The sequence below is a fragment of the Agelaius tricolor genome, unplaced genomic scaffold, assembly GCF_023055355.1.
Source record: "Agelaius tricolor isolate 1412-34295 unplaced genomic scaffold, bAgeTri1.0.p SCAF_12, whole genome shotgun sequence".
In the NCBI taxonomy this organism is placed as follows: Eukaryota; Metazoa; Chordata; class Aves; order Passeriformes; family Icteridae; genus Agelaius; species Agelaius tricolor.
This window is the reverse complement of record NW_027269272.1, coordinates 3,956,395-4,028,161: the sequence shown is the minus strand read 5'-3', so window position 1 is coordinate 4,028,161 and position 71,767 is coordinate 3,956,395. Positions and strand designations below refer to the sequence as shown.

The 71,767-nt window shown below is 41.4% G+C and overlaps 2 protein-coding genes across 3 annotated transcripts; both read left to right on the top strand.

The window, feature by feature from the left end:
• Positions 1-26,257: 26,257 nt before the first annotated feature.
• NMNAT3 (nicotinamide nucleotide adenylyltransferase 3) lies at positions 26,258-48,816 on the top strand. Of its 2 annotated transcripts, XM_071437161.1 has the most exons (5): positions 26,258-26,430; positions 36,154-36,290; positions 42,672-42,855; positions 46,712-46,818; positions 48,112-48,816. In XM_071437161.1, the coding sequence occupies exons 2-5, from the start codon at positions 36,182-36,184 to the stop codon at positions 48,510-48,512; spliced, it is 801 nt and encodes a 266-aa protein (XP_071293262.1). In that variant the 5' UTR covers positions 26,258-26,430; positions 36,154-36,181; the 3' UTR covers positions 48,513-48,816. The 2 variants fall into 2 exon arrangements, with proteins under 2 accessions (XP_071293262.1, XP_071293263.1); XM_071437162.1 differs by lacking the exon at positions 36,154-36,290 and having other exon boundaries at positions 26,259-26,430.
• Positions 48,817-48,958: 142 nt separating this feature from the next.
• On the top strand, positions 48,959-68,197 carry RBP1 (retinol binding protein 1). The gene is made up of 4 exons (XM_071437163.1): positions 48,959-50,876; positions 51,504-51,682; positions 63,228-63,329; positions 67,893-68,197. Exons 1-4 carry the CDS (start codon positions 50,804-50,806, stop codon positions 67,944-67,946), a joined length of 408 nt encoding a protein of 135 aa, XP_071293264.1. The 5' UTR covers positions 48,959-50,803; the 3' UTR covers positions 67,947-68,197.
• The last annotated feature ends 3,570 nt before the right edge of the window (positions 68,198-71,767 follow it).

Here is a 71,767-nt window from a genome sequence, read left to right as displayed (position 1 = left end):
GCACACATAACTGCACGGGGAACAGACAATCTACAAAAATAATCCTCCAGCTTCTAGTTCACCCTCACAACAATCTGCCTGCAGATTTTCTGAAGCTGCGGAAACACTGTGGAGATATTTGTAAGATCACTCAAATAGGTGTTGTTATGATTTATCTTGATACAATCGTACCTATTGATGTTAAGTTTTATCATCTAAATTATTTTTTAAATGAGCAGGCACCTCTTAAATTGAGTGTTTGAATACCACTAATTTTTTTCCTCAGTAATTTTCTTCTCCCAGCATATTCAGCTGACACTACCCACAGCCAGCCATGGCACTTTCATCACCAGTGGACCCATGACTTTGCTGTAGGAAGTGCTCTGTGATAAAGTGAGTTGAAAGGAACAACCACTGCTAAACTTAAAATGCAATCACTTTCTGTAGATACTCTAACATCCAGAACTATATGGGAACATCTAACCACTCTAAAACATATAATGAGTAGGTTCCACCTGTGAAAAATTCTGTGTGCTCAGGACAGAGATTCTTTATGAACTATGGATTGTTAAGAACAAATCACCAAGAATAAACCAGATTTTGTCATAGCCTGCATGAGCTCAAGAGCTCTACAGGTTATTGGTATTGATTTGACATTCAAAAGAACACTACCCTAATTCTTTCAAGAGAGCCTAACTCAGCAAGAAATACAGTAAAACCATTTAGGTCAGGCTTGGAATGCTACAATAATAGCAAGGTTGGAGTTATTTCAATTCCTGTCATTGTCAGTTTGAATCACTAAGCACAGAGAGGTGAGTGAGGAAGGAGAGAGATTTTTGAAAGATAGGAAGACTTGAGATACTTCTTGACTTCAGCCTGTTCATTATTCACTGGTCTTTGATGCACCTCAAAGGTAAAATTGAGCCAATGACCAGTTCAAAGCTGATGTGTTGATGGCTTACAACCATTTGAGAAAAGATTGGAGGACACAAAGCAAGCCCAAGTGGACAAAGTAATCCTGCTGATGACACACTTAATTCATCCAATTCCCACATATGGAAAGGGTAATCAGAAATACCTTAGTAAGGCCAGGCTCCCTTTCCATCTATGTTTTCTTTTAGTTTTTCATTATTTACATTTTTCAAAGCAGGTTGCTTTGGATACCTCTGGAAGTTTACTAGCTTTTTGAGAATGTGTTATGAGCATAATACCTTTCATGCTGATGTTTCACATAAACCCCCCAACTTCTACCAATTCAATAAGCAGAAACATTAGAAAGCTTTTAAATGTTTTCCCAGTGAACCTTTCATTTTCCATATTGGTTTGGGTAAGTTGTTTTACACTGACTTGGAAAATATACCCAGACGGAGAACACTTCCAAATTAGAAGTTAATTGATTGCACTTTGGACTGGGGAGGGTAGTAGGGGATGAGAGAACACAGTATTGCTACCAAGAAGCATCCTTATAGTCATTAGCTGCAGAAAGAACTGCTCCAGAGGCACCTGGAACAAGCAAACCTTTCCAGTAAAATAACAAAGAGTTTTGAACAGTTATCTGCTCTCTAATGAGAATATTTCAACCTTTATGAACACACCAGGCACAGATCCTTCTGTCTTGCCTGCCATATTGCCAGGTAAAAAACAAGATAAATCATAACAACACCTAGTTGAGTGATCTTACAAATATCTCCATGGTGTTTCTAATGTTCTCCATGCTCTCTAATGAGAATATTTCAACCTTTATGAACACACCAGACGCAGATCCTTCCACCTTGCCTGTCATATTGCCAGGTAGAAAACCACACTCTGGAAGGGGAAGGGATGATTTGATCCAAACAAATGCAGCTGTGCCAGAGGAAGGTGGGGACAAACCCACAGTGAGAGCAGCCTTTTCTTGTGGGGCCTCAGCTCCAAACCAGCTCCCCCTCTGACCACCACTGTCTCAGCTCTCCAGGGCATCTGAACCCCTTTTGATCAGCTCACTGACAGAAACAATAAACATCTTGCTACCCATGCCATGCCATAAATGTGCCAGAGCTGGCAAAATACAGAATTTGAGCGCTGTGAGAGGCTGAGAGCCAGGTTCACTCCTGCTCTCTTGTTCTGCTCCCTCTCCCGGGGAGTTCAACCCTTCAGCAACACCGAGGGGTTTGCTGCGCCTCAACCTCAAGCTTTATTTCTCATATTTCTCATTTCTCATATTCTCTCATTTACTCCCCCCCATGAAATACCTTTTTTCCACATTCTGAAACTCTCTTCTATCAAAAAAATAGGTAAATTTTGGCAACAAGTGAGAATAAAGCACAAAAGGCAGTGTGTGCAGAAGACTTCCTTCTGGACATTATTAGTGTTCTGGATGAATCCTGTGTCTAGCCCTCAGCAGGGGATCCACAGGGACCTCCTGGAGCAGGGATAAAAATGCTGGAGGGCTGGAGCCCTCTCTGTGGGCAAAGGCTGAGGCTGGGGTGTTCAGCCTGAGAGCAGAAGGCTCTGGGACACCTTTCTGCAGGCACCTGGAACAAGAAACTCCTTAGCAGGGCCTGCTGCAACAGGAGAAAGGAGAGTTTTTAACTTAAGGGAGGGTAGATTTACTCTTGACCCAAGGAAGAGATTTTTACAATAAGGCTGGTGAGACAGGGGAACAAGTTACCCAGAAAAGTGATGGATACCTGTGGGAACTCAGCACATCGCTCCCGATGCCCAGAGATGCCAGGAGAACCCTTGAGGGTCTCGGAAATCCTGGAATGTTGCCAAGAGTGTTTGGTGGCTTGATTTTGATCCATCCACAGAAGTGACAGCAGTTTGAGGACATGAGAATCACTTTAGAGTGAAGGGTGTAAAAGGGACACATTTATAGGGTGAAATATAAACTTTAAGGTTTTTGGTACAGGGGGGTTATGGAGACAAGATGGAGGGATCAGGGCGTGTCTCGTCCTTCTTCTTTCTTCTTCTTGTCCTCCATCTCCTGTGGTGATGTTGGCACTTGGGGATTGGTTTATGGTGAAGGTGCACTTGCCAACATGGGTGAAAAGCATTGGAAAATAAAAGTAAATATTGTGTACGTAGATTTTAGTATAAAAAGACACGACCGCCCCGTAGGTGGTCAGAGAGTGCCTGTGACTGCTTGCAGATCAGACCTCTGTTGGGCAGACAGAAAATTTTGTAGATAAGAAACAATCAACAATCTGAAGACTGAAAAGCTGAGGAGTCCAGACTCGTCCTTTGAAACGCGTGCCACCCAAGAACCACCCTACCCGTGTCGGGGCAGAGACAGACAGACGGACCCGACAGATACCCCATCCCTGACAGAATTCAAGCCAGGGCTCTGAACAACATGGTCTAATTTAAGATGTCCCTGTTCACTGCAGGGGAATGAACTTGATACCTTTAAGGGTCCCTTTCAACCCAAACTATTCTGATTCTGTGTCTAGCTGCCCTTTATTTGTGCTTTTTTTCCCCCAGATTTCTTCAAGCATAAAAATGAGGGGATTTTCTTGAGGTGGTGAAAAAGTTAAATCCTGTATACTTGGGGGAGAATGCTGAGGCAGACTGGCATGAGAAGGTGAAATATATAGTGAGACAGTAGAAGAAACACCCTGAGGATCCTTAGAGCTACCAAGATTTAGGGTTGGACTGATCCTGCTGCATCCCACACTGAGGGAATAGAGAAGACAATGGAAATCTGAACAGGGATTCAAAGTCACTCTTTTTCACAGTTATTAAGGGCAGCTACAGGAAATTCTATCATCTGTCCTGTGAGCCTTTCATATCACCTTCTTCCACTTTCGGATTTTTAAAAAAATCCAGAATGCAAATGGATAATATCAATGTTATCCAGCAAAGGCAGATATGACAAAATGATTGGTTTTCATTTGACACAAACCACCTATGGATTATCAACATTTAGCTCCATTTGCTGAATTATACTCTGTGATTTGGAGGATGGCTTTCATCAGTCCCATCTGGTCTTCAACATTTTTCTGTCAGAGGAATCAGGAGTTACAGACATCCTCAACAATTACCAAAAGGAACATGAGGTGTGAGTTACTCAGTGATATAAAAATAAAGGCATCTATTTCTGGGTTTGTGATAACTCCAGAGACTATTTTCCATGGCTAAGGATTCTAATTTCCAACTCGAGTGTGTTTTCTCTGTCAAACTTCACTTGCATTGTAGGGAGATAGAATACAAGTAAATAAAAAGGTATAGAATGTAATCTTGACCCCTAAAGAGTTGCAGCTGAGCCAATTACTAAAGATTAGGAGCAGGCCTGATGTTAACAGGCCACAGCTGTAGCCAATCAGCAGAGTGTTATAAAAGAGTGGATTGGGGGGAACTGGAGTCACGTGGCTGCTGTGAGGACAGGGAAGAGTCAGTGCCCAGAGGAGCTGCCCACAAGAAACATCAAGGAGGTACAAAAAAGTCTGGCAATATGGAACCCTTGCAATGTAATGACAAAAGAACTCTTGCAATATAATGACAACACTGCATCACCTCAAAATATCAGGATTTTCTGTCCCAGTTCTCAAAGACAGGAAGTTTCCATTGTGTTCCATAGGTGTGTGGGCACTGGTAGGACCAGAGACAGGGATCCATTTCCCTGCCTTAAGTGATGCCTTCTTGGGGCTACCTGAAAACAGAGGCCAGACAGAATTAAGGCAATAAAAAGCAGTTCTATTTATTGAGGGGTCTTCAGGTACATTTAGGGCAGATGAAGCCACCCAGGGCTACACCCAAAATGGACCATGGGTCACAGGTTTGCACACCTTTATAAATTTGGTCCATTTGTATATTGGGGGTCAATCTTCCAATTACAGCTCCAGGTAATGAAGCCATGTACCCCAAGTTTGCTGCCCCCAACTCACTTTTATTTTACATCTCTCAGGGCCTGAGGCAGTGAGGTGTCCTTGATTGCCAGGCCTGGAGAGGAATTGTTGTGTCTGCCCAAAATGGGAAAGCAGCAGCTCACACTGTGTGTGGAGTTCAGAGTTATACACTAAAGAACTGCAGGTTTACAAATATATGAAAAATACAAAAGCTAAAATTCTAAGGCATCATAAGGAATGAGAATTTCACTGTCAGTCCCAATGCAGCCCCACAGCTCTGGTGAGGACTCAGACCCCTGCAGAGAGCTTCAGCCTCCCGAGGCTGTAGGTTGCACTCTGGGGTCCCCACTCCACCCTCCCACCCAGCCCTGGTTTACTCCAGGAGGAGCTGCTGGAGCTCAGCATTCCCATCTCTCTGTCATTCAGAGTATTTTGACACAGCCTAGTGAAAAGCAGCAGCACACAAATGCCTGATGTTGCAGTAAGTGGAACTCTGTTCCCTACCACCAGCTGCTCAGAGGGAAAACCCTTCCTGGCATGGCAGTGATGGCACACACAGAGCGCAAATGAAAGCCCCAGCTTCTCCCCAGAAGGGCTGGCCCAGTGACCTGTGCCCCTGAGCTGAGCACAGGAATGAGAGAAGAGATGGGAGGGAAGGACAGGGACAGGGCACAGTGCAGGGATGAGCAGCTGGGTGTGCTGAGGTGGCTCTGGAGTAGCCAGGCTCTAACCTGAAGGCAGGTTGCACTTCTGAGCACAAAACCTGCCTCTGTGAAACTTATTTAACCTTTTAAATCTAAGTGCTGTAGTTTTTGATTCAGCATTGTTTCAGAATCTGTAAGAGATGAGCTATGTACATTAAAGTACACAGCTTTGTGTTAATATTTGTTGTTCCCCTAAAGCAGCACAAGCCTTACAGAGAGCTCTGTAGATTCAATACAATGAAAACCAACCAATATGCAAACAAGAAGCACCTTCTGATTTCAGCTGCAGCAGGACAACCTCCCATAAGTGAGATGATGCCAGATTCATTCTGACATCAGAGATATGACAGATCAGACCTGCTGCCACAGCCCAATGGCCTGAGCCACTGTGGCAATGCAAATCACCCCAACTGCAGAGAGCTCAGGGAAGAGCCAGGACTGGCTCTCTGAACCAGAGGAGCAAAGCTGCAGCAATTTACTGGTGCCACTGAGATAACAGGAATTTCCTCCAGAAACTGAAAACTACACACACTGAATGCAGTATTTGCTGCAGCTTTAGTGTTTCTTTTTTTTTTTTTTTTTTTTTTGGTGTAAAGCTGGAACATTTCTTGTGTTTTCCAACATAGGCTGTTCCCTTCTGCAGGCCACCTCATTATGTATTTATGAGAGTGCCTTGTCTGCTTCTCCTTCATTTCTTTTGTATCAGAAGGGACTTAGTCTCAACACAGCTCTCGGGGAAAGGGAGAAAGGCACAGTGATGCATGAAGGAAGTTGAGAACAATATGTATTTTCAAAGAAAGAGAATGGAAAACATCTTAACAAAGGTCCCAAAAGGCAAGCTGAAATAAGCTCTTATTTGCAGAAGACAAAATACTTTACAGGTGTGAAGTCCTTCCTCCTTTATGGCATGATTAATATCATTAGTTCCCATGGATCAGAGTAGTATTTCTTCATTAGAGAAATAACAAAATAACATGGTTCTTACAGTATCTCCAAAATTTAGAGTGGACAAATATAACTAAATGCAGGAACATCCTTAGAATGACAATAGATAATTTTTGCCTCCATCTTTGTACAAATCTAATATATTTAAATATTCCTACTATTTTAATTTCACATACATTAATCAACAGTACAGGTTAGCATATGTCACCCTTCCTTTTACTTTTGAGTAGTTTTTCAGGATATTCTGAATGTTTTCAGCCAGAAATAACCCAAACAACACATTATGTAGTGAAGAAATTCTGACTTTAAAACCCTGCAATAGACTTTATGTTCAATCAGACTTTTCCAGTCCTTGTTCTACAAAGCTCCTTCCCCTCATTTATCACAGCTGCTTCAGCAAATTGCTGAGGGATGGCCTCTGAAATAAAGCTTGCAAAAAGCTCCAAGACTGAAGCAGGAGATCTGCAGTTGAACCTGAGATCAGACAAACACCAGAGCAGCACTGGGAGCCAGGCCCTGTGCATCCCCCCCAGTCCAGCCACTGATCCTGGTGTGCTCAGCCAGCTGTTCTCAGCCTGTGGAGCAGCATTCAGGGAGGTGCAGCAGGAAAACACTCAAGGCAAAAGGGGATATTTCCAGCCAGAAATGGCTGGGGGCACATCAAAGAGGGGTAAGGAATTTCCCCAGGTGACGCCGCTTGTTGGGCCAGTTTGCATTTGTAAATGTGAGTGAGAATCTGGATGGATAAGGCAGGAAAACTAGCATATTCCAGCTTTCATCAGAATCTTCAGATTCAGAGAGGGAAATTATATTAAATAGCTCAAAAAGGAAGAGATTAATATAGCTACAGCTCTTATGGCAGGACTGTGCCACTTGTGCCAACTCCTTTGTTACAGGAATGGGAACTTTCCAGTGTCAACTGAATATGAAGTCATTAACAGCACACACACAATCACACACATTTATTAGGAGCACAACATATTATCTGCCTGGTGGAACTTATGATAGAGGGAGAAGTACATCTGTGACTCTTGTGCAAGAAAATGGCTGCTGACATCAGATCTGGAGAGAAAAAGTGGAAGACCACCCATTGAACACAAAGAATCTCTAAGTTTGCTGGTGTCTTAGGAGCTCTCTCTATTTTCAGGGCAGATTAACCTTGTCCTCTCACTTTGCCTTCTTCTTTATACATTACCACAGCATATCAGCAAGGCCAGCTCCTGCACTCACACTGAGCTGCATGAGTATCTGTGGGAAATGCAAATATACAACAAAAAAAATTATCATTTTTTGTCCCGCTTGCTTGGGCAACAGCAGGTTTTTGCTCAATTTTAATATCATGTATTTCCAATTCAAACACTGGAACTGGGTTAGAGAACAGCACATAAGTGGCCCACAGGGGACTTCATTTTGGAGCACCAAAGCAGAGCCATAATGGGCCAAGACCCAGACCCTGACACAGGAACCCACAGCAGGAATGTCAGCTGAGCTCTTTTCTATTTGACAGGGAAATGCAGACTAAACACCACATAAACACTTCCCTCCTTTACATAGTAAATGCATTTTTGCAAACCTATATTTCTCATTTATTCAGTCTTTTCTCAGAAGCAGCTTATTAGTGCTCTGTTCTCCAGTGTGTGAAATCTGGCTTTTCCCCGCTTTGGATTTCCTTTAGTTTCAGGCTTTTTGGAACAATTGTATGGATTTCTTATTAGCAGTGCCAATGTTTCATTTAAAATATCACTAAAGCCAATTCTATTCTAAAAGTGTGAAAAATCAAGCTGTCATTTCCCTGCTAATCCAGTAAGAGTATCTGAGGAGTAAATGATCACTCACTGGACTTTCTGTGTGGGGTACACTTCTGGCACCATTTCAGTGCTAACAAGGATTTTACTGATTTATACTGACATATATTCCATTACAGACTCAACAGAGGCATTCATAATATTTGAAATTTTTTTTGGTTTCTTTTTGATTGTCACTTACAGATACATGAACAGAATTACATTTTTTAGACAGTTTGATTTGGTAGGCAGTAGATAAAGCTGCAGAATGATACATCTGTAGGAAGTACCTACCAATAAATTTCATCCTACAAATCTGGTACTATTTCCTACTAATTTTTATATCAGTTGCTTTAACTTTTCATAGTTTCTCTCCCTTTTCAATATTGATTTAAGGATGGTGCACAGCTCAGCTCAGGGAGAGTATTGGATTGCATGGATCAAGAATTCATTGACTTATTACTGCTAAAAGGAATGACATGACTTGGTTATTCTTTATTGTGTTCTGTACTTCTGGATCTGCTCATCAAACCTATTTAAACCCTTTCTTTGACAAGACAAGGGCAGTCATATTTTACAATAGGTGCATTATATTTTCTGAGATTCCTTCCTGCTTCTAAGCTCATCCTGCCACAGCTTCTTTTACAGAAGGAATTTAAAAAATCCCTCTTCAGAATTACTATAAGAAATTATAGTTATTCTGTTCAAAAATATTTATATCATTTGCTAAAGAAATTCTTCAGAGGAAAATGTGAAAAAACCCCATTTTTTCCTGATTCTGATGGCACCAGAATGTCACCTTCCTACAGAGAAGCCTGATACCTGACAGCTACAGAACTTCTGCAGGGCATGGAAAGTCCTACAGGCTTGGCCTGAGACATAAATTTGGGGTTCTATTCTTTTAAAAAATTTCTATTTTACCTTGGCCAAATCACCCAAACTCAGGCCTTCTAAATTTATTTAGATGCTTTAGACTAATCCAACTTAATAGAATCTCTATCCTTTTCCTTCACTTTGTTTTCAAGAAGTAAATCCTTATCCCATACGAATGGAAAGCTGACACACATTTTTAAGACCATCAGTTTCTCTGTAACAAGTGCCAGTGATTGATAGCAGAAAAAGTTCCCCAGGTTTTTTGAAGCATGTCTTTTGAAAAATTCCTATTCTAACTTAAGGGCAAATTCATTTCTTGAATAAAGCAGTGCCAATGTCATTAACCTCACTGAATTGCAAGCCTTGGCAAAAAAGAAAACCACCTTTCCTACTACTTCTTTGAATGTAATTACTCATGATTAAAGAAAGCCAAATTAGTAGGAAATGTGAATTCAGTTCCATGAAGCAATTTCAGAGATACGAGCAGCTGCACCTTTGCTGCAGAGAACTGTAAAAGAGAACCCTTTACTGCCTGCTCATAATTCAGAGCTGCTGTGCATGGGCTGAGGAAGAAAGGAAAAGTTAATTATGTTTTCTTTTAACCTAACCCTCCTTTAATAAACCTGTTTCTAGGAATACCATATCCATAGATGGTTGAAGTGTTCTTGGGTTAAGAAATTTTATTTCAGATGTGAAAAGATTGAAGTCAAGTATTATATTTCCTAGCTATTAATTCTTTCTTTTTAATTTTTTTTCTCAGTATTCTTTGGAGTTTAATACTTCTCTTAAGTAAAGTCCATTAGCTATGTAGGAACATCAGACATACTTTTCCTTCTTCAATCCTCTTCACCTCATTGTGCCATTTCCTGCAAATTACAAAGAAATGGAGTCATTCTAAAAATGGCAGTACCAAACTCACTCCCTTTATTTCAGTGTCAACATACATTCAAGTTTTCAGGGTTATTTTTCCTCCTCTTTTCTACTGGTTTACTGTCTGACTTCCCTTCCTTTCTGAAAGAGGCCAGTCCTTTCTGAACTTGTTTAGCTGTATATCTTGTATTCATAAACAACTATTAGAGGTTAAAGACACCAATGTTTTAACCTTTCTGCACATGAAAGTAATCCTTCCTCCAAAGAGAGGCAGGATTCCACCCTGCTCTCCTCATATATTTTTAACCAGTTTTTTATTCAGTGCCATGCTTTACCTCGACGGTTCATAACTTTTATCTTGCAAAGAAATCTCTCATTGTTTCCACTGGGGTTTACAGTATTAAATTGCAAAAACTTTATCAGTCCTCCTGTAGCTGGCACTGAATTGGTCACTTATGCAGCTCCAAGGGCTCTGTGTTGGAGTCAACTGCTACCAACAACCACCACTATGGGGGAATGCACAGAAACTGAAAACAGCAAGGAATCAAACACCACCTTCCAGCAGTACAGAGGGGTGGGAGCTTAAAAAACAAAAACCTGATTGTGATGAGTCTCAACACACCTGCAGAAAAGTCTGGGTAGGACAGGAGAGAGAGGAAGGGTTGGCTCTGTACATTCTGTTCCCTGCTTCTTCTGTAAAAGGAGCAGCACAAAGAAATGACACCACAGGGAAGTTTGCATCCTCTGCACAGGGCAATCCTGACTCTGCAGGCTCCAGGGAGAGGCAGAACTGGCCCTCGTGGCCCTTGTGGCCCAGGGTTAGTCATGGACAGCAGCAACTGCACTGGAGCTCTGCTGAGGTAGAGACACTGGAGCCTGCAAAAGCTCAGGGGATGAGGGGACAAACAGAATCACTGCTTTGGATTTTTGTTCATTTGAATTACAGATGCCTAAGGGGGAGAAAAAAACCAAGCAAACAAGTCTGCTCTGCACTTCATGAAATGTTTTCATCAGAATTACTGTTTCCTTTTCCCTTCTTTTCTAACCCAAGAGGCATTTAGGAAAAATCTTTAACAATGGGCTGAACTTCCTTCTCCTGCTGCTGAAACAGCTACTAGCCAAACACAAGGCTTAGCTTTTAATTCTAACAAACAATGTATGCAAATCATGATTTTTGTGTCTGTCTTGCTGCATTAAAAATCTCCCATATTATGATTGCACATTTTGAGAAGTCTTCTTATTATAAATATCTCCTAGATTAGCAGAAGCAGTCATAAGAGGAAACACTAAAAGTGCTCAGTAGAGCAGGAGGGAAGTGAATGTGAAAAGAACAGCAGAGGTAATGTCAACTGGCAAAACCATAAAGCTCAGTGAAAAGAAGGGGGCAAACTGCAAGCACAGTGAGAGCTGAGTTAAAGAGGGGTACTGAGATGTCTTTTCAGACTCTCTTGGGTCCCCTGGAGACAAAGTTTTGTGCAGGGCCAGAACTCAAGTAACCACTTTGCCCAAGAACCACAGGGGCAATAGAAAAGCACACAGATTCCACATTAAGGTGCAGAAGAAATAGGTCACATCTTCCCTTCCCCTCTCAACCGAGGTACTGAGGCCAACATCAGCACACATTGTTCCCAAACATCTGAAGTACCTCAGGACTTCGCCAAGGACTCTGTGAACTTGGGAGTGGAATTGTCTTTTCTTTCAGAGAACATGACAGAATATCCATGAGAAAACTTTAGGAAAAGTGTCTCCCTCCAGAATGGCTTTTATGTAAGAGACAGCCATAGCCTGATGTACAGCTAGGCAGATGTGGCCTTATTCTGAGGTTTATACTTGCAGCTACAAAAATACAAGCAAAAAAATCTCAGGGACTGAGCCCCTCCTTCGCACCCAGATGGTTTCATATTGCAGACAGCTCCCCCTGTACTCTGATCTCATCGTTAACCATAAAGGCCCCATAGATAACAAAATATCCTCTTCCTCCAGAGGTACAGAACAATCCTGGAAGGTCGATAGAAGGAGCAGCATGAATGATTACACCTGCTGCAGCATCAACAAGGTGCTCAGAAGACCAGCATTGGTTATCAATGACTGGAGCAGGGGGATGAAGGAGGTGACTGACAGCTCTGGTAAAACCCTGGCTGCAGGTGCCTGGAGTTGTCCTGGGAGTTTTTGCTGTTTATTGCAGCCCTGAGACACGTGCAAAGTCTCTGTTTTGGCCTGTGCATTCAAAGAACGAGACAGAGTTCTTCAGTTCTTGGTCTTGAAGTTGTTTATTGTACCTTATCTATAAAATTTTGCTCCTGCCCAGCCAAGGTCTGCTCAGCAGGACAGCCAGTGGCACTCTCACCGCCCCAGGGTGGTGTTGTCTTTTTATACTACAAACTACAGATAACATATTTACAATTACTTCCCAATACCTATCACCCATGTTAGACAGTGAGCTTCTACTCTGAACCAATCCAAAAGTGCCACCATCACTGCAGAAGATGGAGAAGGAGGAGGAGGAGGAGAAGGAGAAGGAGAAGGAGAAGGAGAAGGAGAAGGAGGATTGGACACGCCCAAGTCCCTCCATCTTCTCCCCAAAACCCCCATTCTAAAAACCCCAAAATCTACCCCTTCACCTAGTGATAGTTTTATTATTACACTATTTAAACTTCTGTGGCTTTCAGGTCTTCATCCAAAGCTGGTAATTTGCTCCAGGGGTCATAATCAAACCCCCAGGTGTTCTGGGCTGTGTGCCAGGGTCTCTGAGCCCCTGGCAGGGGTCCCAGCAGCTCTGGACACCCAGAGGGATGCACTGAGTTCTGACAGAGTTGATCCCTGTTAATGGCAGCTCCCCCCACAGAATCCCAGCAGGGCCAGTGGGCAGTGGCAGGGATTTTTGCTCAGAGCTCTGCTGGGACAGTGAGGCACTGATGGGGTAGGATGGTGTGCTGCATGTTGAGGATGTGGACTGGGAATTTTAACTGCACTCATTTGCTAAATTCTTGTTAAAATCTTTTCTTAAGGTCTGCTCTCTTTGAGTTAACTACAATAAGTTTTCACAAGGTGTCAGATAGTGCAGGTGACTGTTTCCAAAGGCTGAGTGTGACTGGAGCCCCCCAGAGAAAGACCAGACACAGCTTTACAGTGCCAGCCTGTGCTCCCTGTGCTGTGCTGCAGCAGAACTCCACCTGCATCATCCACCTCCAGATGCAGTTACACACCCTATGCAGAAATGGAGAAATGCTATCCCACCTCCACTGCAAACTTTTCTTCTGCATCAAGTAATTCAGCTAAGAAATTTTTTTGCACATAAAATCATTCTGGTCCTAAGCATCTCTCACAAAAGAACAATCCTGCACTAAGAATTGACAAGAATCCCCTAAAGAGTTATGGATTGCAGAATCCAGAACTATCTTTTGCATTCTAATTCCAACAGAAATTCCAATTTCTAGATGAAAAGGTACCTCTGAAAGCAACATACAAACAGTTTTCACTTCTGAATTTCTGCCTCTCTGTGCCTCTCCTTTCAAGCAGAAAAATTAATTTGTCTTTGTCATCTTATTAGCCAAGAAATCACCTCAATATCTTACATTTATATAATTTCTGCTTTTTCCTTTATGTTGGATATATCAGTTTAGACATATGAAGTCTCCATCACTCACATTTCCTGTTTAATATACATGAAGTATCAGTAATAAATGGGTATCATCTCACATACTGTCCAGGTGTTTTTTGAAAATAAATTAATGGCAAACTGTTGAACCTCACTAAAGGGAGATTTTGCAATTTTTATTAGAGCATGCAAATAACCATAATTACTCATGCCACAAAAAATATTAGTAAAAAGTATTTTTGGAAATCACAGAGCATACTTTTTTTAATAAACCATGAAAATATATACAGGAATATTGCAATCAACTATATTCATAATTACTTTTAATGCAACTGAGAATGAAGTTTTCCTAAACCCCACCTGTCTATTGGTTTAAATGGTACCTTTCACACACTGCAATAAATCTGCAGCTTTCCTAATGCAAATCAAAAATATGCAATAGATGAATGGTCCAATGCAGCAATCATGGTACATGATTGCAGTAAAATAATAAACAGCCACAGCTTGAATAATGTTTCTAGTTTGATGACAATGACAACAATCAAACAGCCAAATACTTTTTCTCTTGAACAAAATTTAGGGAAATGAAAAATACGTAAAACCTCATGCAGGTGACATTCATTAAGTATTTTCCTCATTGTTCAGCAATAACTTCCTTTTTTTATTTTATTCAAGCAAGTCACAGTGTTGCCAGGACATTTTTGTGAGAACATTTATCTTCATGTATGCTAGTCAAAAACATTATTTCTCCACAAAACAGAACACTGTAAATTGGATAGACTGTTTCTTGAGGGCAAGGAAAATAATGTTGTTTACTGCTATTTTTTCTAGGTTTGTACATATAATAAGACTCTGAAATTAGCTCCTTGGGATGGTTAATGAAGTCAAGTAAGCCCATTTATTGTACAGCAGAAGCAATAACTTGTTTTAATTCCATATTAATATAATTTTGCCTGGATTTTTTTTTTTTTTTGAAAATAGACAATTCTGCTCTATTCTGGGGCAAATTATGTACTCTGTGCACATACTGAGCATGCCTTGATAACCAGAGATCCCATTACATGTTTAATAATTGACTATTCAGTAGAGCATTGATGCATTTTTGTCTGGAACTAATTCACCTTTGTCTGTGTATCAAGAAGAAAGTACAGTGAATTACAGATACGGTCTTGAAATGTAAAGGCCATATGCTTTATTCATCTCAGGTCTTTTAAACTCCATATTCATGACAGGCACTGCTTGGGAATTAATATCCTGACTTGGATATGCCAGTATATATACAATATGATTTATTAGAGCAATGATTCATTGAAAAGCACCTTGAACCTCTCAGGGAGACAGCACCTTCTGTAGCAGGTTTGACCTCACAAATAAATCACTCACTGCTGTATTTGCAGAGATGTGTGTGATGTGTCACACTAACAAATAAACCTGGTGGTTACAGGATTTAAAACCAAGTTTAACAAAAGTCTAAAAAACCCACACACAAATGTCTCTTTGGCAGAACAGTAAGCACAGGAAGGTCCCCTCTGCTCATGTGGAGTTGTCATCCCATCACTGCCAGCTTAGGAAGAGAAGATCTTAGCAGAGGGCTTATTCTCAAATGTAGGATGGTTCATCTCACCAAAAAAGAAGCACCTCCAGCACCTCCATTCTCACCAAACACTTCTAATGAAGGTCAAGCAGCCTGGGTGGTTTCAAGCACAAACTCACTGATCTAGGTCTCACAACCCCATTGAATTCAGCCCAGAACGAAAAACAAGACTGAAGAAAACAATCTCTAAAATTTTCAACAAATGGCATTCAATCTCAAGGAGAAAGAGCAGTAATTCTCCATTGGTAAACATCCTCTCTTAGCTGTACAGTAACCAAACTACTTTTCCATGTTTGGAGGCTACATGTCTAAAGGTGAATTTGTTGTATATTATGCCATTTAAGCCAGCACCTTCAAGAGCAATAAATTCCCATACAAATTATTTTTGTCACTTTGACACAACCGCACTATTGGCCCAATAGTGCCTCTGAATTTCCTCTGACTATAACCAAAGCCAAATCCCTCACAAGTGAAACAGCAATGCCCTGAAGTAAAGCATCTGTTGCTTTTATAGTGATTTGTAAAGTCACAAATGTAGGTTTGTCACCAACCAAATCTGGTGAAGGGTTGCTTCTATCTGATAATTACTGCAGTCCAACTTGCTGTGATCCCGAATCCTGCTTGGCCAGGGGAAGCATGGCATAAAATAGAGGAACAGGTATGATGAATTTGCCCAAAAATAAAGATCTTTAATAGCAAAATAACAAAATGAAGAAACCTCACCATCTGAGGGGCAAGATCCAAAGACTTGTGGGCATGGCAAATGCAGCCAGGTACAGGGGTATCTGAAGGCAAGGGTCACCAACAGGACCTGATTTGTAACAGCTTCTGAACTAACTGAGAACAAGAGCCAGGAACATGACCTAGTACAGAGCAGTTCCATTGGCATCCTGACTCCCATGACCACGTTCTTCTCCCCATGACCTGACTAGGTGTTCCACCTTCAGTATCCTGTTTCCCATGGCCTGAGGCTGATGCCCTCTGTAATACTGAGGTAAAAGTCCCAGCTGGACACAGTTCCATAGATAATCTTATCTTTTACACTACCTTGTAACAGGCTGACATAAATCTTGTCATGGAAAAAACCTGATAATGTTCAATTTAGCATTTTAAGAGATCTCACATACAGACTCTGGTATTGCTTCACCATTCTTATTCTTAGGAAGTGTTTATCTTCAGATCCCTACAAAGTGGAAAACCATTCCAGACACCTCTTTGCATCTTACTTTAATTTTTGCTGTCTTTGCAGCCATTCCTCCAAATATTTGGGTTTCATCTCTAAACGTGTTCAAACCGCAACAGGCTTTTCCCTGTACTTGGCAGCTGTTTTCCCTCAGAGGGTTTAAGAACACAAAGCACCCCAAAAATTTTTATCCACCAATACACATCTATGTTTTGAGAGGCATTTCTCAAACAAGGTCAGAGTTTTGCTACAGCCATGACAGGCCCCAGTACACTGATCACTCTGCAGAGATCCCACTGTTCCCAAAGCCCCATTCTGAGGTTGCACTATCACTGCAGTCACTCACACAGACCCAGGGGATCCCCAGCATTTGTTAAATTCTGCTTGAGGAAATAGCTGCAGACACGCCCTCTATTGGATAAATTACTCTTCCTTGCTGCCATCAAACCCAAAAGTGAGTGTTCTGCTAAATAAGTGCTTTTTTCACAAAACCACCCTGTGGATGCTGATGAGCAACAGAATTTCTTCCCATCTCGAGAAAGAATTTCAAGTCATGTCAGCTACAAACCATTGGTTCAGCTCTAGAGGTGGGGCCACTGCAAGTACCCCATTCTCTTTTAGGTCTGGAGCAAAACCAAAGTAAAACACTGAAAAGACCTGAACTAGGATTTTTAGGAATCTACATTCTTTGCTTTCTAACACATTCAGAATGTCTAAATTTCATTTCCCTGAGGACTGTGGGTTTGACTACACAGCTATCCAAGTGTTAAACAACTTCATTTGTGATTGGATGCTGCTCTGTGATTTTATTTCATCTTTTACCGATGGGGGCCCTTGGCAGGCAAAGTCAATTTAGTGATTTTCTGAAGCAAACAATAACTTACAAGATATGAATTCAATTCATGGTCCAGTTGAAGTGTTGGGTGATCCCCAGTGATCTCACCACATGTTTAATGTGGTTCTGCTGTACTTGGGAATATTTCCATTTTTCACACCCTTCTTTGTTGAGAATACCTTTGGTAAGTACCATTAATTCCCAGTGATTTATTTACCTCATGTTTATTCAGCAAGATGTGCTCTTTACCCACTTGTGTGGTGTTACAGCCCTGACATGCTGCACACCCTCAGCTTCACTTCTGGTTTGTTGGGATTGTGATCACAGACACATGGGCAGCAAAGACAAGGGGGACACTGAAGATCTTAATTACAGAGCCTGTTCTGCCTTGTTTTTTGATTCAGGAGAACTAATAATCATTTATAACACAGACAGCTGGGTTTTTTCTGCTCCCACATAACTGTTATGTTGTCACTGCATTCAGTACAACACATCTAGTGAAAATGCTTTCCACTGACGAGTTCAGGAGATAATGCTGGTTCTGCATTAGCTGGAAAATTACTGACATTTCACTGCATGAGGAATGCTGGTTCCTAAGTGGATACTTCACCTTTTAAAGGGCTTATTCCAAGCTTGGCTGTAGGCTGTACCATTGCACACAGCTTTTGTCTTTCATCAACAATGGCAATCACCAACACTGCTCTGCAGCCCCAGGGACACTTCAGCTGCTCATGGCCTCCAAGTGGTGAAAATAACCAGCAGTTCCTTGTTCCTGAGTTATCCTGTGGTTTTCAGAGCTGGCTCTCTTGGTTCTCTGGATGCTGTCAAAATAAGCCAAATGCCCCATCCAGGACTAAAATGAAAATGCACTCAGAAATATGTGGGAAAGGAAGATTTTTATGAAAACATTAATATCTTTAATGAAAAATAGACAAAGCTCTACTTATAATTTCTCTCCCTTTTTAAAATATGCAGATATTGTCAACTGTTAGCACATCACAACCAGCTACAGTATTTTGCAGTAATAGGTAACAATGACACAGAAGATTTTGTGGCTCTCCTGAAGGAAAAAATCTTGACACAGCAGTTATGAAAAGTAAAACAAAAACAAAACAAAACCAACCAAACAAAAACCAAAACCAAACAATCCCCCAAAACAAGCAAACAAACCCCACAAAAAAAACCCCCCAACCTCATGTCTGCTTTTCTCAGAGCTTCATATAAAATATTTTTTCTCTGCAAGGGTTTATTTCAGCAGTGATCTCTGCAGGAAGAACAGAGCTCCAGACAAAGTCAGGCACTGCTGCTGGATTCTGAATTGCCTGTGTATGGGCAAACCAATTAGTGACTGGCAATAAGTCATCAGGTGCAATTGAAAGGAATCTGCAATCTGGCTTTCCCTTCTCAAGAGGCACTTATCTTCCCATCCATTGCTGCTAGAACTTGAAACTCCTCTGCAGCTGCCATCTGGCATGCAAGTGTGGATGTGGGCCTAAATGAGGAACAATAAAGATGGATGGAAGCGTGGATGCTGCACAATACAGCTTTGTAAAAGATCCTTTATATTAATTGATACTGAAATCAAGATTTTAAGCATTATGACTATGCCTCATTGTATCATTTCAAAGTTATATAAAACAGATTAAATAATCTTCTAACCAAGTCACTATAAACTAAACTGGTGAGGGATGAGAGAAAGACATCTTCTAGCTGACGAAGATAACAGAAACACTGGTTAAAAAAATGGGTAAAATGTTGCACAAAATGGGTAAAATTCAATGCAGCACATTGAATTTTTACTGTCTAAAGTACAATATCACATTCTCGGGGTCTTCCTGGGTCACTGCGACCCCGAGAATGTTCAAAGTCTCTTTTCCCAGCCCAGTGCTTGAAGAAGGAGTCAGGGCTCTTCATTTCTCGGTCTCAAGGTTGTTTATTGTTTCTTATCTATAAAATTCTTTCTCCTGCCCTGCCAAGGTCCATCCAGCAGGACAGTTCCAGGCACTCTGCCTGCCCCTGGGGTGGGGTTATGTCTTTATACTAAAAACTACAATGTGTACAATGTTTACAATTACATCCCAATACCCATCACCTGTGTTAGACAGTGAGCTTCTACTCTAAACCAATCCCAAAGTGCCAACATCACAGCAGAAGATGGAGGCCAAGAAGAAGAAGGAGAAAGGCTGGACACACCCAGTTCTCTCCATCTTGCCTCCTGAACCCCCATACCAAAAACCCCAAAATCTACTTTTCCACCCCATGATAACTTCACTATTATTCTACCTAAACTGTTGTGGCTTGCTGTTCTTCATATGAGGTTGGTAATTTGCTCCATGGGTCATAATCAAACCCACAGGTGTTTTGGGCTCTGTACCAGGGTCTCTGAGCCCTCTGGCAGGGGTCCTGGACTGCCAGAGGGATGTTCTGGGCTCCCACATCACGTCTTAGAAAAAGTGTACAAATATGAACAAAAAAAAAAAAAAATTATTTCTTTTTGAAATTCAAGCCATGTTGTGCCTCAGTAGTCCTTGAGGAGGATGCAGTGCCAGGAACCCAGGGAAGGCAGGGATCTGGCTGCCATGGTCTGGTGACATTGCTGAGAGCCAGCACTGCAGGACACAGAGGGAATTCCTTGTGGGAACAGTGACCCTGCAGTGCCTCCCCAAAACACAAACCCCACACTCTCCTAACCACTTTGTTTGTCCACATAAATCCCACTGTACTAACTGGAGATCGGTTCTAGGACGGGAAAAATTCTCTCAGTTTCCTCCTGACAACTCCAGGGGAGAAAAAGGAGGTTACATGGGGGGAAGAAACCTGTAAGTATGGTTTGCTATCAGAAAATAGCAACAAACTTGAGTATTTCAGCAAGCCTGTGTGGCTGTGGCAGCAGAATCAAAGACTGGAGTACCTCCATTTCTGAGAGTGGGGAAATGATGTGCCTTTCCAGCAATTCCTCTCAGAAAAGCAATAATGAAAGCCATATATTATACTCACTTTTTCTACATTACACAATTCAGTGTTATAGAGGAGCTATTTTTAAATTTACAGAGCTCCCAAAAAATGCCAGCTCTGGTTCACAACAAACCTTCAAGGTTTGAAATTAATCTTTGGTCTTCATTGAAAGAACACAAAATCCTCTCCATATTTTTTTCCAAAGGAAAATGTGTCAGATACCAAATTTTATATAAATCCAAATGCTTTCCAGTCCTGGACTCATCTCCTTTCTCTGTGCCCTACCTGTGCAAGGGATCAGTGAGCAGTCAGAAAGTTATCAGACCAAACATGCCACCACGATACATTTCCATTTGATCTAAATGCAATTTAATTAAAATCATCAGCACAGGGCACACAGAGATGCAGCAAGTGCCAGTGTTGGACAACAGCACAGGGAGAAGTTCTAACTCTGCTGGCTACCCACATTCCAGCTGGGCATGTCACAGCACCTTTGCTGCACAAATGTATTACAGATTACAGTAGCAGTATTTTTTGTCTTGGTCCTTTCTGAATTAGAACAGAGTCATACCAAGAAAACAAGAATGGTTTCCTTTTGGTAATGGGATTACTCCCACTTTCAGCTCAGCAGAACTATTACATCTCAAGATGTGTAAGATCCTGGGAGTTTTACATCTCAAACTTCCAATGATACAGAAGCTTTAGCTATAGGAAAGCTGATATTTGACAAAAATGGTGCTGTGGTTTTCAGTACAATTATTACAAATACCTGCAGTTAAATTCTATAGGTTACAGAAGAACACAGCACCATGCTAATATTCACTAACAGAAATCCCACAGAATGCATGAATGAAAAGCAAGGTGCCAAATACTTTCATAAAATCCACTTGAAAAAACAATATCAAATTTCTTATATTAAGAAATAGATTTTTAAATGATCTCACAAAATTTCTCTTGGACTTGTTATATGTTGTTGTTGTTGTTGCTACCTCCAGACACAACCCTGCAAATTGTTTTAAATTGTGATTAAAATACCAAACAACTGGAAGATTTTATCAGCCAGTAATACCACTTACTGTGCTGAAAAGACAAGATGGAATGTCATCAGAAGCATTATGCAAACAAAACACGCTTTTTTAGCTCCACTAAAATTTAAAATACAAGCAAGTGAATGAAATAACAAAAACAATTGATACATATTGACATAACTTTACAAACACTGGAGGATTAAGGAGAGGGAGAAAAAAAAGAACCCAAAGCAATTTAAAATGCACATCTGAAAGACTCTCTAAAAACAGAAAGAAATGAACCAAACATTTCATTCTGTTCACCTGTGACAAAAAAAACAAAGACTGTTTTGATGGTCATGGAACCTAAAACAAGTGAAAAATTTTGTTTATCTCCCTTTCTGCATTTGTATTTTATCTTCTAGATGAGCCTTCCTCGCAGCCAAGTTAAAAAGCTTTATGATTGCTCTTTGAGCCTTTTTAAGTTGGTTTGGGTTTATTTCTTGACTTTCAGACAAAGCTTTGTATTCTGCCCTGTCTCTGCCTCCTCAGCTCATTTATCTTCTGTGACTTCAGAGGAATCTGCACACCAGAGCCTGCTTTGCTTTGTTTCTGTACTGCAGTTTAGCCTTTTGATTCCTCCTGCTTGCCTCTGTAATACTGGATTTGCTCATGTTTGCCTTTCATTCCAACAGCACTCAATCAACAGAATGATTTTCATTTGCAGGAAGTCAACATTTTCTTGCCCACCCATATTTGTGATATTCGATGTAATGTTCAAAGTAGCTGTAACTGCAGCACTTAAGTAAGTTCAAGATAAAGGTTGTGTATTTCCTGCCATGGGAATATCAGCAAAGCTTCAAGCTCATGCTCTCCAACTCTGCTGTGGAGGGGAAAGGTTAATGAACACTTCTCTCATGTCTCTCTTCTCCATCTTGTCCCAACAGAATTTTCTTCAGATCTGAACAGAACAGAACAGAGCAGATGCCAAGAACTAAAAGATTATTTATTAATTTACAATTACAAGTCCTACATCTACAGCCTCAGTGTGCACAAACTGTGTAAGACCCTGGGAGTTTTACATCTCAAAAACTGCATCAAATGCCAAATTTTCTTCACAACATCTGGAACAACTTTGGTTTGGAATTCCATACTTACAGTTTCACACCTTGACATGGCTATTCTGCTTTACGTTTTACTTAAAACTAATGTAAGAGTAACAGAACAACATCTTGCTCCAAATTCCCCCTGAAACTAATCCAGAAACCCATGAAAATAATTCTGTGATAAAGAGTAGAAGCCAGTCCACTGATTACCATTCTCTTTAGGTGATTGCCAGAACATGACCTGATTCTGTAGCAGTAACCTTGTCTTTATTTGGTTGCTGGAAGACAGGTTTTATTTAATTAGCCCATCTTTCATGTCGCTGGGGAACTTTCTGTGGTCATTTGTTCTTCCCTTGCACAGAAGCATCTCAGTGCTTCAGCTCTCTTACACCTTCATGTCTGGTGCCCACATCATCCCTTTACCCCACTGTACCTCAGGCATGGTTTGCAATTTCACCCACTCCAGAGGGCTCATGGAGAACTCAGCTTGGGATCACACCCAGCTCTCTGTTTGTTACCTTCAGTAAATTATTCTCCGTTCTAAAGCATTTTATTTATGAAACATTTTCTTAAAAACTAATGTGAAGTGGAAACCTCATGGTTAAAGGCAGCAAGGCAGAAGTGCACACCTGTGATGATGCAGTTTACAACCAAACTGGTGAAGGACAGAACCTCAGGCAGCACAGAACAGCTCCCACTGGCACCAATGGAGCCCCATTAATTTGTGCCCACTCACCAGGTCATCCTTAGTTTTTCAACCTGATGCACAAAATTTAATCTTTGGATTGGCTGTCTTTTCTATAAATGAAATGTTTCCTTTTATAAGGAATCTTATATATTGACAAAATACGTAACAGGAATTCAAACTCTAGGAAGAGGAGCTACTACTTTTCAGGAAAAGCTTTATATGTTTAGTAAGTGTGGTCAGCCAAAATAAGTGGTGCATTATGCACAGGATGACAGTGTCATAAAGTTTTTTAAAATGGACTTTTGTCTGTCAAAGGGAGTTGGGGAATTGCTTTTTCTACTAAGTTCTAGATCGTTTTGTAAGAAAGATTATTTATACACACATTAGTTCATTTCAAAACTGCTAATCTGATTTTTCATCATTATATAATCCTACAGTTTTTAAAAGTTAAGCACCTATGGTCTGGACTCCTTATGGTATAAGAAACTGATTGAGTACTCTTTGTCCAACACTCTCCCTGTTTTAAAAAAATGACAGAAGTCACTAACAATAATAGTTCCCTAATATCTCAAATTGCAAGTTGTTGAAGAATGAAACTTGATGTGAACAGAGCAGGACCAATGACAAGCATGGAAATGTCATGGAGAAATATACAGCCACACACAATTTCAGTTCAATGTCAGCATTTCCCACACTGCCACTTTACCTCCCTGAAGTTAAACCTCAAAAGTGCAAACTCTGCTCCCAGTCTGAAACCAAAACCCCACTGCCAAAACCATCTCTTGGTCAGCTTTCAGCAAGGGCAACAAAAGATCTGAAGTACATCTCATGGCCTCTGTGTAGGAGTGAAGCTTCATCATTTGCATGTGTATTTCACACAGTAGAGCTTAAAAATGCATTCCACAATCCTATTTATTATTTACCATGATGTCAGACCAGAGGAAAATTTGTATTTCCTTTCATCAGTACAAAAACCAGGTTGTTTGTGGTGGACTCTAAACCTAACTGCTGACATTTTGATGTCTCAAGAAACTGGATTTTCTATGCCTAAAAATTAAAGAAGCAAATTATTTAGAACTCTCTGGACTTCACTTTTTGCAAAATGTATTTAACACACTTTTCATCACATTGGCGTATTTTGCAAAATGTTCCATAGCTGATGGAGAATGAGATGACTTTGTGAGGCCATTGGAGAAAGCTGAGCTTCATGAAAGATAAGGTGACTGTGTCTTTGCAAACACACCATGTGAAGCTCCTTGTAGACAGGGCCAGGGACTCACACACGGGGAGGTGATGGAAGAGACTATCAGCTCTAGAAAATGGTACTCATTGGCACAGCCTGCTGCTCAGCCAAGGCCCTGGTAAATTCCTGAACTTAAAGAGAAAGAACAAAGTCTTAACAGAGGTATGAACAGTGTTTTGTTACATAAAAGAACAAAAGAAAGGGGGGTACATAGCAGAGAGGGACATGGAGTAGGGGATGCAGGAAATGCCTTGTGAGAACCCCGGCAGATGGGGAGAGCAAGAGGGTGATGAGGATGGGAAATTAGGGCAAAAATGGGGCTGTGTCCCCCAGCCACGTGAAAAATCCCATGGGAAATGCCCCATGGGCTTCTCCCTTTATTTCAACGAAGTTACAGGACTCCTCTGTCTCCTTTTTGGACACAAACCTCCAGTGAATTTTGCCACAGGTTCATTACTCTGTGCCCCGCAAGCCGACACAGGGCCCACCCTCAGTAAGAGCGGGATGCTGAAAGTTTGGGAGGTCACCCTCAGGTGACAATGAAAACACACTCACTGCTGTTATAAATCAGAAGCTTGACTAGGCCAATATTCAAGCAGCAATCAATTTATTAATTAATATGGTAAAGCATGAGCAATACAGCACTGGGTACAGTGGGGGAAGTTTTCCCTCCAACTGCACACCCATAGTTGAGGCTTACAGGTATTTATAGGGGTACTCATCAGCTTTCTCAGCAGTTTCTATTCCCAATTTTTAAGTCACAATTCTATACACTATCGTGATTTAGTTTTTCTCAGGATGTACATCCCAAAAGGAGTATCCCAGGAGGTGGTGGCCCAGTTTCCGAAAGAAGGAAGTTCACCAGTTTCATCTGGTGAAGTTCAGTTTCTTGATTGCAAGGACTATAAATCTCATAACAGTGATGTCCAGCTTCCCTTGATCAAACCTATTAGTCCTTGAGTTGATGTCCATCTTCCTTTCTCAAGCTGCATGTTTCCTTTTTATATATTCTAAAGCTATAGTTTCAAAAGATCCTTACTACAAGCAATATTCTAAAATGATACTTCAAAAGGTTATTATTGCAAAACTCTTTAAGGCTTACAAGCAGAAATTCCTGTCAAAAAGCAACATCCTTAAAGCTTTGATTCAAATGCTCCTAAATCAGCCTAAGACTTATAAAGGTTAATTGCAAACAAAGGATAGGTTCAAAGATCTTCTTCCATGCTTTATTTTACTCAGTTATTATTAGAATTCGTCTTAATAACTGTCCCATGGTCGGTTTCCACACATATTACAATCACAAATACACACGTTGCCTGTGTGTACCTGACATTAAACACAGCTTTGTATTTAACACTGCTGTGCAAGGAGGCAAGGCTGCGCTGTGGAGGTCACCCTCAGGTGACAATAAAAACACACTCGGTGCTGTGCAAGGAGGCAAGGCTGCCGCTGTGGAGATCACCCTCAGGTGACAATAAAAACACACTCGGTGCTGTGCAAGGAGAAAAGGCTGCGCTGTGGAGGTCACCCTCAGGTGACAATAAAAACACACTCGGTGCTGTGGAGGTCACCCTCAGGTGACAATAAAAACACACTCGGTGCTGTGCAAGGAAAAAAGGCTGCACTGTGGAGGTCACCCTCAGGTGACAATAAAAACACACTCGGTGCTGTGCAAGGAGGCAAGGCTGCCGCTCTGCAGGTCACCCTCAGGTGACAATAAAAACACACTCGGTGCTGTGGAGGTCACCCTCAGGTGACAATAAAAACACACTCGGTGCTGTGCAAGGAGAAAAGGCTGCACTGTGGAGGTCACCCTCAGGTGACAATAAAAACACACTCGGTGCTGTGCAAGGAGAAAAGGCTGCGCTGTGGAGGTCACCCTCAGGTGACACTAAAAACACACTCGGGTGCTGTGCAAGGAGGCAAGGCTGCGCTCTGGAGGTCACCCTCAGGTGACAATAAAAACACACTCGGTGCTGTGCAAGGCTGCGCTGTGGAGGTCACCCTCAGGTGACAATAGAAACACACTCGGTGCTGTGCAAGGAGGCAAGGCTGCGCTGTGGAGGTCACCCTCAGGTGACAATAAAAACACACTCGGTGCTGTGCAAGGAGGCAAGGCTGCCGCTGGCAGCGGCGCTGGGGGAGGCCCGGCCGCGCGGGGCCGGCCCCGAGCCTGCCCCGAGCGTGCCCAGGGAGCCGGGGGCAGCGCTGCCAACCGCGCGGGCCCCGCTTGTCCTGCGGTAAGCACGGAAGGACGGACGGACGGACAGACAGGAGCAGGGGAGGAGGCGGCCGGTCCGCGGCGGGGTCGGGAGCGGCTGCGGGCTCGGGCGGGGGCGCGGCGCGGAGCGGGCGCTGAGGGCATTGCGGGCACTGCGGGTAGGCCGCAAAGCCCCGGCCGCGGCTGCGGGGCTGGCCACGCCACGCCCCCGATGAACGCTTATCCACCACCATACAGACATATCTATTACATATATGTGTGTGTGTTTGTGTGCCTGTGTTTTAAACAGAATGCTTTTTTTCCCTTCTCCCCCCTCCCTCCTCCAACACCTAGCCAAGTGCAGTGAGGGTTAAAGAGGACAACAGCAGATATGGTTACTTTTTGTTTATTTCAAGCCGTCTGGCTTTCGCCGCGTAACTTACTCGTCTTTTTCCCCGGCTTTAAGAGGGTGCAGCAGCTGCTGTTTGATTTTATTAACAATGCACGGTGTTTGTTGTCTTTAAGCTTTGTAGCAATACAGTCATGTGAGCTCATTTCCCAGGTTTGATTTGCTACTGGTCTGGTTCCACTGTGTGTACCAGTAAACTGCGTTTGTGCCTCTAACTTCAGAAATGCGAATTTCAGAATTTATGCAGTGACAACCTAATTAGCATCGAGATATCTCAAAGACCTTTGAGAAGTGCAGAACTGAGTGTGGGGAGCACAAAGGACACAACAGGTGACAGTCCTGTCAGAGGGGAATTTGAGCTTGTGCCTTTTAAAATAATTTAATGAGTCAAACTGGATTTCATAGCAGGGATGATTTCTGAGGATTTAATTGCTGCAGTGTTTCAGTCACAGGTGGAGCTGTCAAGGCCCAGCAGGTGCCACTGGAGCCCTACCTGTGTCCCAGCCTGACTGTGCCTTCCCCACTGCATTGCTGAGGGTTGTGAAACACAAAGCTGTGTTTTCTGTCAGGTACACACAGGCAATGTGTATATTTGTGACTGGGATATGTGTGGAGACCAACAATGGGACAGTTGCAAATTCTAATAATAACTGAGGAAAGTAAAGCATGGAAGAAGGCCTTTGAACCTATCTTTTGTTTGCAATTAACCTTAGTTGATTTAGAAGCATTGGAATTAAAGCATTAAGGATGTGGCTTTTTGCTTGTAGCCAAGCCTTAAAGAGTTCTGCAATAATAACCTTTTGCAGTATAATTTTAGAATATTGCTTATATCCTTGAAACTATGGCTTTGGAATATATGTAAAGGAAGTATGTTTATCTCATGCCTTAATAAAGCAGAGAAAGACAGCTTGAGAAAGGAAGATGAACATCAATTCAAGGTAGTTTTGACCAAGGGAATCTGGACATCACTGTTATGAGATTTACAGTCCTTGCAATTAAAAGGTGGACCCACATCTGGGGAGCTGGACTTCACCAGATGGGATTCATCTTTCTTCTTTCAGAAACCGGACCCCCACCATCTGGGGATGCTCCTTTTGGGATACATCCTGAGAAAAACTAAATCACAATAGTGTATAGAATTGTGATGTAAAAATTGGAATAGAAACTGCTGAGAAAGCTGATGAGTACCCCTATAAATACCTGTAAGCCTCAACTATGGGTGTGCAGTTGGAGGGAAAACTTCCCCCACTGTACCCAGCGCTGTATTGCTCATACTTTACCATATTAATTAATGAATTGATTGCTGCTTGAATATTGGCCTAGTCAAGCTTCTGATTTCTAACAGGGTGTGCAATTACCGCTCAAATGCTGGTGTGGATGTCACCCTCTCACCAAGCACTGTGCGTTTTTCTGAACAATAATTAGCAGAAATGAAGAAATTTGCCATGCAGGGTCACAAAGTATAATGGGGAGCTTCAAAAACATAAGAAATGCCATGCAGCCCAGTGATCTGGCACAGGCAGGTCTTGCTCTGTGTTCTGGAAATCCTGTCTCATGCTGTGGGTGCTATATATAATTATTTTGCACTTGAGTGTTCTGCAGTAGCACTGCTAGGGGTTTCATTAGCTTGCTGCCTTGTAAAACCAGCTTTATAAGAGGTGATTTTCGTGATTGAAGATATTTTCTTTAGTACTTAAATTTATCTTCCATTTGTGTGTGAGCTCAGTTTCTGAAATTTGCCTTAGGATATGCTAAGTGTGTTTTACTAGCTGAAAGAAAATTACAGAAGTGTTGATAGACAAAAAATCATTCTGAATGGCTTCTCAACAGGAACTCTTGAAGTTTTAGCAAGAGTTTGTTTTGACAGATAAGTTGGTGCTTTCACTAAATCAGCAGTTTGTTTGCTTAAAAATAGGCTCCCAGAGCTGCAGTTCTGTGTGAATCCTCTCTCTCTGTAAATCAATATATTGTGCATTGTGGATGACTGACTCGTACATGCAGACAGAAGGAGGACATAGAATAGTTTAGACAATTCTTCTGTAGAAGAAGAGAAAGCTTATTTATTAGTGTGATATGGGCACAAAGAATAGGAAGGGAGTTGAGTGTCAGATGTTGAGTGATCACTAGGATTATTGGAGCAGTAATTATAAAGATCATGCTGCAGGAAATACAAGATACAGGAGGTGATCATATTCTCTTGAGTTGTGGAAATGCTGCAAAACTGTGCAGGGAGTGGTGGTGTGTGAGGCCAGTGAGATCCTGCAAACTACCCAGCAAACACTGGCTACGAGGTGTTGGCCACTCTGGTCCTTCTTTACTTATTTTCTGCATGGTTCTGGGTTAGTGGAGTATCACTGGCCTTATCACCAGGTGAAACTGCTGCAGAGCTCTGTGTCTAAGTATGGTCAAGTGTTTTATGAGCAGTTAGAATATAATCAATGCCTTTTGTACAAAATTTGATTATTTCATTATTTTCCCTGATACAGAAAAATAACATTAAGGATGTTATTGAAATCTGAAATAACCTCAGAATATTTAGTAAATGCATGAATAGGGATGTTAAAAATATGATAGTTCACTGTTGGTGTGCAGGAATAGTGGTTTCAGAATTCCACGTTGCTGAGTTGTTGTATTCCTTGTTACAGCCTGTAAGCATGATTTTGCAGGTTGATTAAGAATGTTAATAACATATAATATTCTTAAGAATACTCAGAAAAACATGTAGGATATTATCATGGGAGTATCTCTGTGGATAATTTAGGGCTGGACTCTGGGACCAGACACTCTTGTGCCCCACTGTGGAATTCTAGTTACAAACTTGCAGCAACTCACAGGCTAAAAAAATGTGTTGTTCACTTGAATTCACAGGCTCTGTTTTGGGTGTGTTGAGAATATAATCTTTGTAACCTTGTGCTAAGCAATAATTCTGCTCTAATTTTTCAGAGTACAAAACTGGTTAAAGGCAATGCTGTGTTCATTATTAACTGGAGGTTCAATATTTGCATGTATTTCAGACTGCATGAGTCCTGTGCTCAATTTATTGTTTATATTTCTTGTGCTTTGTCAGTGTGTGCTTTTTGTGGTGAATTTTCTCCTTTAGACCGCTCATTCTCTGTAGCAGTGGAGCAGAAAGAATTGGGATTGGAAACTGAAAAGAGAGAAGTAGTTTCATTCAGAAGAAAAAACTCATTCCAAGTAAATGGAGCCATAAGTTATGTTTAGGTTTTAGAGATGTAACTGATGAAGGGGTTTTGTTGGTTCTCCTGTGGAAGGGAACACAGCCTGAAATAAAGGAATGGCAAGAGTGAAGTGTGCTGTGATTTGAAGAATTATAATCTCAGGAGAGGAGGAGACACTTCAGCTGAGGCTGCTTTCTCTGGTTGCCCCCAGGGCACTTGGACTTTGGGCCACAGGCAGTTTTCTCTGAGGTGACTTGTTCACAGAGAACTTTTTCTTTTGCTGGGAAAATTTGCTCCCCAAAGTGAGCAGGTCTGTCTCAGGCAAACGCCCCTCTGCATGGTCAAAGGCAGCATTTGCTGTGGTTTGAGCCATCTTCTGTGTTAGATATGAAAAAGCCAGGTGATTTTTATAGGCTTGGATGAGTTGCTGCTCTGGTGAATACTGCACTGAGGAGGGGAGCAGATCTTGGGATTTCTCTGAAGCTCCAGTGGGACTTGTGTTCTCTGACTGAAACTCTGCTGTGGGGATTGGAAGGAGCAGCTTCATGGTTCTGATACAGGGAATTTGATAGGAAATGATGTATCCTGTCATGGCTTTCAGTGAAAGTCAAACAAATGGGCTCCACCTGAATCACTGGAATTTAATAATAATAATATGATCACCATGTGGCCCTGAAAAAGCTGTTTTGGAGGGTTACAGCATCATATCAGGCTGTGTGTAATATATATGTCCTCCTTGTAAAATCCTTTGTGGCTGGAGTGAGTAACTTCTTGATGAGTAAATTAAATACTCATTTAATTTACCCCAGATTATACATTTTCCATTTTTCCTCGCCCAGGTACATCTGTTCATTATTAAAGGGAAGGTGTGGATGTACAGGTAAATATTTGTCACTGTTGTGGAGGATTGCTTTTGGTGACAGCAAATGCTGGGAACTTCCTGACTGGAGTAACTTCTCTATGGCAGCAGAGAATTATTATTATTATTGGTAGTATTAGTAGTATTAGTATTAGTATTAGTATTAGTATTATTAGTATTAACAGCATGAGAAACGCTCATATCCAATCATATTTTTAGGGATATTTGTGTATTGTGGTTTGCTATGATTTGGGTCAGCTACTAATGTAGTTTTATTTCCTGATTTTCAAAATCTGTCTCACAACTCTAATACTTTTAGTGTCACTTGGTGTAATTCAGCTGGTCCCATTGCATCTGCATGAATTTCTATGAAGTGATGATGTGGCCCAGTAAAAGAATGGAATCAGGCAGCTTTGAACTTGTTCAAATCTAAATTTCATCGAAATTAATCTAGATTCCCCCTCACAGGAGGAGATAATGCTTTAATCCTGTGCTAGGATTTGGTTTATTTCTGCTTTTTGCAGAAATGTTTCCCTCAAGGGTGAGTGACTCATAGAGTGCACGTATCAGTGTCTTGTTCCCCAGTTTACTAATTTAACAGCTCCTGAATCAGACTGTGCTGCTCAGCACTCCATTCTGCTGCTGATAATTAATCAGATATGGAGATATGGCTCTAATTACTGACTTGCAGCAGAACTTAAGCGTGGTCATCTGTAACGTCATCTGTTATTGACATAATCCAGGAATCCAGGCACCAGGGAAAGAACTTGCAGGAGCTATCTAATGAAAACCATGATGCTTTGTCCATCATGAAACCTTTTTTATACAGCTTGAGTGTGGCCTCCCCATCTGGAGGTGACTGCCCTTTTCTGCATTGCCACACCATGTCCCTGTTGATGGAAGCTTCCCAAGCTGCAGACTGGGATATCTGGGAATGCACGGGCCCAGAGCAGGGCACATAGACTCTGTGTTTAAACTTCCCCCAGTGTTTGATTTCTCAAGGGAGCTTAGCAGAAAAATCAGTTTACTCTCTTTTTTTTCTGTTCCTTTGAGTAAGGTGTTCTAATGATTTGAAGCCCCCCAGGTAATTAATACCAGCTGAGATAACAACTGAATCAGAAAGTTTTGTTTCAAATACTAAAAGTTGTCCTGGACCTGTTAAATAGGTGTAGGGTGTGCCATAATTGGGGATAGTAAAAATAAAAACACTGATTTTAAAAAAAAAATTATATATATATATATATATGTATATATATATATATATATATATATATATGGGATGTTTGTGAGTTTATAGATGTATAATACCTTGTGAGATGCTTTTTCATTACATGTTTATTTTCTATAAGTACAATCTTGGTTTGTTGTTTTGGGGTTTTTTTCTGTTTTCTCTTTTGGTTTTGTTTTGTTTGTTTTTTTGGTAGTGGTGGTGGTTTGATTTTTGAATTTCCATTGTCAGTATGTCAAGTTATCACTAAAAGTCACAGGTTGAAGTCTTTCCCTGGAGTTTCCAAGGTATAAATGAGTAAGAGCTGCAACAAAACTGTCCAACACCTTTGTTTCAGGTGAGAAGTAGTCTGTAGAATTAAAAGCAAAGCAGAAGCAGTCATTCAGTTGAGATGGCAAATAAAGGAGCAGCTATGGAAATATAAACTGCACTTGATCAGAACAGGAGGGAGCACGGGGGGCTGTGAGCCAGCAATGAGAGCTCCATCCAGAGGCTGATGCTGTGCTCAGTTTCAGGGCAGAAACACCTTCCCCCATCCAATGGAGATGCATTTAGAGAATTGCTGATACTGAACAAAAGAACAGTTTTGTTTTTTTCTGAATAAAGAAGCTATACATACAGTTTTCATGTGTGAGTTTTTGTGTCAGCACAGGACAGTAAAGCAGAGGAGAGAGCAGGGTGCAGTGAAAGGAGTTTCCTCCAGCTGCTCCCATCACAGACCATAAAACTGTTGCTGTCTTTCAGTGGCTCTACAGCCAGCAAGTGTTTTCTCCCCAGTATGTCTCCCCCAGTGTGATGAGAAATGAGGGAAGTAGAATAAAAACATTATAAAACAATTGTATTCAGTACTAAATGCTGGAGGTACAGATTGCACTTAATGCTTCAAAGGATTTTCTCAGTAAAAAGGTTCAAATTTCAAAGGTACAGGATGTCACAAATGACAATATTAACACTTGTTACTTGGTGCTGTTCCATGGTACAGTCCCAGTCTTCAGGTTGTAAATCCTCCATAAATGAACTGATGGGTTGGCAGCTATAAAACATGGACTTGACATGGATTTAACCATTATTAGTCAATTTTTCTAAGTCAGAGAAAGGGGAGAGGGAAAAAGGGACTGTAAGAACTGGTAACTACAAGAAGTGGGTCTGAGCTACAGCTACAGTGCAGGAGGAGAATGAGATTTGGCTGATCAGAACACACAATCTGTGCTAGGTTTGGTCTGTTATCCCAGGACTGGGATCTGAAGTTTGGGATGCAGGTGTCTCCTGCAGGAAGCCTGTTCTGTTTGATGGGGGGCCTGGAGGCCAGGGAAGGGAGGAGAGTGGTGTTTGTATGATGCACAGGTGTGAGCAACGTAGAGATTTCAAATTCTGGGAACAGACTTTGGATTTGCAGACATGGATGTGGGACACAATTGTTTTTATCATGCCAGTTGTATTCTAGATTAGTTTTAAAAGGAATTATGCAAGTAAATAGCTCCAAGCACAGTGGATTTAAACTGATTTTTGCCACATTTTTAGTAATTGACTGGCAGTTTAACCAAATTATGACAGGGTTTTTTGTAAACACCCCTGCAAGGTTCCTCCCAGCTTTTTAATGCCCTGCAGATTGCCTGACACAGCTGTGCTTGCTGTTCCCTGCTGCTCCCTCTGCAGCTGCACTGTCCATTGCTCTGCAGTCCAGCAGAGGAGCCACACATGCCAGTGCTGATCATGTGGCAGGGAGTGTTTGCCAGCTGCCTGAGCCCCAGTGCTGCCTGCCCAGCCCCCAGGAAGTCCCAGTGTAGGATTGGGTGTTGCACGTGAGGTTTTGTCACACCTTGCAAAGGTTCATTGAAAGCAGTTACTTCAAAAAAAAAAATTGCTTTTGTAGAAGGCCTGCAGGTTCCAACGTTATCAATGGCCACAAAGACAGAACAAGACCTTTCTCTCTAATAAAAGCAAGTTAAAAATTAAAAGGAAGTAAAAAAAAAATGGTCAGGATTTAGTAATAGGAATGCAAATTTCTAGAAGTACGTTGTAGCCATGTCTGTGTGTGTGGAAGCAGAATGTGTTGGTGTTTTCCTAATTAATATCCAGGAGCAGCCGTGCTCCTGAGCAGGTGCTGAATGCTGGGACAGGGCTGATCTCTGGACACTGCCACAAAGACAGAAGACCTTTCTCTCGAATAAAAGCAAGTTAAAAATTAAAAGGAAGTAAAAAAAAAATGGTCAGGATTTAGTAACAGGAATGTAAATGTCTAGAAGTTGTAGCCATGTCTGTGTGTGTGGAAGCAGAATGTGGTGGTGTTTTCCTAATTAATATCCAGGAACAGCCGTGTTCCTGAGCAGGTGCTGAATGCTGGGACAGGGCTGATCTCTGCCACAAGACAGAGCAAGACCTTTCTCTCTAATAAAAGCAAGTTAAAAATTAAAAGGAAGTAAAGAAAAAAAAAATGGTCAGGATTTAGTAATAGGAATGTAAATTTCTAGAAGTACGTTGTAGCCATGTCTGTGTGTGTGGAAGCAGAATGTGGTGGTGTTTTCCTAATTAATATCCAGGAACAGCCATGCTCCTGAGCAGGTGCTGAATGCTGGGACAGGGCTGATCTCTGCCACAAAGACAGAACAAGACCTTTCTCTCGAATAAAAGCAAGTTAAAAATTAAAAGGAAGTAAAAAAAAAATGGTCAGGATTTAGTAACAGGAATGTAAATGTCTAGAAGTTGTAGCCATGTCTGTGTGTGTGGAAGCAGAATGTGGTGGTGTTTTCCTGATTAATATCCAGGAACAGCCGTGTTCCTGAGCAGGTGCTGAATGCTGGGACAGGGCTGATCTCTGCCACAAAGACAGAACAAGACCTTTCTCTCGAATAAAAGCAAGTTAAAAATTAAAAGGAAGTAAAAAAAAAAAATTTAAAAAAATGGTCAGGATTTAGTAATAGGAATGTAAATTTCTAGAAGTGTGTTGTAGCCATGTCTGTGTGTGTGGAAGCAGAATGTGGTGGTGTTTTCCTGATTAATATCCAGGAGCAGCCGTGTTCCTGAGCAGGTGCTGAATGCTGGGACAGGGCTGATCTCTGGACACTGCCACAAAGGCAGAACAAGACCTCTCTCTAATAAAAGCAAGTTAAAAATTAAAAGGAAGTAAAAAAATGGTCAGGATTTAGTAATAGGAATGTAAATTTCTGAAAGTACGTTGTAGCCATGTCTGTGTGTGTGGAAGCAGAATGTGGTGGTGTTTTCCTAATTAATATCCAGGAACAGCCATGCTCCTGAGCAGGTGCTGAATGCTGGGACAGGGCTGATCTCTGGACACTGCCACAAAGGCAGAACAAGACCTTTCTCTCGAATAAAAGCAAGTTAAAAATTAAAAGGAAGTAAAAAAAAAATGGTCAGGATTTAGTAACAGGAATGTAAATGTCTAGAAGTTGTAGCCATGTCTGTGTGTGTGGAAGCAGAATGTGGTGGTGTTTTCCTGATTAATATCCAGGAGCAGCCATGCTCCTGAGCAGGTGCTGAATGCTGGGACAGGGCTGATCTCTGCCACAAAGACAGAACAAGACCTTTCTCTCGAATAAAAGCAAGTTAAAAATTAAAAGGAAGTAAAAAAATTGTCAGGATTTAGTAATAGGAATGTAAATTTCTGAAAGTACGTTGTAGCCATGTCTGTGTGTGTGGAAGCAGAATGTGGTGGTGTTTTCCTGATTAATATCCAGGAGCAGCCGTGTTCCTGAGCAGGTGCTGAACGCTGGGACAGGGCTGATCTCTGGACACTGCCACAAAGGCAGAACAAGACCTTTCTCTCGAATAAAAGCAAGTTAAAAATTAAAAGGAAGTAAAAAAATGGTCAGGATTTAGTAATAGGAATGTAAATGTCTAGAAGTTGTAGCCATGTCTGTGTGTGTGGAAGCAGAATGTGTTGGTGTTTTCCTGATGAATATCCAGGAACAGCCGTGTTCCTGAGCAGGTGCTGAACGCTGGGACAGGGCTGATCTCTGGACACTGCGCTGGTGCTCCAGGAACACCCAGTCCTGGAAAAGCTCCTTTTAGTTCAGGAACCAAGGGCAGACTCCTCTTTCTCAAGTTTTCTTTTAATTTTTTTTCTTCAGGAAGGAGCTGTAATGTCTTGCTGTGAGGATGAGGAGCAGGATCCCTGTCATCCTGCTGGCCTGTGGCTCCTTTAACCCCACCACCAACATGCACATGCGTTTGTTTGAGCTGGCCAGAGACCACCTGCACCAGACAGGTCAGTGAGGCCTGGGAAAAGCAAGAAGGAGTTTTAATGCTCACTTAGATCAGCTCTTACTTTACAGCTGGCTTCATTTTCATATTCTTTACTGGTATTAATGTAAAGCTTTCATGGGATATTCAATATAGAAAGTCTGGCATTACCTCAGTGTATAAGCAGGTATAATGAGTTTTTTACTCTCCTGCAAAGAGAGTAAAAGTTTTATCAGCAGTTTGAGGATCCTGCTCATGGCACTGGCTGAACCTTGTGAAATAATATGGTTAATAATTTTGAAACTTAGGAAGATCTTTTATGTCCTAATTCTGTGCTTTTCTGATACAATGTGTTTCAATATGAAGAAGGGTTCAGTTTTGACAGCCGGGGGAAATTGGAGAAAAGATGAAATGTTAATTATTCATTATCTGTCTTCACTAAGAGGCACTTCATCTATCCTAAAAAAAGATCAGAAAAGCAAGATACCACAGGCTAGAATGTTTTGGCAACAAAAGAGCAAGGTGGTAACACCAGGAATTTAGGAAAGAATCAGAAGTGCCACTGGAAAGCCTTGAACTCTAAGCTTGAGCAGCTCCTTAGTTGCTCAGGGATTTTTTTTTTTTTCCATCTGCAGCTAATATATGCAGTTATGTTTTTTGGAAATGGTTGGGAGGGAATCATTATTTATTGGAATCTGACAAAGATCCTAGGGAGGTGGTTCAGTAGCAACCTAAACTGCAAATAATAGTAAAAGGAATTTGGCTGTCAAATTGAGCAGGGGGGAGAGAACCTGGGAACCCACTGATACCAGTGTGCAGTAAAAGCAGCAGTTGCATACTCAGAATATCCTGTGAGGAAACTTGGACTGTCATGAGGAGGAATTACAGAGCTGGCTCTGAGAGCAGCCTCTGCAAGTCGGTTTTCCTTGAACTAACATTATTTTGTTGCTTCTGCAGGACTAGAAATAAAGGGTTAAAAAGAGATTTTAATTTACTTTTTTCACTGTAGTTTTATAACTGATTCTGCTGCCCAGCTATGCAAAGATTAGAAAGGTAATATGAGACCAACTGGTAATTCTGTTTAAGTCATAAATTGTAGTCCAGTAACATTTCTCTTTGCCTTTAAAGAAGGACTGAACTGGGAAATTAATTATTATTCTGTCCCAATCAATTTAATGTCTGGTCTGCCCCAGGGTCAGTTTAGAAAGACTGCTCCCCTTACTCAGGATAGTTTGCTTAAAATCCATTAACAATCATATTAAAAATGAAATTTTGAAAGGTTGAAATGGAAATTGTGCATTATGTTATACCTGATGTCAATGCCTAGTTCTGGGTCGGACTTGCCTTTTGGCTCCTTATTTTAATTTGTGAAGCCTTACAAGTCCAAGGACTTTCTGCATTGGATAATCCTTTGGGTCTGGCTTGCTTAAAGTCTTTGCCCTTTCTGAAAGCTTCACCCAGCATGACAGCCAAGTCAGAGCCCTCAGTTTGCCTGCAGCAGCTTTCCCCACCCCGAGCAGAGGTGGTTGCCCTGCAGGAGCTCCAGGAGCAGCTGGATGAGTTTGTGCTGTGTGTATGGGTGTATGGGTTGGATGTGTGGCTACTCAAACCCCACCTGTGGCCCCTCCTCGACAGGGAATGCACTTTCTCAAGCAGAAGGGGTTGGCAGCATGCTATAAAAATGACTGATTCTGGATGCCTCTTTTATAGCAGAACCGTTCCTACCCAGCAAATTTATTGGTCATTCTCTCATGGTTTCAGCCCCTTTTGGGGTTAGCAGGGAAGGAGAGGAGAAATTGGAGCTTATTTGCTGAGAAGAAGCAGCAGCTGCAGCCTGGGAGCTGATGGAGGGGCTGGAGAAGAGGAGTTGTCTGACTTGAGGCAGCAGTGATTCCCTTTCAGAGGGAACAGTGCACTTTGGAGCTGCCATCCACACTGGATGCCTGAAATGAGTGAGGAATTAATTAATTGATTAATGTGAGGGACGTGTTTCCTAGGCTTGGGAATGACTTCATCCTCCTGCTGCTCCATCACAAATCAGGCTGAAAGGATGAGTGGGGCCATGGCTTGGCTGGAGTTCAGCACCAGCCCTGGAAGTGTTCCAAGGACGTGTGGATGTGGCTCTTGGGGACACGTTCTAGTGCTGAGTTACTGGTTGGACTCAGTTATCTTAGAGGGCTTTTCCAACCTCAACACTTGCAGGATTCTGTGACTTCAGAGGCAGGTTTCAGTGCCTTGAATGATGTGACTGTCCCTGATGTGCATCCTGACTGACATCTCCAGTAATTCTGTCTGCCAGCTTTTTGAGCATCACATCAGTTTCTAATGCTGCCTAATCTTATTTTTCACACATCCCTATTTTAAGTAAGACATTTTATTGGGTTTCTTTAAGTGCAGTTTCATTGCCACATGTCAAGTAATTCATCCTTTTTCTGTTAATATCAGCTAATAAATCTTGTCATGCTGCCTTTTAAATACAACACACATAGCTGTGTGTGCCTCAATGACTCAAATCATTCTCTTTACCTGGATTTTCTGTCTACTCTTTTGAATCTGGCACTTTACACCTCCTCAGACAAAGCTAAAATTTTCCAATATTCAGTCCCTTGTTTTAAAATTGTTTTTTGAAACTTGCAGTGACTGTGGCAGATGCCTTTAGAGTATGAATACCTAATATCAAATACTTTTACTTCTCTGTGACTTTATTCCTCATTTGACCATAAAGACCAAAGAAACAGAACTAGAATCAATCTATCTGAGATATTTTTAATCTTGTTTCCCAACTGTTGACAGTGCAGGATACTTACATCTCCAAGTTTCCAGGTGAGACCAAAAGCGATGCAGGTCGAAGGAGGAGGGTGTGAAAGACAAGATGTTTTATCTGTGGCAAGACAAATGCCAGGGGAAGGTGAAGGATAATGGGTTATTATCTTATGAAAACTGGGGAAAATGGGACACCATTACTGGGTTGCTATCACAGTCTGGCTCTCTGCAACCCCAAGTCCAGTCCAGCCAGGGGGAACGTGGCAAAAACAGGGAGACAGGAACAAGGGACCTGCCCAGAAATAAAGAACTTTAATAGCAAAATAACAAAGGCAGAAACCTCATCATCTGAGGGGCAAGATCCAAAGACAGGGGGGCGTGGGCAGCATAACAAGATGCAGGGGTATTCTGAGGGTGAGGTCCAGTCACCAACACGAGCTCAGAACATGACCTTGAACATGACAGGATCCAAACTAACTGAGAACAAGAGCCAGAAACATGACCTAGTCTAGAATAGTGCCATTAGCATGCCATTAGCATGCCATTAGCATACTGACTCCCATGAGCACACTCTTCTCACCATGACCTGACCAAGAAAAGCCCTTTCAGTGTCCCACTTGCCATGGTCTCAGGTTGGTGCCTCCTGTATGTGCCACTGAGGCTAAACCACTGCTCATCTCAGCTGCCTGCATTCCTCCAGCTCCTGTCAAATGAGAAATGAATTTAAATTGTGATTTCTTTCCCTTTAAATGACAACTTGTTATAGCACTGTATAATACCATAGTATGAGAGAATAATTGTTGTTCACAAATCAAGTGGAATTATTTCCAATTTCAAATCAAGAGATGGACTTAATTATATACACATCTTTGCATGATGCATGTCAAATGCATCCCTGTTCACTGGCTAGGGTAACACCAGGGAGCTGCAGAGCTTCTCTTGGGGGATTTTCCCTTGACACTGAGAGGAAAATGAGTAGTGAGCAAGAGTTAAATGCATGGAAGTGTTTCATTTATTTGCTTTTCTGTAGTGGTTATTTACTTTTGTTATTGACTTCTGGCATAATTTCTCCCAGTGAATTACAGACTTGCTGCCAGAAGAAATTAATCTTGAGAAGCCCCACCAAAATACACAAACAATTTTGTATGAATTGGCATTTGATAAATTTGCTAATAATAAGCTAATTAAGCATTACAATCTATGTTAGTGTTTGTGACAATTTACAGTGACACTTTGATAACAGAAAACTAAATACCTATTTTCCTTAATAATCTCCTTTAACATGTTTGAGGGCCAATCTTTGTTTCATTCCTTTTGTTATATTTAGTTTTCTGAGCACCAGCCAGTTCTCCTAAACAGTTCTTAGAAAATGTCAGTTCATAGCAAGAGGAACTTTTTTGCTGCTTTTGGTAGGTATATTTTGAAAAACAAAGCCACTTGAGGCCTGGAGGACTTTTACACATATTTAGGACAAGTAATAATAACAAACTACATGATGAAAACAAATAGAATTCCAGGGACATAGAATTTGAAGATAATTCTGGACCAAGGAAGGTATGAAACAACCGTAATAATTTATGGGAGAGAGAAGAGAAATGCAATGGACATTAATAAAAGCCCGAGGTGACAGAATTTAATTATTTCGTCTTCACACACCTGCCAAAACTGAGGGGCATATTTGAACAAGTGAACTTCTAAATAACTGAATTGGAAAGAAGTTATTTAGAGTCAGTAATAAAATTATTTCCTATATTTTGACAGCTAAAGCTTGTGTTTCTGTTTGGAAGGCTCTCGTGCATCCTGTTTGCACAGTGCTGGTTACTCCATTGTGAATCTTCTCAAGCCATTCCTGTGTTTGACTCTCTGAAGTGTTACCAGCCTTGCTTTTTCTCTCCCAGTTGGTTTCATTTCTGCTTGGGAACAAGCTGATATGGCACCAGAAGCTCTTACCTCATCTCATTTATGCAGCTCAAGGGCAGATTAGAGACTGAAATCTTTCCATCTCACAAGGATGTGGCAGACCCATATGCTTGGGTAGCATGAGCTCACAGAAATATGATTCTTTCATTTAATATATGCATTTAAGTTATAAGGGAAGAACTTATATCCGTAGAAATGTAAAGAAAGTGAAACATGGCAAATAAAATCATCATGTAGGAAAAACCTTTTAATAAGGTTAATGTAGTAGTGAATTCAAACTGCAGTTTGAAATAAAGTTTCCTTCCCTTTAAATGAGAAATGAATTTAAACTGTAATTTCTTTCCCTTTAAATGACAACTTTTTATAGCACTGTATAATACCATAGTACGAGAGAATAATTGTTGTTCATAAATCAAGTGGAATTATTTCCAATTTCAAATCAAGAGATGGACTTAATTATATACACATCTTTGCATGATGCTGGAAAATTTTATCTTCCTCATTTTGCCTGTAATGAGAATATTTTAAAACAGAGGATGGTTTGAACTGACATCTTAAGAGGATGTAAATCTCATTGAATCTTACTGCTGGTTTTTTAAGTCCGATTCAATGAAGTTCTTTTGAAAATTTTATTACATCAAAATAAATGTGACATTGCTAGAGTGACATTTTCGTGTTGGAATATTAAATTGTCATGTACCAGTATCAGAAATGTCAGGGGTGCTGTTTTCCTTACAAAGCAATAAAGGTAGCATGCTGCATTGAAGTTTCTCTGTTAAAATAATTGAATTAGAAAAAAGGACAAGGATTTCTTTCCCTCCTCAGTGGCATATTTATCATAGTTATTTAAAATGCATGTGCTCCATAAGAAATAATTTTGTTCATTTCTGTTCAGCTGAAACACCCTTCCTCTCCTCTCAATTTCTCAAGGCTTGCTGCTTGTGGTGGTGCTTTATTTTTGTTTCCTGGTTTGGGGCCAGAACTGCAAAATCTAACCAGTCTGTTGTGTTCTGTTGTGTTACAGGGGTAGGAAACCAGGGGCTTGTTGTCAAATGTACTTAACATGGTCAGCCAGATAGAAAGGCAGGCAGTGGCTGCTGAGCTGATGTGTGGAGCACAGTGCTCCAAGTCTTGTTTTAGACTCCATTAGCCCCATCTTTGTGCTTCAATCTTCTGATTTTTCTGAAGCACATCTATCACAGCTGTAGTAATATGCTGCAATTCTTGCTTTAACACAAAGGAAGGCCCAATGATTCTGATAAATAACAATGATCAGATATCTAAGAACAAAGAAGTGGTCAGTTAAGTCATTCTTTGCTCTGGCTATACCAACTGTACTAACTGGATGATGAAAATTAATTCCATCTAACAATTTTGATAGTGTGCAACATCAATTATTACTCTGCCTACATGGTTTAAAATTGTCTGTTTACTCAGCTTTCCTTTTTGGGTCATTTATTAGGATAAACATGATAGTAATTGTGAGCAGTTCACAGAGGAACAAAACATTTGCATTTTAATTTTTTAATTGCTTTTAATTTGTTTTAATAACAAAACCTAAATCAAGTTGTCCATAGCATCTCAAACCTTTGCCCTTAACCATGATGTTACCCTTTGAAGAGGTTGGACTAGGTGAACTCCCAAGGCCCTATCCACCCTAAATTTTCAAGATTCTGTGAAGAGGATTTAATTTTCATGGTTTTCTTTTCTTTTTTTCCCAAAGGAAGGTATCAGGTGATTGAAGGCATAATGTCTCCTGTCAGTGACAGCTATGGGAAGCAAGGCTTGGTGTCAGCAAGGCACCGCGTGGCGATGGCCAGCCTGGCCCTGGAGACGTCTGACTGGATCCGGGTGGATCCCTGGGAGAGCCAGCAGGACACGTGGACAGAGACAGTGAAAGTACTAAGGTGATTACATGATCTTCTTCCTGTCTTTATGAAATTACTGACTGCCAAAAATCTGCCCTGTCAATGCACAGAACTTGCTCCTCTAAAACACTCAGGCAAGTCAGGACTCCCCACCAGGAATCTTCATTTCCTTCCCCCACACCTGTGCAATAACCACGGTCCTGCCCTCATGTCCTTCAGGTAGTTGGATGCATGTGGAAAGCCTCTGCAAAATGATGGCCACTGCTGGGTTCTGCAGGAAAAGTTCCTGCCTCTCATGTTACCTTTCTTAGGTGTAAGTCTCTAAGCAGGTGATAGAGAACTTGTGATCAGAAAGTAAGAGAGTTCACAAATGATGCTGCTCTTCAGGGGCATTTCTGTTCCAGGTTAGCTATGGTAGCAGTATTATGCCTCCAGGTTTATCTGTTCACATATCCTTGTAAAGTTTTCTTATTAATGCTAATGGTAAATTAAGCCCAAGCCCATAACTGCTGATGTTTTCTTCAAAATCTCAGAGTTTGCTTTGGTTTTGTGCTGGGAGGAGAAATTAAACAAGTTGTCCAAAACTTGATGCAAGGACCTCGAAACATGTCTTTTCCATATGGTAATAAATGCATATGGGGCAGGGAATGAAAACACAAACTTCTTGTGCTAACTGCTCTCTGGAAAAGGTGCTACAGAAGGTAACAGATGCCATTGAACTGGAAGCCTTCATGGAGGTCTACAGCAAATGTGCTGAAAGAGCTATCATTGATTCTTAATTTTATCCCCATTTTCTAGGTGACTTTCTAAGTGGAAACAGGTGTTCAAGGCTCTAAATTGTGCTCTCCAACAGCTGCCCCAAAAGCTCTTGTAGCTCTTTGTGAAAGCAGTTAAAAGCCAGACCTGTTACTTTACAAAAGCATCCATAAGAATTCATTGGAAACTTAAAAGACAAAGTAGAGCCTTTTAGATCTGCTTTTATTTGCTTCCTTGAAGGAACACAGACATCCAGTTGCTCCTTTTGCCCCTTCCCTCCAGGCAGCAGAGCAGGATCAGGGTGGGAGGTTTTCTATCTTTGCAGAAAACTCTACTCTTTCTCTAATCATAACTGTATGTCCCAGTTTGAGAAGTCACCAAATGCTGTCCTACAGTATGGCCTGGTTATGGGGCTTTTGTCCTAAACTTCAGTTCAGTCAAACCATTTTCCTCCAGAGAAGCAGTCTCAGATCTTACAGATCAGGTGATCCTACTTTGGTCTTGCACAGCTCCAGCTGAAGTGAGTACTGCTTGCAAGACAGGGTTCGTGAATTATAAATCCACTTCAGAGTTCTTCAGGATAAGAAATCCAGTAAGTAAAACCTATATGAATAATTTTCTGCTCAGGCAATGTGGTATGAACAGCCAAACTTCCCATCTGAACCTCTAGTTATATTAGGAAATCCAAAAACATTAAAATGGATGCTTGTTAAGGAGAGAAACGAGCTTAAATCTTGTTTTGTCCACAAATGTTGATGTGTATTAATGAGCTGAACCAGTGCCATAATCCAGTGCTGAACCTTGTCTCTTGAATGGGGAAGCAGCATTTTGATGAAATGCAGGTGTTTGTGCCTTACATTGTATTTTAAGTGTCACAGGGGAAAAAAAGATTAAAAAAGAGCAGATCCTTACGAAGTATAAACTAAGGCAATGGTTTGTTGTAGAGTTGTTGTTCTTCACATTGGTTCAGAGTTAATCTGTAGGTTCTTCACTCCTCAAAAAACCAAGGACTAACTGCTGCCTTCACAATAAGCTCCCTCAGGTAGGAAACTTCACTACCAATAGAAAGAGATTCTCCCATTGCAAGGCACAGGAAATCATTATTGTACCTAAGTGTCTCTTCTTATCAGTAGTTTGAGTTGTACACTTACCTGCAGTAGAACATTTAGTCCTGAAGCACATGAATGGCCTTTTCCTACAGTACTTGTTTTAACTGAGTGCGATAAAAATGTCACATTTCATCAAAACCTGGGGATTTTGCAGAGGATCCCAAATAGTTGTGACACAAAAGAATTTAAAGCAGCAAAGCTCAAATCCCACTTATGGCAGTGCTATTAAATGAGTATGGAAATCTTGGAGACTCTCCCAAGGCTTTTCTTAGAGAGGAGGAGGGAACATAATAGAGCTGTTTTCCACTTAGCTGCTGGTTGATGAGTATTCCTAGACAAGGAAGAAGTATTGTCAGTGGGCAAAGGACTGCATTCATTGCTCCTGTGGATTTGATTGGCATGCAGCTATACCACACAGTAATTAAAAATTGGCAACGATCTGCATTACCCAACTTCTGTTGAGTTGTGCTTGTGATCTAGTTCTATAGTTACTCAAAGCTTCATACACAGTTCAGAAAACACTTGAGAAGCTGGCAGATGGGTTTGTCCTTTTTGCTGTGTCTAAAGTAATACAGCCCCACTTGCTGCAGCCCTTGAGCTGCTGAGCAGACCCAGGGCAGCTCAGATTTTGCAGTGTTTGTAACATTGGTGCTGCAGGGAGCTCTTTGCCAAACGTTCTTGTTTTTGAATCCTGGCCCAAGAATGTCAGAGCACGACACGCAGTCGGTGTGCTCGGCTATACATAGCAGCAGCCTGTTTACAGCAAGGCAGGGTTAAAATTAGGTGTGTGGGAAGGCACAGACCCAGCTCCTGGTACCCACTCTCTGCTGCCATATGTGCCTCACCTTTTGGCTGTGCAGTTTTCCTGGCCAGTGGCTGAGCACCAGAAATCACTGGAGGCTGCTTTGTAGCCTGCCTGGGTGTAGGTTCTTGACACATATGCAGCTTATTTGTATGGCTAAAGTGTTTGCACTATTAGAAGAGTGTACTTTTAAATCACTAACCTGTGATTCCTTCCTTACAGCAGACATTCTGAGGGTCAGCTGGGGCTTTGTACATGCACTGGAATTCAGACTGTTCCTTGAAACTCAGAACCTTTGTGTTGCTGCAGTTGGATAAGAGCTGATGGTCACTGTGGCTCTGCACATGCTGCAATGAAATTGGGCACAGCCTTGATTCTGTGTCTGCTTGTCCTGCCTGACCAGGAGCTTGTATCCTTGAAACAATGTTGGCTTGTGCAAATGTTAGCAATGCTTAGGCCTGGCTCAGGATGGTGCAAGGCAGGGACTGTTCTAAACAAGCAAGGTGGTGCTGATTTGGAAGGAAAAGGCCACTGCCATGAGGTAGCAATACCATTATTGCAGGGGGGCCCAGGGATGAGGGGTGATAAAGGATAAAGTAGCAGAAACCTGGAAAAACATGCAAAGAACAAAGGAAACATCCTTGCCTTCCTTCCTGGATCTGGACTCAGTAAAATTAGAAGCACAGCAGATGTCAAAAATTTTATGAGAATTTTTAGTTTCTTGGAATTGTGATTCTTCTAATTAAAATAAACAGGAAAACAGCAAGGTGAAAACTCAGGGAACATATTTTTATGGAGAAGAGGAGGAGAGAGAACAAGAATGTCTCCTCCTCAAAACAGAGCACATGTTACAAAAACACTATAATGAGGGGTTGTATGTAGTCAAGAAATTTCAGCTAGTGATTGAGGTGAGATTTAGTCCTGTTTCAGGCAAAAAAAACTCCTCTATGTTTTAAATGTAGTAGCTATCAAAATTGCCATAACAGTAGAATTTCAGAAAGAATTTACAAACCAGGATGCCATTAAGGAGATCACATGTGAATTCACAAAATGTAACTACATTGATACTAATTTCATGGCAGCACAAATGTGCCAAATTCCAAAAAAATTACATTCCAATTCAAAGGGCAGAAAAGTAGACCCTGTTCTGGAAGGGGAAAGTGCCAGGTAATCACTTTGTTGCATGTCTGAGAATTACCTCACCCAGGAGCCTTTCTTTTAAATGCAGGCACCATTATAATGAAGCACTCAGGACGTTCCAGTCCAAGGAGCTCACAAGTAACAAACATCCCACGGAAACTTCTACAGGGGACTCCCTTTCTTGCCAGCAACCAGGTTGGTTCATGACTGTAAACATGATGCTGTGTTTATCATGAAAAACTCTACAGCTTTACCAGATTAGCAGTGAGAAAATTGAACGTAGTAGCTGGTGAGTTTTGAGGGTTGGAGCTGCATGCCAAAACCAAGCCATGCCAACTGCCAACATAACTGCTGGGGCAGTTGTTCTGTAATAGCCCCACACAGAGAAGAGACCCTGGAGTTGTATTAATTCTTGATTTTATAAGCAAATCTTTAGCTCTGTCAGAGATGTACATTGTGGCCCTGCTTGTTTTGCAAAGCACGGAATACATTAATAAAAAATACAGGGATTGCTTAGAATTCTACTTTTGGTGTTAGACAATGGACAAAGTGTGTGGATAGCACAGCAGTGATGCTGCCATGTGGCAGTTTGCTGGCCACAAAAGCTCCTGTTGGCACTAGAGGCACGGCAGGCTCTGGAAACAATGTCAGTTTTCAGTTCCCTATCTAATCATCTTCCCTAGCCCTATGGCTTGCCAGGATGCTGCTGGATTTCTGAGACATTGCCTTTTTCCTCCAGTCTTGTAGCATCTCTTGGACATAATAATACATTTCAGTTGTTCCTGGTTGTTAAGGAGTTGTATCTTTACAGTTGGTGGAGGAAAGAAGTCACACTTTTGACACATCATCGCTGGAATGTTTCTTACATTCTGAATCTCTCCTTTAAGGTGTTTGTAGAAGACTTGCAGATGTGCTAACCATCAAACGAGTGTAAAGTGAGGGAAACCTCCTTTCCTCTTCATTTCACATGGATACAAGGCTGTGAAAGTACCTGGTCAATGTTTGTACAATGCTCAGGTGGAATAATGATGAGTGCTGTGGAAGAAGTTTGAGGAAAGAGTTCTGTGCTGGGGCCTAGGCAGTGAACAGCAAATAAGAAATAGAGACAATAAGGAACAGCAGGGCAGGATGGTGTGGAGTAGCCACACCATCTAATCTTTGTGCTAAATTATTTCTCTTTATTATTTATAAACCTCTTTTTGGATTGCTTGAGTGGAGTAAAAATTCTCCTTTAACTGTGTACAGATAATATTCAATATGCTTTGAATGATGATGAAGCAGGTGATAAAGTAGTTGTGACCAGACACATAAAAACCTAAAGTGAATTTTTCTTGCAACTTTCTGAAAAAAAGCCTGGAGTAAAGGTAAATTATTTAAAAAAGATTAAAAAAAAAAAATCTAAAGTGATGAGTTAAAACTGATTTTAAGTATAAACTTCCTATAAGACTGAGAAAGAATAACATCTCTTATTTCCTTTTGTCTTTTCAGTTCTACCAGAATTGAAGCTGCTCTGTGGGGCTGATTTTCTACAGACATTTAAGACACCCAATCTCTGGAAGGAAGAAGACATCAAAGAAATAGTGGGAAAGTTTGGATTGGTCTGCATCAGCCGGGCTGGCTCTGATCCATCACAGCTCATCCAGGAATCAGACCTTTTATCTAAATTCCAGCACAACATTTTTCTGGTGAGAGAGTGGATGCAGAATGAGGTCAGTGCGACGCAGATCCGCTCTGCCCTGCGCAGGGGGCTGAGTGTGAAGTACCTGATCCCAGACTCTGTCATTGCCTACATCGCGCAGCACAACGTCTACACCGCGCAGAGCGAGCGCACGAACCAGGGCCGCCTGCTGCAGCCCCTCAGGCTGCACACACAGCAAGAAACCCTCTGAGGGACTGATTCCTGCACTGGCTGCCCTGTCAGATCACCACCCTTCTCATGGAGATTGCTTGAGAGAGTTGTTTCTTATTAATAATGAAGTTTCCCTTCATTTCCAAAATTTCTTGAAATCATGTGGTGTTTTAAATCCATGAATCTGTGGTAGTGTTCAAGTAAATTGGGATGCTCAGCTGTGTAGCTTAAAATACACAAAGAGCAGCTTCTTTGTGAAAATAAAAGCAAGGGGATCTTCACAATAAATATTCTTAGTATTTCAGTAATTTCAGTAAGTCAATAAATATGATTTAAGGGTCAAATATAGTACTTTCCTAACTTGCAATTCTGCAATCCTTACTGTTCTAAACCAGCAAAATACAATGAACCATAACTTGAGAGAGAGAGAGATATGTTTAAATATATATTACTTCTAAACTTTGACTTTATAAGGCCCTGAATAACTTTTTTGATTTTTGGTGATTTGGCCAAGACATGGAAATCAATCTTTCTTCCATGCAAGCACTTAAAAATGCACGTGCTACTTCTGCCACTCCTAAGACTCTGGGTTCTCAAATGACAGGCAGTCCTCATCCCCACATTTACAGCTGTGTCTTGGTTTGAAAGACAGGTGTCTGCTGAGTAAGGCAGGAGCCTCCCTTGGAATGGAAAGTGTAAACCCCCTCTGTCTGGATTGTTATAAATTTGAAATTAAGGGGTTCTCAGGCAAAGATATGGGGATAGTAATAACAGTTCTTTACTAATATGTATAAATAATAAATTTTTAAAAACAAACGAAAAACTACAACTTAATAGGGAAATGAAAATAAAATGTAGTAGTACAAAAACCCTGCCAGAGTCAGACCATGCCCTGGCCCCTGTGTGTCAGGGGGTGGCCCAGCCCCATCCCATGGGGGCTCAGCCCTCCTGCAGTGCCAGCTGTGGCTCTGCTGGAGCAGGGATCCTGCACAAGGGGGGAGTTTTCCTCTGCAGCTCCAGGGCTGCTGCAGATGGGCCTGGGCTCCCTCTGGCCATGCAGGGCAGCAGAAGCTGCTCCTCTGGCAATGCACTGGGCAAAGGCTGCTGGGCTGTGCCAGGCTCACATTGGATCCAGGTAGGAATGCTTGGCTCCTGCCCTGGGCAATGCAGCATCTCCCCATGGGATGCTGGAATTGGATCAGCCCTGCAGGGACACTCAGTGGCCATGGGCAGCAGAGATCTCCTGCAGGGAGGAGTGGCTGGGGGAGAGATAAAGAAAACTGCCCCTCCTGGTTTTAACAGATGGTGATAGAATGCACACTTCTGGTTACATCTTGCATTGCAACCTAAGACAAGTGGGTTTCTTTTCTTCTCTGTTCCAAAGTCTTCTCAAGAGCAAGCAGTTGCCAAAGCCCCAGAGTAGATAAAATATCCAGTAGGAGCTTCAGCTGTACTGTATGCAAACATCAGAGAGCTCAGTACTTGAGCTCTGACGTTAGTGGGGAAAATCCCTGCTCCTTCTGCTGCTTGCCTGTTATGCTGATTGAGTGTCTCTCATTTCTGACAGGAGTCCCTTTCAGAGAATACAGAACTCTATAAAGTGCTCCCTCTGTGTTTCAGAGCTCCTCAACTGAAAGCATTCATGCAGCAGTGCTGGAGCATTTATCACTGTACAGAGTAACCACTGCTTCCCAGTACAAGTTTCCACCTAAGTGGTGCTTCTGGGCCCCCAGCTGGCCAAGCAGCTTCCACAGGTGGTTCTTTAGGATTCAGGAGCTTGTGGAACAACTTAAAAGAATACCAGACACAAATGGTTTTGACTGAAAAGGGTCTGTATGATTGTTTTCTTGAAAGAAATCATAAAGTAGCTGAAACTTATTCAAGAAGAAGAATTTGGCTCAAAAAAGACACAAGATAAGCATTTTTGTAATTTTGGCTAATATCCCAAACTTTTATAGCTTTGGCTAATATCCCAAACGAAAACCATTTGAAAGGGTTTGGTTTTTTTCTGAGTGGCAGGAAGAATGAAGAGTAATATGGTTAAAACCGATTTTCCTTACGCAGTGATATGAAAGGTGAATATTTCATTTGTTTTAAATCAAGTCATCCTGCTGTCATGTTAGAAATCTCAAAGGTTCAGCCTCGTAGAAGGATTTAAAAGCAGCACTTCAACAATAATCGGATTAGAAGGACTTGCATAGCTCCATGGTATAAAGAAGAGATAAAAGGAACCAGAGTTCCAACTTGCCACAAAGCAAGGCAGTGAGTTGTGGGGTGCAGAATCAACCCACAGTTCTGAGCCAGTGATTTTGAGCATCACCTGGAGCAGGGATGCCTGCAGACTTCAATGGGTACTGGAAAATGGTCAGCAATGACAATTTTGAGGAGTATCTGAAAGCACTGGGTAAGGTTCCCTTCAAACTTCTTGAATGAATAATCAATGCCACCTCTCTTATTCTTTATGGGAATCTATTTTTTCTTGTACAGTCATAAGTCATTTTTGTGAGAAGTATTTTTTTTCAGAAATGCACTTTAAGGATTGCCTTAAGCAAAATTGTTTTGCCTTAAGCAGCCCCTACCTTTTACCATCTTGAAGCTTACATTAACAGACATTAAACTACATAGCTTGAAGAGGTACGTGGTGGATTCTAAACATAAAAAAATCTCCTATAATTTGAAAAGCAGTAAAATTTTCATATTTAATAAAGATTCAGTGTAGTACTTAATGCAATTTTGTGTGTTTGTATTTGGTGTTGTGTTAGTATCTCTATAGAAATATTAGAGGCCTTATTAACTGTCAAATACAAATGGTATTTTTTATAGATTTCACATAATTGAAAAATTGAAACATTAAGTTATTTAAGTTATAAGAATTAGGTTACATCCTTTTTCTGGATGGGAAGGCTGGTTTGACAGATTTGGACATCTATTTATCTTTGTTAAGATTTATCATTTCAGTTCTCCCTAGAAGCGACAAGCTTCTTCTTGTGGAAGACTTTCTGGATAAAAATAACTCTTTTTTCTTTTTCAGATGTAAATGTTGCTGTAAGAAAAATAGCAAACTTGCTAAAGCCTGACAAAGAAATCCTTCAGAACGGGGATCATATGATCATTAAAACACTAAGCACTTTTAGAAACTACATCATGGAATTTGATGTAGGAAAGGAGTTTGAGGAGGATTTATCTGGGGTGGATGATCGCAAGTGCATGGTAAGAAGTAAAACTTCAGCAATGGACAAAATGAATATTGATAACCTGAGGCCTTTCACAGAACACATCTTTTAACCATCCTGCTGGCTATTCCTGAAATCATTTCCCTACTTCTCAGTTTGCCAAGAGGTACCTACAGTTTGGAGCATGCCTTTAGATTAGAGGAATGCTAATTTTAATCAGTTTTAGCAATCAGTGAATAATAACCTCAACGAAGCTGTGCTCATTTACACTGGGATGTTTGTTATCAGAAAGACATCTAGGGTCACTTGCAGAACCTCTTTAATGAGTAAGGTTTTACAGTAGAGGAAATCCACTGATTGCAAGGTCAGGCACTGCTCCTGTGTGAGAATGGCCAAGTGCTTAAAGATTGCCTGGGTGTTCTTATTAGAGTACACACTTAATGAGCCCACTGGAACAAATCTTACTGAAATGAATAAGCAAACACTGGGGACTTTGTTTTACAATAGCTCTCTTTTATGAGCTCTTTTTGCTTTTTAATTTAGGGCTGATAAATATCAATTTACAGAGGAAAAACTTGAGAATAGCAAGTTCTCACCTATTAGTTTGGCAGCATGACACTGGCAATATTCTGCAGTTAGGAAGTTGACAAATAAAAGAAAATTATCTCAGAAGAGACTCTAGAGGAGAAATCTCATAAAAGAGAATTAATAGGTTTGCATTCTGAGAAAGATAGTGCTATTTAAAAATACTTTTCTCTCACACTAAGATTTGCAAATTTGCTTTTGCTCTGATCGTGGCAGGAAAGGGAAAAAATGTGGAAACCAGAGAAAAAGAATGGTTGGCTACTGAGTGCTTCAGCAAATCCCTCTGTGGTCCTTGTTCCAGAGGGTACAAGTTTGATGTGAGTGCAGAATTCAACATTCACAGAAGGGAGGAGCAGCTGCATTTGTGTTTAGGACAGTGCCCCCGTGGCATCTTGTGATTTTGGTTCCTGGAAAGCTCTTAATTAGGATATTGAGGTGCAGATTCACTGAACAGTTAGGAGCCCAAGAAAAGATTTAAGACTGAGGTGATTAAATTGCCATCAAAGATAGCAATGTTCAAAACATCTGCTCCAAAGGTTTGTGTGTGCACAGAACTGTCCATGTGTAAGCATTATCTGTACTTGAATGCCATTAATTCCCATCTGAAGGAGAACTAAACCATCCTCTGCATGGTGTAAAGAAGTAATATTTTATTATTTTTAACAAACCAAAATTCTCTACCCTGTTTTGCTAAATTGAGTGATAAGGGAAGGATTCAAAATGTTAAACCAGAAAGAAGAAACTAGAGAGTGAGAATTTCAGTCCCTACAACAGCTGATTGATTTGGCATATAGAAGCTAGTTCAGCCTACTTTCAAAGGTTACTCAAACATGTCTCTGTTTACTGTTTAGTGGGAAATGCCTCTTCAGCCTTGGAAGCAGAAGGTATCAGCAGCTTCCTGCCTGTTCCAAACAAACAGACAAAACCCCCAAACAACCAGGGGTAGTCACTGCCTCTGACTGGGTTTTTTTAGGAAGGATTTAGGGATGTAATTCCACAAAACCCCTCAGAGATCTCTCTGTGTGTCTCCAGGTGTAGCTGGACAGTCCAGGTCACTGACCACTGGTGCTCCATTTACCTTGTAGGAGCACATCACACTTTATAGTTCAATTTTCTCATTAAATATTTCTGTTCTACACGAGACCTCTGTTTTGTCAATGAAATAACAGTACAAGAAGCTCTCTTGCTGAAGTGACTTCAGTCCAAATCTGATAACCATAATGTCAGGCAAAATTTGCAGTTGTTAAGCAGCAAAATGACTCCAACAGTGCAGAAGGAATCTTGTGAGAGAAGAGTCTTGGAGCTTACAAAAGGTACTGGACCACTCCATGTGTGGTGTTACAAAGAAAACCACCATAAAAGCAAATGTTAAATATCATTCTTGGTGTTCCATTTGTTCATGTAGAGCCTGTGGAACTGCATGCCATAAAAGGCTTAATCATTAATAGTCATCCTGTGTGATGGCAAAGGTTGTGAATCAATTATTGTTATTTATATTGTGGACTGAGCAGACCACAGGGCAAGTTTTATCCAAGGAGCTCGATATGTGAGTAGTACAAAGTAACATGGATAAGACAAATTACACATTAAACATTAATCTATACAGCAGAGCAATCATCAGGAGACTAACAAAAATAACCTTAGAATTAATCCTTCCCTCCTAGACATATAGATTGTTTTTTCTTTTAATGAGGAATATATCATCTAGCTAGAGTTAACATATCTGTAAAAATAATATCAGCACAGTGGACAGGTTAGATCCTGGGTGTAATTCACTGAAATTGTGTTCACCTTTCAGTTGTAAAACATGTCCCTGAGCCAGTCAGGGCAGAGTGTAACTACAGTAATTCCAAATCAATGCTGTCCATGAGCAGGAAATGCTAAAAAGTTTTACTGATACTTATTTTCGATGTTGGAGTTTTGACATCAGGAACTTGACAGTCTTGTGATAGCACAAGGCCTCTCCTCCTTTGCAGTTTGGGGTTTTCTTCATTTTTGTAGTTGGTCACTCCTGGGAACCTGTCTGAACCTTCTTGATTAGAGAGTTAATTGAGAAGGATAAACCTCAGCAATCTCAGTTTGTCCTTCTGCTGACCCTCAGCCTGGCTTTCTTGCATGCACATATTTTGGGTGACTGTTCACTGCAGGGATAGAGGGAACAGCAGCTGGTGATATCAGGTCCTTTAGGATGTTGTTTCTGTTGGGCAGTGAAAATTCGCGACTTTGGAAACACTAAAGCCCTGCAGTTTAGGTAAAGATGCAGTTTCTGTGTTCTGCAAAACCAAAGATGGGTTGAGCACAGGAGAGATCACAAATGACAGCTGGTATCAATGCTCCTCAGGCTTTCCACCCAGGATTGGATCTCCTGGACAAAAGTTAAATCTATTCATTGGCAATTTTGTGAAAGAGATCTTTCTGCAACTTCAACCATCCTTAACTATGCAGGGTTGTTAAAAACTTAGCAGCTTCAAGTAGAAACGTAAAATGAAAGTTCAGGAGCATCTTTCATTCCTTGCAAATGTTCCAAGGTGTACATTAGATGGTGTAGAAGGAAGTTTAGAACATTAATTTGTGTCACATTTTTTCTCACATGATGTGAATTGGAGCATGTAGTTAAGCTTCTACTGCTTTGAAGAGTTTGTTCATAGTTTTAATTGGCAACACATTATCAGATGGAGAATGTACAAGACAGAAATTTAGAGTTAAATGGAGAGCTCTGGCTTTGGTATTTCTCACACTGAGTCTTTGATCCTGCTGTCTTAATTCTCAGTGAAGCTCCAGTCTCATCATGAAATCTCAGTTTTAAAGAGAATTTCTACAATCTCAAATTGTGATTAATTAGCATCTCAGGTGTTGTTCTAAGTATGAAACTTTGTTTCTTGTATATAAACATAACTGTGGAAAAAATTTACTGTGCATGCAAGAGGAAGACCCTATTGAAAAAATGAATCCAAAACTATCTCTGAAAGTATCTCTCATTTATCAGCAGACAGTTGTGCTTCCCTTTTTGCACTGATAACCAGTGAAGCTGGTGAAACACCTACAGTGTGAAATATAGGAACATAGGAATATAGCACATAGGAACAAGGCACATAAGCCTTCTGTACCTTCACAGTGTAATTTACTGAGTGTTTAGTAAAGAAATTATGAAAAAGTTAACTGAAAAACCTTAAAATGCTGAAACAAAGGCTGAAGTTTCACATTGAAGTCTTTGCATCCAATGAATCAAAGCAGATTGAAAATTGGATAGCTCAGATGCAAAAATCACTTTCTTAAAATTTTTAGTTTTTTAATGATTCTGCTGCTAAAGTCAGAGAAAACTTTTGCCTTATAATTATTCTCTGCTGTTCAGGCATTTGAAAGACTGAATTGCTTTATTTTAGACTATTAATTAATCTATCTGATGCAGAATTAATCTCTTTTGACAGAAACTAAGGGCAAGTGATGTGTTAAAAAAATCAAGAAAGATCTTATGTTCTAAATATAGAAGAGCAGAATTGGATGGCTGAGGAGAGTTGTGTCATATCTGAGTATTTGTCCAAGCATATGAGAGGTGCTTTGGTAACTCAGAACCTTGTGCTCTCTGATACAGTAATTTTCTTCTTCCATTGAAGCAGGAAATGAAATGACAAAGGCAGGGGACTGGGAAACAGAGAAAACTGCAAGAATGTTAAACTGAATGTGGGAAATAATACATCTTAACCATTTAGTTATCTAAACCTGAATCCCAGTGGCATATAACCATGAATAAGTTATCAAGTGGGTGTTTAGGTTTCCTTTATTGGAACTAACAGAACCTGTAGTCCTAGTTAATTTATATCCCACTGGGATATAATAATCTTAACCTACTGGGATTAATAATAATAATAATAATTTTATATCTTATAATAATCTTATATCCTTATATATAAGGATATAATCCCAGTGGGATATAACCATGAATAAGTTATCAAGTGGGTGTTTAGGTTTCCTTTATTGGAACTAACAGAACCTGTAGGCCTTGTTAAGACTTCTGGGGGTGAGGAGGATTTGGGAGCTGTGGAATTCCCACATCAGATTTAGAACACTTCTTACCATGTGAAATGTCAGTGAGTGTTTGAAACAGCCACACCAGGACTGTTCACAGACACCTGAGTGTGCCATGTCCTGCTGAAGGGAGGGAAGATGTTCAAAACTGGTCATGGCTCTGCTTTCATTAACAAATGTGCCTAATTGTGACACTGATTCCTCTCAGGTTTGTACTCAAGAAAACTGCAGTGGAGGTAGTTGTTCTGGCCATAATTTGAGTTATACCACTGCAAGGTCAGAATAAAGCCCTATTACAAAATCACATGGTTTGTGAAGCTTATTTAATTATTTAGGCAGGTTCCTCTGTTACACAAATGGAATTCACAGCTGTTAATCTAGTTCTGAGCAGGCTTGGGAATTGAGACTTTGCTGCCAGAAAAACAACAACCAACAAACAACATTCCAGTACATGGAATTACAGGAGGGATCTCCCACAGAGTGAGAAGATTCTAAATAAATAGTGCCTGTCTAGTAAGATGCCAGATCAGCAATATGTCTTTACTTGATCCCACTGATTTAGCTTAGCTTAGCTGATTTTATTTCTTTACCCTTCCAGTGCTGCCCTTTTGGGCTTATAAGTATTTTCTCATATATTTTGGTGGAACAAGCATTATTCTAGAATTACTGTTGCTGGGGCTGGTCTTCTCTCAGATTCAGTGCCTCCTGTCTCTTTGCAGTACTGTGATGTCCCCAGCTCCTCACTGGCATAATCCCTGATTTTTATTTTTTTTTTTTTGTTGTTGTTGTTTTCTTCTGGAGTGGAGGGAGGTGTAATTTAAAAGAGGTAGACTTTATGATAGTTTTCTGTTGGTATTTCTGGCCCTTTACAAACTGCTCTCAAAAAAAGATGGAGAAAAGTCCTCCAGTCAACCCTCTGAGGCTCCAGAGAGCAGAAGTCCATGCTGGGCCCATCTCAGGCTCTGTCAGAATGGACTCTGGTCCCTTCTGTGTGTGCCTCAGTGAGGAGGAGCAGTTTCCTTTCCCCTGCCTTGTCCCACCCTGCTTGCTCCTTGGCCATCAGTCCCTGCCTGGAAGTGATGTGCTCAGCACATTTGCACTGTGATAGCAAATGGAATCTTTGCCCATATAAATGTCACAAACTTCACATTTGGCAAGACTGGGTTCCTGTCTAAACCACGAGGCTGATTAGAAGCTTTGGAGTTAGTTATTCACAGAACTGCTGCTAGCACAAGCAAGCTCTGCAGGGAAAGTGGGTTTGCATAGGTTTAGCATTTCAGCTTTTTGTGAACTCTAAAAGCTCTGAGAGCTATGAATGGAGAAAGAGCAATCAGAATCTGCTGAAAAGCTGAAAACCAGACTTAACAAATCCAATTTGGAATGACAAACCATTAGTGTTATGTACAATTGTGTCTTGCGAAAATTACACAGGGGATAAATCAGTTATAGCCATTAATTTAAACAGTAAGTGTCTTAGAATCGATTCTGATCGTTGCACAGAGTGAATTGGATGAGATGGGTTTTACTCTTTTTTTCTGGCATGGGATATACACAAGTTTTCCTATTTTTGTATTGCTTGTATACAATTTTATTTCAGTAAGAAAAAAAGCCACCATTCCTAAGAAATAAACCAGTTTGCACTGTGTAAAGTATTGATTCTCCTCCTCTCCCACATATTGTCAGCTGCATAGCCCAGAGCTTTGCACCTTCACTTTCCTACTCCCTGGAACATCTCTTGATCTCTTGTCTTTGCTTTGCTCTGTTGCTCTTATGAGCAAGGATTCAAAACAAGGAGTTGGAACATTTAGGATCTGATCCTATCTGACTACAGCTTACTTTTCATCTAAATGTTTTCAATCCAATCCTAAGCCCCTTTTCTCTCAGTGCTGGCCCTGGAGATGCTGACAGTGACAGAAGCAAAGGACACTTTGCCATGGCAGAGCTGCAGCGTGGCCAAACAGCTTCAGCCTTTGGCCAGCACCAGGATCTGGAGATAAAGGATTCCAGGAATCCTTCCAGGAATTGTTCTGTCAGGTTTGGTGTTGTTTTCTCAGTAGTTTCTGTTGCTGAACTTCCAGATGCAGATGTGATGAGGCAAAAAGGGTTTCAGGCTGTAGTCCCTGCACAGAGGCCATAGGGAGTGACCCCGTGGGGGAATTCCCTCTCACTGCTATTGGACTTTGTCTGGGACATCACCATGAGTTTCTTCTATCAATACTTCATTTTTTTCCCCAAAAAAGCTGCTTACAAGAGGTTTTTGTATCACTTTGATACTTAGTACAGCTGAAATGGTTTATCTTGACAAGTTGTTAATCACCTTGCTGGAGATATGGCTGTGTTTGACCAAAAGTTCTAGGATATTTTCTTTGGTGTTATTTACAAGACACAGCTCAAATTGGATTTTTCTGTTTCATCTGACCTAAAAAAAAAATTACTTTCCATTTTTTAATCCTTCTTAGATCATAATTACAGTTGTAAAATGGGCTGTCATTCTCCCAAGCAGAGACTTAGTGGCTGAAGATGGAGCAGGGAGTGTGGTGCATGCCTGGCTTTGCAGTCATTTGGTGCTCCAAATATAGAGAGAGCACTGAGGGAAGCAGGAGAAAAATAGAAGTGATGCTGCTGTGTTTGTGCTAGAGATAGAAATCAATAACATATTTTTGATGAAAGGTGGGAGCTGCAATTCATACTTGTAAAGGCAATGTGTCAAAAATCTATGTAGCATTAACAAAAGATGTTCATGAACTACTTGGATAAAAGTTATTTTCTTCCATTCATCTGTAAAATCCATTCTGCACCCTCAGCTGCAGCCCCTGACCCAGGCAGGCACACAGGAATTGCCAGCAGGGGAATGAGAAATATTGTGCAGAGCCAGCACCAAATGTCTGTGCACTTAGACCTCAAAGGGAAATGCAAAGTTCTCTGATCACATGGTTGATGACTGTTTCAGTAAATTACAAAAGTCACTGTCTCTGCCTGTGTATCAGGATGATTTGCCACTGGAAGCTGAAATTGTGCAACATTTCACTACAGCTGCTGCTACTAAAGAAAAAGCAGAATATGTAGTCAAGAATTTGCTTAGGGGTTACTAAATATTTCATTTAATAAATCTACCTTGTCTCATAACTGGGAACAGCAACGAGAATACTTTAATTATCATTTCCTCTACCTTTAATATTCAGGAAGATTTAGGCAGTGCTATGCATATGAATTTAAAACTTCATAGCACAAAGAGATTAAATCACTAACAAAAGTATGTGGATGCCTAAGTAATAAAAGGAGAATATCAAAGTACACAAAAAGTGAAACACTACCATAAAAGAAACCACACCATAAAAGTAAAGAAAATTTGAACATTTTTTTGTGTTCTCAGGCTTCAGGGGCTTTTCCACTCCCCAGAAGAGCTCCATTCTCTAGTATTACACCTCAAGAACAAAGTGTACATAATCTGAAAAATGTGCAGTGTTGGTGGTTGGATTTTTTGGGAAGAGGTAAATTGAGGCAAGACTCCCAGGTTTTTACCTCACTCCATCCCCTTTCCTGGCATTCCTTTAGTGTTACTGATAGAACTGCTGACTAACTGCACCCATCACCATTCTCTGTTGAATTTTCCTACAGAATTACATGCACATGACTCAGGAAATGTTCATCTTAGGGCTAAGTATGAGCAGGTGGAAAGCAAGCAAGAGTCAAGCTTGCTTATGGTGAACTAGATGATGCCCTATGTAGTTGAAAGGAATAAACAGTGGCTGCCATTTATTATTATATCAAGTAGTACAAGGTGCTCAAAAAGGCAGAGTTCAGTTTTAGAGAAATGCTCCATTTCCAGCTGGTTAATTCTGTCACTGAGAGCTCTGCAGTGTCCCCTGGGTTTGCTCCCCTCCTGTGGGGCAGGATGGGGAGCAGGAGCTGAGTGCCTGGGCTGCCCTGGCCCCCACCCTGGGCAGGATTTTCAGTCCTTCTGGGCAGGTGGCAGCAGCTCTGTAACCAGGCAGCCCTTGGGTAATGCTATTACCAAAATGGGGGCAAACAAGGTTCCTTACAAAGGCACACTTTGCTAGGAAAAGCAGCTTTACAGAAAAGATAAAGTGTTTGTTTCTCTTGGGAGCGTGTGCCAGGAAGAGCCAGAGGGTCACACAGAGCTACCTTAGCACTCTGCAAGCTCCTGATTATACCATGGCAAGGTCCTGAAACAATCCTCAAAAATAAATCCTTGCAAGAGAGATCATAGGTACAACATTTGCCCTACAGTATTTCTGGAGTATTGTTTTTAAACTCTGATTCTGATATTTGGGAATGTTGTAAAGCAAGTGTTGCTCTGGTTTGGGTGCTGTAGAGGGTGGGATGTTGGCAGCAGGAACAGCCAGAGCAATTCAGCCTCAGCTAACACTCACTGTGTGTCTCAGTAGAGGCATTTGAGGTGGCAGGATGTGTTTTAATCTGAGTTAAAAGAGAATTTTATATTTTGTGTATTAGTTTAATAAAAGAGACATTGATACCTCACAGTTTGACCTAAAGAAAGGATACAGATGTTTTAATGTGAGTTAAAAGAGAATTTTATATTTTGTCTATTAGTTTAATAAAAGAGACATTGATACATTACAGTTTGACCTAAAGAAAGGGTACAGATGCCACTGATTAAAGTGTTTGTTCCTACTAACAAAGAAAATGACATTATGTTCTCTTGCAATGTATTCTACCCTTTATAACCTTCAGAGAAAAACAGCTACATACAGAAATCAGGAATTGTGTGGTTTACTCATCCCTCAGTATTTTATATTTCTCAAAGGGAAGGCAGAGGATACCTGAGAATATTGTCTGATAAGACAGCTTGGGTAATGTCTGTGGGTTTAGACTCTTTGTGGTTATCACCAAATTGCAAAAAGCAATTTCTAATCTTGACTGGAAAAACAAAAAAAAAAAAATCCTGAGGAAAAAAGTGTGTTGTTTTCTGAGATGAAACAATTTCAGTCACCCTTGGAGGCTAAAAGTTAACATTTCCTTGTGCTGCTACAAATATTTCTCTATTTCCTCCAAGTATACTAAACCAGTGTAACACTCTCAACTGACTTTGAACATTAGGACCAATAAAGTTGGATCCTACTTTATCAGGGTGTTTTGCCTCTGAATTCACATCTAAACCCACCAAATTTAACTATTAAGCTAGAATAAAGATAAAACTAATACTCAATGGATATAAATAAGTGGAGTTACTGAGCAGAGTTCCACATACAAATGCTTCATTCCACAGTATCCCTCACATCTACAACTCACCATTCATTGTTACATTCGTTTTTTAGAATCAGACATTTGTAGCTATGTTAACTTATAAATTAAACATTATTGACTTTGACTCCTATTATTTGTTATCTTCTATCCCTTCAGTGGATGTGTGCAGATTCAGACATAGGAGAGGATTTAGGTTATGGTGACCACAATAACTACAGTTTTACCCAAATATGTTGTTCCTTCCTGCATTAGCATTTTTTGCATTAAAAGGATATGGTTTCATAGAATGTTATCTACTGCTTGGTTTAAATAAATCACTTTACAAAAGAGAACAGAAGCATTTGTGAATGCATTTTCTAAATTAGAGAGGTTTTTAGCAAGGACACGTGAGCCCCCATGTTTCTCAGAGCCCCCATGTGGTGCAGACAGACTGAAGGGGTCAATCCCATTGCCTTGCCCATGATGATCTGTCCTGGCACTCTGCAGTGATTCATTTTCCATGCTGCTTTAGTCTGAAGCTTCCCAGGGGAGGAGGCTGCTGCCTGCACTCATTCAAAGACTGTGCCTGTCATGGGTATCATTTAAGAATTAATTGTTTGTGACATACATAGATTAAATAAATAGGACTGGATAGATTTTGAGTGTTGAACTGGGCTTAATTACCAGAAGGAAGAATGTAGGCTGACTTTTTCTCTTAGGAACGACACAGGATGGATGCAGGAAGTGTCCTTTAATGACAGATCAAAATTCTTCATCTCTCCATATCTGACTGCTCAAGCCAGTAGTGGCTGAAGCCTTTTACAAGGTAGACATCAATTCCCTGTTTAGTCCTCAGAGTGCCTTCAAAGAAGCTGATTTACAGGCCATGTGCTAATATTAATGTTAAACTATCCTCATGGAGCACAAACTGTCACCACTCCTCCCTCTGTAAATGTTTTACAGAGCATTGCTTCTCTTTGTCTCAGGGAGATGGGAAAGGCAAATTGTCAGTAAATGCTGACCAGAGGAACAGGCTGCACTGTCATACACTGAAGGAATTTTATAAATCAGGTTTTCCTGAGCCCCCAGGACAGCACCAATATTCACACAGTATTGGTGCATTGATTATTGCAGTATTGATTATTATTGCAGTATTGATTATTATTGCAGTATTGATTACTGCACCTGACTCTTGGCTTTGCCAGTCCTGGCTTGAGAAGTCCCCCAGCCTTTTTCCTGCAGGATGCTGCAAAGTTCCCAACTTGCTGACACTTCCAAACCACTCTGCTGGGGCAAGGAAGGCAGATTGAGAATGAGGAAGAGCCAGCTCAGTGTTCAAAAGCTTTGTTCATCCACAGGCAATGGGAATTGTTCTCAGGTAGAGCAGCTGGGGAATCATTCTTAGGGTGGAAAAAAACCAGGCTGGATCTTAACTTTTCAGCTCCTTTTGCACATACAGAGTTAGGCTGAAGGACCCTTTTGCTGCTGCATTTTTCAGCAGGGAGAGAGGAGTGTGTTTTACACAATGGTTTTGATGGTATTTTTTCTTGCTGTATCTCGTCCTTCCAGTTTATGGCAGGCAGTTGGGCAGCAACTTTCTATTCAAGCTCATTTCTTAGGTGATTATCCTAAGTGGTACAACACTATCCCCTCATTCTTTTCATGAGATATGCACTCATCATTAGAGATAAGTTTTGCTTCACAGAAACTACTCATAATATCAGAGAATGTCACAGTAATCCCAAACATGTCTGTTTTGTCAGACCACTGTGTCTTGGGATGGAGATAAGCTGCTCTGTGTGCAGAATGGAGAGAAGGAGGGCCGTGGTTGGACCCAGTGGATTGAAGGAGATGAAATGCACCTGGTAAGATCATGTAAGAGGTTTGGAATGCCCCTCCCTTCACATGGATAGATACAACACAGCAGGGAATGTGCTGTGTCATTTTGGCTTACTTGGACATAACTGGGTGTTGGTGCAGCATTTGAATTGTTTCTAAAGCAACAATTTCATTTGGAGCCATTATGTTTTTCTGTGCCTTTCAAAGCCTGACCACTTTGAATGCTTTTTCTGTGCTCAGTGTCTGTCCAGACTCACCAGGCTGAAATGTGCACAGGAGGAAGACATTTACCAGAATGTCCCTCACAGTCTGTAAAATGCTCAGCGTGGGAGCTGTGAGCACCCAAAAGCAAGGGAAAAATACACAATTGTTCTTTTAAAATAATTACAGGCCACACTACATTATAGCCTAGAGAACTGAAATGGCAATTAAGCTTTTGAAATTGATGGTTTTTTCAGATCATCATTTTTATCTTTCTAAATTAACAGGACTTGAAAGAAGATGCCTGTTCTTTTGTCCTATAACTCTTTATAGCATCCTCACTCTGTCATCAGTGTGAGTAAAAGGCAGTGTTCCTGCTGGGATAATAAACTCCAACCTCCATTTCTCCTCCCTGTGCAGTGCTATTAGCATTCAGCAATCTAAATGGATGCATTCTAAATGTTCAAATCACTAGCAGAGTTATCAAATCCTTGCAGAAGCACCTCAAGCCCCTTGTTACTAAACATAATTTTGAGGAGGTATTGGTGGTTCCAGAATGCAGCTGAGGAGAGGAATGGCCATGACAGATCTCCCCACCTGGCCTTGGTGCAGCACAGGCAGGAGAAGGTTCCTGTGTGAGTGAGGACTTCACAGCTGAGGCTCAGAAATGATCATGTCAATGAAATCAATTGTCCAGTGCATTGGCAATTTTAGCAAAAAGTCTTGGTTTAAGAAATACTGTCAAATGTCACAACTGTGTACAATACGCTGTCCTCTGGGCAAAATAAAACCAGAATATTTTTCTGCTTTAATTAATTTTTAGGAAAGAAATGTCCACATCAAACTAGGTCAAGATGACAAATCACTGTAAATAAAGCCTGCTATGTTGGTTCATCAAAACTAGGTTCTGCAATATGTTTTTGGTCTAATTGGGATTCCACAGCACCCAGTAAACCTGGCTGGGCACTCCATGTTAACCTGTGGGAGCAGGGCACCAGAAAAAATTCAACATGCCTGGATTTTGGAAGCTGCAATAGTGCCTGAAGAATCAGCCAATTCAGTATTCTCCTTCCAGGGGAGAAGTGAAGTGTTCCCTCCTCCCCTGGAGGAGGGGAGGCAGCAGTGAATGAGATGCCCAAATTTCCTGTGCAGGCTCACTCCCTCCAAGAAGGCCCTGTCAGTATTTCCACACTGAAACAGGAAAGCCTTATCAATATGATTGCCTGGCAAAAGAGTTTGAGAATATGGAAACTAAAAGTGAGATTGAAATGAAAGCAAGCTTTGAGATCCTTTTGTCACTGAACAATGAGATAACAATGGTGTGGCCAGCTGAAGGTGATCCCCTTTTGATGGAACAACACCCTCTGCTTGCAGACAGGCTCAAGGGTCAGAGCAGACCCTGCCAGCTTGGCAGAAGGGGCCCAAAGAGGAGTTTTTAGGGTTTAAAATGTAACACAGTATGGTAATGTAGTGATTCTTATAGGCTGTATGGAAATGCTATAGGATTTGTATCTTGTGCTAGATTGGTCAGTGAGAATCAGAATATTCAACACAGAAGAAGATTTATGGTATTGGAATGGGAACTTCACTCTCTTACCCTTTTATGCTCTTACCCTTTTACTCTCTTACCCCTTTTACTCTCTCACCCTCTCATCCTCTCTCCCCCTCTCCTCTCTCAGTCCTGCTCTGAGCTGTGCCTGGCAGCTCCCAGCAGGGCCCTGCACCCAGGCCCTTTGCAATGAACCCCAAGTTCCTGCCCTGGCTGCAGAGATCTCTGCTCTCCGTCCATCCCCACCCACACTGTTCCCCCCCAGCTGCAGGCAGGCAGGGCCATGGCAGCTGCACAGCCCTGGGACAGCTCCAGCAGCTCTGCTGGGACAGCCCCAGCTCCCATCCAGTGCCTGCCCCAGTTCAGCTCACACTGGCTGCCCTCAGCCCTGCACACAGGAACCATGGCTCACATTGCTCTTGGATTTCTGTGCCTCTGCTAGCTCCCAGGCATTATCTCCTCCCATCTTCTGTCTCCAACAGCAGTTCCTTCAGCCCTGGTTTCTGTTCTCCTTATTCTGATTCCTGCTCTGGCCATACAGCCTGGCCCTGGCCCTCCATGCCCAGAGCACTTTCTGGACTTGTCCTTGTCTGGAGGTTGATTTTAGAAGGCAGAAACTCAGATTCTGTTGCTCAAATACTTGTGTCTAGTGCCAGTTTGGGTAGCTCAGGGCAGCCTGACTGCTCTGATGCTGCTTTTCAGAAGGCTGGGAGGAATTCTGGATTATACCTGCCAGCTCATGCATTCACTCACTGGCACTTGGAGGATTTACCACAATCTGTCTCCCATGTGTGCAGAAGTCACTCCAAAATTAATTCATGCAAAAGAAGTAACCAAGTATTTTAGAGCCCACTCCTCAATCTTTCAATTTTCTCACTTCTGATATTTCATGGATTTCAAAAGATGTCCTCTCTTTCTCTAATCCTTGTTAATGCAGCTCTCTCCATCAAAAGTACAGTAGAGTCCCCTTTAGTATCTTATTTTTGACCAGCTAAGATTACTAGGTCCTGTCCTTTTGAGAGAGCTTTAATACAATGAGCAGTTACCTTTAAAGAATGGATACTTCAATACCTTTATGATCCTATTGAACTTTACACAATGAGCCAAGTGTTAATTTATTCTTTTCACAGTTCTGCAGAAAGCAGGACCACATCCTTCAGTAGTTTATCGCTTCCTATTCCCTTATTTCATTCTGTGGTCTGTACTTTGTAGTTCTTTTTTGGATTTTATTTTATGTGAGTGACTTATTTGACCATTCCCCATTTCCTTTTGAGTTTTATTGCCCTTTTCTATTGTATTGATTGCTTCTGCTCCATAGTTTTTGTCACTGTCAGCAAATCTCTCAGCCCTTATTGCACATTCCTTCTCCTGGGTTACCTCTGCAGGAGTGAAGAGAACAGGTCCCAGCCAAAGTCACTGCATCAGTCTCTTGTTCCACCAACCCAGCATGAAGAACTTTCTCTTACTGGGGTTGAGCAACATATGTTGTAGCCCCACATTTCTCTTCACAGAGAAAAGCAAGGCACAATTCTCCCCAAGAATATTGCTGGGTTTCATGTTCTCTGAACCTCAGAGAAAGGAAAAACACAATTCTTATCATTTGCTGTGCCTGTGTTTGTGCCACAGCAGAATGCAATATGGAGATTGTTCACCCACAGTGATGGGGTTCTGTTCCCTTGGCCTGTCAGGCCCAGGTGTGTGTGTGTGTGGGGACTGTTGGGTGACAGTCACCAGATTCTGGGCAGTTCTGTGCAGTTGAGTGCTTGGCAGATTCAGTTTTAGATGTCTAGAATAATAGAGTAGAATAAAGTAATTAATTGGCCTTCTGATATCCATGGAGTCAGATGCATCATTCTCTCCCCTTCTTTGGGGTTCCCAGAGCAGCCATAATATGTCAATTAAGATTATTGACCTAGTTCAAGGGTTTTTTTAAGTCATTTAATCAAAGTCCCCCCTAAGAAATGTGCATAACTTCATCAAAATATTCTGGGAGCTTTATTAAAAGTCTCCTCTTGAGCTGGAAAGTGTATCCCTTCTGCTGGGTCATGCATCAGCACTGTCTTTATGTCCCTTAAGAGCTTCCACACTGGTTTTCCTTGCACCTGAACCTTTCCCCAGGCCCACACCTGTGTGCACTCCCCAGGTGGAACCTGAGGAGTTTCAGGAATGGGGATGGGGGAGCAGGAAACAGCAGCAGCAGCCTCAAAACCCCAGCCCAGGATGGGAACTGTGCCCCTGCTCATGCCCAGCTCACAGAGAAGCAGAGATCACAGGGAGGGCTCCCAAAGCTCCTGGGCACTCAGAATCAGCTTTTTGCATCCAGGGTGCTCAGGCTCAGGCAAACCCTCTGTGCTCTGCTGGTGGACAGGCCTGGAGCAAATCTTGTGTGCAGTCCCCTGCCTGTGGTAGCCAGAGCTCTGTGTGCTGAGGTGACCCTGATTTCTGACTGTGCAGCCTTCAGCCACCAGCTGTCACCACAGAGACTCAGAGGCAAATCCATCCCCACTGCTTCATGTACCCAAACCAGAGAATGCCCCTTCCAAAGGCCCAAAGCAGTTCCATATTATTCACTGCAAATCAAGAATGATGCACCAGGAATGTATTTGGCCCTTTAAGATCTGAGATCCCAAAACAACTTCCCTTGCTCCACCTTTTAGCAGAAAACAAACCCAATCCAGATGTTTTCTTTTAGGATGAAAAATAGGCTAAAATATGTACAAGCCTCCCAATTTAATTTAATAAAAAATCATGGATTCAAATTCAGCTGGATGTACACATGAATCCATAATGTTTGTGTCCTAAGTAAAAATTGTGGTTTCTAATTATTTTCTCTTCCTAGGAAATAAGAGTGTGTGGAGTCACATGTAAGCAGGTCTTTAAGAAGGTGCAGTGAGCTTCTGCTGCTACAGGAGTGAAGAACAACAGAATTTACTGACTTGCCAGCAACTCTCCAAATGTTAGCACTGAGCATCCTCAGCAACCAGAGCAAACACAGAAATGAAGATCACATTAGAACCATAGAGTTGGAATAAAATATTTTTAGGAAATTGAAAAAAAAAATGACTGCAAATAAAGCTATTTTTAGAAATGCCAATTAAAGATACTAAACTCTCTAAATGTGTGCATACCATAATTCTTGATTCTGCCAAAAAAAGGGACTATTAGGTATAAAACAAAATGCTGGAGGTTTAGAGCTTGTAAGTTATTTTTTTACTCTCAGTAGGTATCACCCTTTCAGAGCCTCAGCCTTGTTAAATGGTGGACTGCAGTTTTAAGGAAGCAAATGAGAGCTGTAGGATGCAGCTTGAACTTAAATCCTGAATTTACTGAAGTCAGTAAGAATGTTACCATTAGCTCTGGTGAAATAGATCTATACTGGAAGTGTTCCCTCAAAAAATAAAAATCTGATTTCTCAAAGTGAGTAAATTCATGGATCAAGATTTTGGAAAAAACAATGCTTACAAAAGCATGGCTAAGGGGCAATGCTTTTCCAAATGCTTTAGCCAATATCTGCCCATGCATTTTTTTAATTGTTGTTGTTCTGGAGACACTGAGAGTAAGGTCACAGCTAGAAACTGTCTGTAGCTGTACACACAGCACACAGAAGATGAGACCAGCATTGCTTTGTGCAGTATCATTTGCAGATATTTTATGCCCATCATAGTCCCAATGTTCTCGTGCAGACTGAGAGCCTTGGCCTGGCAGATGACATCAGAACACTGATTAAACCTTAGTGAGAGGAATAACACTGCCAGGCTTTCAGTCCATCAACACACTGGGTACAGGGAGCACCACCAGCTCACATCAAATTCTAAAAGGTTTAAATTCACAAGGTTTAGCAGGTAACCTGGAATTCCAGGTGTCTCCTGTCACAGCTGCTATCAGCCATTTCCAGGGACTCAGCCAGTGGGGAAATCACCACAGCAGAGCCTGCTCTGAACTGGGACCATCCCTTCCCTGCTCTGAACTGGGACCATCCCTTCCCTGCTCTGAACTGGGACCATCCCTTTCCCTGCTCTGAACTGGGACCATCCCTCTCCCTGCTCTGCACTGGGACCATCCCTCCCCTGCTGCTCTGCACTGGGACCATCCCTTTCCCTGCTCTGAACTGGGACCATCCCTTTCCCTGCTCTGAACTGGGACCATCCCTTTCCCTGCTCTGCACTGGGACCATCCCTTTCCTGCTCTGAACTGGGACCATCCCTTTCCATGCTGGTCTGAACTGGGACCATCCCTTTCTGTGTTCTGCACTGGGACCATCCCTTCCCTGCTGCTCTGAACTGGGACCATCCCTTTCCCTGCTCTGAACTGGGACCATCCCTTTCCGTGTTCTGCACTGGGACCATCCCTTTCCTGCTCTGCTCTGGGACCATCCCTCTCCTGCTCTGAACTGGGACCATCCCTTTCCCTGCTCTGAACTGGGACCATCCCTTCCCAGCTCTGCACTGGGACCATCCCTTTCCTGCTCTGAACTGGGACCATCCCTTCCCTGCTGCTCTGAACTGGGACCATCCCTCTCCTGCTCTGAACTGGGACCATCCCTCTCCCTGCTCTGCTCTGGGACCATTCCTTCCCTGCTGCTCTGCACTGGAACCATCCCTTTCCCTGTTCTGCTCTGGGACCATCCCTTTCCCTGCTCTGCTCTTGGACCATCCCTCTCCCTGCTCTGCTGCAGCTCCTCTGCTCAGCCCTGCTTTTGCCTTGCCCAGGGGCTCAGTGCTGACTGGGACAGTTCAGGCCTGTAAATGGAACAGATGCTGCCATCCTCTCTAACCAGAGCCTGTTTTAAAGCAGGCACTGTTATTAATCCTGCTTTGGGAAGCTGGGAGCCTGGTCTGACATGGAATCCCAGAGTCACAGAATGGCCAGGGATGGAAGGGCCCTCAGAGATCCAAGCTGCCTGCCCTGGGCAGGGACACAGCATGGAGAAAAGGAGGCTCAGAAACAGCCATTGGAGAGTCTCAAGTTAGCACAGCAGGGATGGCAAACTTTCTGAACTCTGTTATTTCATTGGTGTAGCACCAGATGTGCTCTAATGGACATCTAATTCCATTTTATAAAGTTTTGGGGTTTGCTTTACTTCAGAAGGTACCCAGAAGACATTACCCATGAAGACTTCAGCACCCCCATGTGATAAACAGGTTAATAATACTCCCTGTCCATGTAAATTCTTGTGCCACTCAGAATTGCAGACATGCAATCAAATTATTTATTTAAGTTCCCCTGTAATTATTTTTTCTTGGTAATGCTTATGGCTAAGGAGGGAAATATACTTGAGTCTGATCAGCCAGGTCCATGCAGAAGCTGCTTTTCTCTCCTGGAGGAGTGTGTTAGCCAGCCAGCTGTGTGTCCATAGCTAAATGGATATCCCAACAGACAGACAGACAGACAGACCGACCACCAGCTCATGGGGATTGAGTTTTCTTCTACTTGGAATGGGGCAGATCAAAACTGGTTACAATTAAATAAAGCAGAAAGGTTGTAAGAGAGGGAAAGGATCAGAAACCTGTGGATCTTGGGCTAAAATGCTGCTCTGCTGAAGGGAAATTGCAAATCCTTGCCTATTTAAAATGCTATTTATCATCTTACACAAGGCTGAGGATATCCCAGTTGCCAAATTTCAGCACATCAGTCATTTGTTTTTCTTGGAAGATTATTGGACACAGAAACTTTTTTCCTTAAAGTTTCTAATTATTGATTTCATAATCATGGACACCCTCCAAGTACCTTTCCACTCTTCAGCCCCCAAGGAGAGCAAGAGAATAAACAAGTAACTGTATTGTAATAAAGTGATGGCTCACACCTCCATCCCCAGATAAACTTGGCAGGATTTTTTTTAATGCTCAGCACTTACAAAGACCTTTTTGGAAATGTAGTTTTCCTTCAACAGAACTTGGCAGTTCATAACCCTTAATTCACCAGCTGTCTTCTCATTTTTGCCTGCAGTTCTCTCCAGTCTTGTGTAACATTCACAAACTCTTTTTGCAGAAGGTTGTAAGTGGATCAATTAACATCTAGCTAAGTAAATCCAATTGTTAAAAGCTATTATTATTGCAGTCAAACAGACAGCTTTTCCCCTTTGGGTCATTTGGTACAAGGGCAAATTTAGCACCATACTAATAACTAATGGCTTATCAAGCAGAAGCAATGTAACCTGCTGCTAATTATGGAGGAAAGGCAAGCCCACAAAGCACTTCCACAGCTCATGGATGGAAAATACAGAAACTTCAGAAATGTTTAACTTTCAATAGATTCTCTTCAAATCATCTCAATTGCTTGTCATTATAATTGTAACCTCTTCTCTCACTGCAGCAACCCTTTCCCTTGGAAAAGGAAATGTTCATCCATTGCTTCCACGACAATGCTTTCCAATTAATGTGTGTAAAAATTAACCATGCTGTTTCCATGGATCTTTAACAACTGTTATCATGAAATGTAATTTAAAAGTTCCTCCATAAAATAGATACTAACTGAATATATAGCATTCAACAATTATTTGACAAACATCTGCCTCCCTGACTATTTCATAACTACTTAGTAACCAAGACCTTCACAGGGAATTCATATCCAGGTTTGCTTGTGATTCAAGAATCAAACTTCATATTGATTTTCTTGATCTTCAACAGAATTTCAGCCATGGTTTGCCAATATCCACTCTGTATTTCTACAATACCTTCAGATAATGGACATCTTATGTTTTGTTAGGAAAGCCCA

Bases quoted from the DNA above. Each gene is read 5' to 3' on its own strand.
- RBP1 (XM_071437163.1), top strand. From the start codon at position 50,804: ATGCCTGCAGACTTCAATGGGTACTGGAAAATGGTCAGCAATGACAAT. The intron at 51,683-63,227 runs GTAAGAAGTAAA...CTGTTTTGTCAG, and splicing joins TGGATGATCGCAAGTGCATG to ACCACTGTGTCTTGGGATGG. The intron at 63,330-67,892 runs GTAAGATCATGT...TTCTCTTCCTAG, and splicing joins AAGGAGATGAAATGCACCTG to GAAATAAGAGTGTGTGGAGT.
- NMNAT3 (XM_071437161.1), top strand. From the start codon at position 36,182: ATGAGGAGCAGGATCCCTGTCATCCTGCTGGCCTGTGGCTCCTTTAAC. The intron at 36,291-42,671 runs GTCAGTGAGGCC...TTTTTCCCAAAG, and splicing joins AGACCACCTGCACCAGACAG to GAAGGTATCAGGTGATTGAA. The intron at 42,856-46,711 runs GTGATTACATGA...TTTTAAATGCAG, and splicing joins GAGACAGTGAAAGTACTAAG to GCACCATTATAATGAAGCAC.